The 54,987-nt window shown below is 33.4% G+C and overlaps 2 protein-coding genes and 1 long non-coding RNA gene across 8 annotated transcripts; 1 reads left to right on the top strand and 2 right to left on the bottom strand.

Moving 5' to 3' along the window:
* Positions 1 to 23,849: 23,849 nt before the first annotated feature.
* LOC109337993 lies at positions 23,850 to 26,933 on the bottom strand. Its single transcript, XM_019575114.1, has 6 exons — positions 26,640 to 26,933; positions 26,196 to 26,293; positions 25,186 to 25,257; positions 24,780 to 24,904; positions 24,506 to 24,578; positions 23,850 to 24,059 (listed from the first exon to the last, which is right to left on the bottom strand). Exons 1-6 carry the CDS (start codon positions 26,905 to 26,907, stop codon positions 23,955 to 23,957), a joined length of 741 nt encoding a protein of 246 aa, XP_019430659.1. The 5' UTR covers positions 26,908 to 26,933; the 3' UTR covers positions 23,850 to 23,954.
* A 658-nt stretch (positions 26,934 to 27,591) lies between these two features.
* Positions 27,592 to 40,528, bottom strand: LOC109337995. 6 transcript variants are annotated; one of them, XM_019575117.1, is made up of 14 exons: positions 40,241 to 40,526; positions 40,047 to 40,166; positions 39,001 to 39,133; positions 38,367 to 38,913; positions 31,747 to 31,800; positions 31,614 to 31,701; positions 31,444 to 31,504; positions 31,300 to 31,350; positions 31,143 to 31,196; positions 30,418 to 30,537; positions 30,024 to 30,148; positions 29,598 to 29,649; positions 28,375 to 28,519; positions 27,592 to 27,892 (listed from the first exon to the last, which is right to left on the bottom strand). In XM_019575117.1, the coding sequence occupies exons 1-13, from the start codon at positions 40,381 to 40,383 to the stop codon at positions 28,421 to 28,423; spliced, it is 1,647 nt and encodes a 548-aa protein (XP_019430662.1). In that variant the 5' UTR covers positions 40,384 to 40,526; the 3' UTR covers positions 27,592 to 27,892; positions 28,375 to 28,420. The 6 variants fall into 6 exon arrangements, 5 of the variants coding, with proteins under 5 accessions (XP_019430662.1, XP_019430660.1, XP_019430661.1 ...); XM_019575115.1 differs by having other exon boundaries at positions 31,614 to 31,800; XM_019575116.1 differs by having other exon boundaries at positions 27,592 to 27,879; positions 31,614 to 31,800.
* A 2,355-nt stretch (positions 40,529 to 42,883) lies between these two features.
* On the top strand, positions 42,884 to 43,477 carry LOC109337994. Its single transcript, XR_002106497.1, has 3 exons — positions 42,884 to 42,948; positions 43,035 to 43,142; positions 43,446 to 43,477. It is a non-coding gene; the product is annotated as an uncharacterized LOC109337994 (long non-coding RNA).
* Positions 43,478 to 54,987: the final 11,510 nt, after the last annotated feature.

The following is a 54,987-nucleotide window of genomic DNA, read 5'->3' as shown; positions in this document are numbered from 1 at the left end:
CCAAGATGAGCATCAGGACCTGTCGATCGCGTAGAAGATCAAGAAGGATCATCCACTCGACAAAGTTATAGGTGATATAACTACGGGGGTGGTAACCCATATAGCTCTTTACATAATTTTTGTAACTTCGTTGCTTTTGTATCTCAAATCGAGACAAAGACCATCAATGTGGCCATTGAGAATGTGCACTGGGGTATAGCTATGCAACAGGAGCTAAACTAGTTCGAGCGTAATAATATATAGGACTTGGTCCCTAAATCTAAAGAACATCCAGTGATTGGTACTAGATGGGTCTTTCGTAACAATTTAGATGAATCTGGCTTGATCATAAGAAATAAAGCATGCTTAGTGGCCAAAGGCTACAACTAGGAGGAAGGCATCGATTATGATGAGACCTACGCTCCTATAGCCAGATTAGAGGCCATTAGGATGCTTCTATCCTTTGCATCGATTATGAACTTTAAGCTCTTTCAAATGGATGTCATGAGCGTCTTCTTGAATGGCTACATTTAAGAGGAGGTATATGTAGATCAACCTCACGGCTTTGAAAATTTTAAATATATGAACCATGTGTATAAGCTCAAAAAGGCTCTTTGTGGCATGAAACAATCTCCTAGAGCTTGGTATGATAGATTGAGCTCTTTCTTTTTGGAAAAAGGGTTCTGAGGGGTATGGTTGATACTACCCTATTTATCCGTAGATTAGATGATCATGTATTATTAGTTCAAATATATGTAGATGATATAATCTTCGGATCTACTAATAACCTTCTTTCTAAAGAATATTCTGAGATGATGTAGGGTGAATTTGAGATGTCGATGATGGGTGAGCTGACCTTCTTTCTTAGGCTACAAATCAAACAAATGGAAAGTGGCATCTTCATTCATCAATCGAAATATTGCAAGGAATTACTGAAAAAGTTCGACATTGAAAAGTGCAAAGAAGCTTCAACACCTATGGTGTCCGCTTGCTATCTAGACAAAGATGAAAAAGGAAAAGCAATCGAGGTAACCAAGTATCGAGGGATTATCGGTTCATTATTATACTTAAGTGCGAGTCTCCCTGATATTATGTTTAGTGTTTGTATGTGTGCTAGATTTAAAGCATTTCCTAAAGATTCACATTATACTACTGTTAAACGCATCATGAGATATTTAAAAGGAACAACTTATATGGGATTATGGTATCCTAGGGATGCCTCATTGTCCTTGATAGGGTATTCTGATTTCGATTTTGCAGGATGTAAGTTGGATCGGAAGAGCACTAGTGGGCCTTGTCACTTACTAGGCAGTTCCTTAGTTGCATGGCACAATAAAAAGCAAGTGTGTGTTGCTTTGTCCACCGTCGAAGCGGAATACATTGTCGTCGGTGTGTGTTGCGCTCAAATCCTATGGATGAAGCAGCAACTTAAGGACTTTGGACTTAATCTAGAAAAGATTCCTATAAAATGTGATAATACAAGTGCCATAAACCTATCCTAGAATCCCGTTTTGCATTCTAGAACCAAGCATATAAAAAGTAGACATCATTTCTTGTGTGACCATGTACAAAAAGGCGATTCTGTGTTTGAATTTGTTGAAACTACTAAGAAATTGGCTGATATTTTCACCAAGCCCTTCTCATGCGATACTTTCTATGTTCTTCGAAGAGAACTTGGAATCCTTGATGAAAATTATCTTGATTAAAATCATCTAAAACTTTATTATGTAATCCGCATGATTAATGTCTTATATGCTTCAAAATGTATATTTGTTGAAAATGCATTATATTCATATAACTCATGATCTAGCATGATAAATTCTAAATGTATATGTGTTTGATTAAAAAACCAATTTGCTTGATATATGTTAGAAATCTTTGCATGCCTTTAAAACCCAAAAACCTCTTGTTTCTACAAATCTGATGCCAGTTAATCGATTAACTATGATTTTTAATCGATTAAAATGAGTTCCGGTAACAAACATTTCATTTTCCACTAAATTTAATCGATTAACGTTCTACTTTAATCGATTACCTGGGCTCATTTCTCTGAAAATATGGAATTTTAACTATGATAATCGATTAAATGCAGCTCTTAATCGATTAATGGCAGCAGATAAATTAGAAACAGTAGCGTTTTTTGCCATTTTTTCAAACCCTCTCTTCCCCCTTTTCTCTCTAAATCTCATAAGCAAGAGCAAATATTCAAATCTTTAGCTTAAAAGAAGAATTAAACCTTCACCTATACCAATATTGCACCTAATTTCATCCCACTTTCTCTCAAATCCTCCAAGAAACCCCATTCCCATTTCCAAACCCTAAGCTTAGGTTCCCTCCCTTATCCTTCTTCTCCTCTCATACACTCACAGTTTTCACTCAAAAATGGAAAGAGGATGTTCGAAGAGGTTCAAGACAACTGCTCAACGCATTCGTACGCCTCCTATTGCTTCATCTTCGAATCCAATTATGAGGCACGATCGTGGAGATCCCTACTAATCTCTCATAGTTCAGGAGACTCGGTTGTCAAAGTTTCAGGGAACGAAACCAACCTACATAAGGTATGTTGATCTAACCTGGATGGCGGAACAAAATTTTGAGTTTTCGCAAGGTATGCAAGCTCAGGGAGCTGTGATGTTTCTGAAATTAACGGGAAATCTGTACCCCGCGTTAATTAGAAAAATTTACGCCAACTTTTGATATAAGGATGAAAAGTATTGGTCTATGGTTTCGGGAAATTTCTTTGAGATGGATAGTGATATTTTTATGAATGTGGGTGGCTTATCCACTAATGGTGCTAGCCTAGGTGATTGTGAATGGCTTAAGGATTTTGATGATGCTGAGGTTTACAAATCATGTCTGAGAGATCCCCATCTATATATCTAGTGAGAACTAACAAAAGCTGGTTCATTATCTGTAGAGAATAGATTGCTTCATTATCTGATAGCTTACATTTTAGTTCAGAGGAATACAAATAATGCTCAACCTACTATTAATGATCTGAAATTCATGTATGTTATTAAGAAAAATATCATGATTAATTGGCCTGAGGAGATCCTGAAGGTCATGTATAATGTCTCTACCTTACAATTCAAGTTGTTACCCTATAGTATATTCATATCGAGAATCATTGATTATTTGCACATTGATGTATCTGACACTATCATCACAGAGACTTCTGATAAAGATCACCTTGTTGGTGAAAACCTAATCCACAAGATGGGTATCTACAAGTATGGAAGTACTTAGCAATACCAAGAGGATTACACTACCATGGATTTGGATCTATCTGATGATGAGGATCAGGCTGGAACAAATCAGCCTAATGCAGGAACTCAGGGGGAGCCAACTAGAAACGCGCCACAGGAACCATCCTTTGGATTCGCTCAGTTGGATGCCATGGAGCAAAGGCTGAATAATAGAATGGATCTTAATTTTCAGTCTCTAAAGGACTCCTACCATACATATTTGGAGCAATTTGAGGAACGTAAGGTTGCCTACATTGATATCCACTATCAGGTTATGAGGAGCTTTGTTAAGAACACTGCTGAGGCACAAAATGAGAGATTTTGTGCAGAATTTGAAAAGCTGAGATTCCTCATCCAGGGTGATAGTAGTCTGACCGTTCTTGATGACAGAGATCCTCCTCCACATCCCTAGATTAGAAGTCCTTAGACCCTAGGTTGCCTTAGGTTTAGTTCTTCTATATGGCAAATTTTTAGGATTTATGCTGCTTTGTACTTTTGAGACATATTTTCTCTTATGCTTTTTGGATTGTAACTCTAACTATCTACTTTTTCTGAACTACTATGACTTGATATGCATGCCATTTGAACTTAAATAGTTACTATTTTGGTTTTAATTTGCTTACATAACATGCTTATCTATGTCAAATATAGTATGAATATATGTTTAATGGTTCTTGATCATGTTTGGTTATATGCATATATTACGTTTGATTGAGCTTGCTGCTTGAATGCTATAATAAAAATGCTTGATAATTCCATGCTTGATTAGGTCTTGTATAACCTTCAATGCCATTAAATCTGTCCAATTACTATATTTTGTCATCTTAATCGATTAACATGTTCATTTAATCGATTAAATGCTAATCAACATGCGCACATGTTCAATTTTTCCTTCAACTGGTTGATTAATTACATTCCCAATATTAATTGATTAATTACAGATTGAGTTCATTGTATAACTCTTCTTACTTTTGACCAAAATTCATTTAGTATATCTTTTTGATAATGTCAAAAGGGGGAGAAAGGTTGCTTTATTGTTTTATGTGTGCAGGTTGTAAATAATATTAAGCTTCCGTTATCTAGATCACGCTCTAACTTTGAAATCAACAACCATGCATTCTATGACCATATTCAAGCTATGCATTAAAACAAAATTTGGTGTGGAGTTTGTCATCATCAAAAAGGGGGAGATTGAAAGTGCAAAGTGTCAAGATAGCACTATTAGCTTGCCTATGTTTTGATGAAGACAAAGGAATTAGTTAAAGCTTAAAGATAACTCAACAAATCAATATGCCAAGGACTCAAGAGCTTCATGTCTAAACTAGAGTCTTAGATATGTGTCTTAGTTATTGAATCTAGGTTAGGTAAACCTAGATGCAAATCTCACAAGTTCTAAAAACAATCATATCATTTACATGAGACATGCCATCTAGATTATTATATGTTCATACATTAATCATACATAATACTTGTGCATCTTAGGCATAACATAATGGTAAAACATGTATAGTTGATAAGCATAACATATAGGTAGTTTACCATTTTATCTCTTAGCTGAAAATATGCCAGTTAATCGATTAAGCAAGACGTTAATCGATTAATGTGAAATCAGTTTTAATCAATTTCAACAGATAACTGAAAAACATAATTCAGTTATTCTTAACAGCCTATTAATCGATTAAAAAGGCACTTAATCGATTAACAAGGCGTTAAAAAACTTTTCTATATAAACTGTGATTTTACACCATGCTTCAACCATTCATTCATTCATTTTTAGAATTGCTAAGTTGCATATTTTCATGCTCATTGTATGTCATATAGGCAGAGAGAATTGCATTTGAGAATAGTGATAGATAGTATCATACTTTGGGATTAAAATGTCATCCATTGCATGTAATTAAATGTGTTCATCATTCTATCTGTTCTTGCATAATTCTTCCTTTTCTTTTAGAGATTCCGTAGGGTAGAAATTACATGTTTCTTCATGATTCTGATATTATACATATTCTTGATAATTTGTGAGATTTGTATAGGGTTTATAGTCTTTTCTTAATTGTAATATTTGAGCCATTTTGTGCTTCATAACACTCTATTTTTGTGACAAGGAAAGTCGTCTCTTGGTGTCTTACCACTAACGAGATACAGAGAGTCTTCACCAAGACTTGGAGTTCTTGAGTTTAGAACATACTCTTGGTTGGGGCTAGATCGTAGGAAAGGTTTTCCTAGGCGATTAGTTGGTCAAACCAAGGTAGGGGTTCTGGAAATTCAAGAAGGTAGCATCTAAGGTCTTGTAATTGGAAGTGTGTATGTAATATACATTTGTTACAGTTTTAGTGAAGAAAATCTCCCGAGATCAGAAGGGGAGGACTGGATGTAGTTTTGCAGTGGACCGCAAAACGAACCAATATAAAAACCTTGTTGCAGGCTGTTTCTTACCCTTATCTTTTTACTTTTTCAAGTTATTTTAATTGCCAATTTTAAGGGATAATTTGAATATTGTAATTCTACCATATAAAGATCAATTCTGTTGAAATATATCTACTGTATCATTTCTGTATAATCGGTGAGTGGTTGTGAAATCAAGTCATTCATCAACTGTCTGTTTTGTGCGACTTAATCAATTAAGGCAGTTCTTTAATCAATTAACTGGGTGATTATCTAGAATAGAAATTTGGTGCGAAAAGCGATATTTGAGAACCGCGAAATCTATTCAACCCCCTCCTTCTAGGTGTATTCTGTCACTGATACCTAATAACAACATATATAACTAAGATTAGATACTCATACAATTTAAAATATATATTACTTCATCCTCAAAATCCAGAAATACATATTATGGGAGAGACTTTATATAAATAAAAAAAAGCATTACCTTCTGGGTAGATTTTGTATACACAGCTATGAACGAAGTACGAACAAAAAACTTGCTTTCTTCAACCCCACACAGAGATGTGGTTGTTAAGAAGAGATTCCAAAAGAAGAAGTTTTAGCTAAAGAAGAACTATTTTTAGGAGGAAACAAAAAAATCAGAAAATTAAAGTCATAACCCTTTTTTGTCTTTTGTTGAAGAAAACGATAATCCAACTAAAGAACAATGCATCTTACCTGAGAAGGTTAGGAATCATGGAGAAGAAATAGCATGTTGAGAGAGTAAGGTTTTTTCGGAATGAAAGAGGGGAAATGAAAGGGTTTGGCATAATGGTTTGACCTGTTAAGGGAGAAGAAGAGATGAGTTATGAAAATGAAAGAGGGTAAGTGACTTTTACTGATATTTGTTTCTCACTCTTGCATTGGTGAGTTGACATATTTTATTATCTTTTTTGAAGCTTTACCTCTTGTAAAAGACTACATAGCTTTCTACCTCATGATTTCAGCTTTGTGTTTTCCAATGTAATGTTAAAAATAGCATGTCAACACACCTGCATATTTAAAAGTAGAAAAAGCTAATTAGAATCAACCTAGTATGTTATTATGTTATATAAAATTGCATATTACCTAGGAAAATCAAAACTGAATAGCCAAAAAATATAGCTGGGGAGATAGTTTGTTATTCAGAAAATGGTCATTGATCTACAAGAAAGCAACTTCAATAAATAAAGAGTTTATAATGTTAAAGCTCAAATATTTGTTTAATATTTGTTAATTTATCTTATATAACCTAAAACGATTAAACCTATAGATTATAGCCTAAAATTATAAGGTTTAGGAGAAATAAACACATACTTTATTACTTTTTTAAAAACATTTTGCATAAAATGAAGTTATCTTTGTTTTTACACGTTATCCTTTGTATGATGCCATCGTCTAAAATTGTAAATGATTAAATTTTATTAACATTTGAAATAAATGATATAAACTGGACATGGAAATAAATGAATAAATAGACAAAAGTATTTGAATGTCTTCATGACTATCTTTTCATCTTAAGGTCATAGTATCATCATATTAAACAATGAGCACTAGCATTCACCATGATCCATTTAATACATGCATATATCACATATTGTATGTTATATAATGCACCACTCGAAAATAATGATATAAACTTGACATGGAAAAAATCAATAAATAGACAAAAAAGTAATTTGTATGTCTTCATGATTATCTTTTCATTTTAAGGTCATAGTATCATCGATATTACACAAGGAGAATTAGAATGCATCAACACACATTTAAAAAAATTATATCACATACTCATAAGTATATAATGTACCACACGGAAATCCAAAGTATTAGAAAATTACAATGTTATATCTAGCTATGAAATAATTAATGTATATAACTAAATATATAAATATATAACATAATGTGCAAAATTAATAAAATATCATTGTATGATATGTTATGGTTAATTTATTGTTGAAATTAATAAAACGACAAAAACAATTACCTTAATTTAACGTGATGAGCAAATCATTTTACTTTTAAAAGTACTTAGATGTGGTGAAGAGGTAAATAAGAAAATTTACTAAACATGAGGATAGTGAGATGTATATTTTGTGTCATGTACTTACCAAATACTAATAGCAAACTATCTTCACATTTTTATATATGAGAGAGTAGTGTTTTAAACATAATTATGTTAGTTTGAAAAGTACTTAGATGTGGTGAAGAGGTAAATTTTCAAATTTACTAAACTTGAGGGAAGTCAGATGTATATTTTATGTTATGTACTCATGAGTTACCAATGTAAGACTGAGATGACAACTAATAGGGGGGTGAATTAGTTGTTTATAACTATGACTGAGTTTTCGGCACAATTCAAGAGTTAATAGCAGCGAAAAATAATATGTAGAAATAATCAAGTAAATGTAAAGAGATAAAGGATAAGAGAGTACACATATGTTTTTATATTGGTTCACCTTCTTGTCCACCAAAGGCTACGTCCAGTACACTTGTAGCACAAAAGATTTCTTCACTAGATATTAAGAGTAGTAATTACAATTTCTTACCCTGAGATTCCCTTGTACCTTACTCACTCTCTAACACCTATATCACTCTTTGAAAAACACCCTTTCCAAGTGACTCTATCCCCTTTTTTATCACACCCCGCGAAAGAAAGTAATTCACAACTTTGAATGAATAATATGTTTAACAATGGCAATGGATTGCCTTTACAAGATTTTTGAAGTTAAAAACTCTTGCAATCCAATAACTCAATGTATACTTTAGTACTAATGCTCACAAGGTTTGAATAACTTGCAATAACACTTAAGCCAACTTTTCAAATCAAGTTGTGAAAGTTATGAACAAGTTGCACCAAGTGTAGAACAAGTATTTCAGAAAATTATAGTTTGAGTGAGTGATTTCAATTGAGTTATGCTATGAAAATTGTGAGTAATTTAATTGAGTTCCAAAGCCTTTATATAGACTTTCCAATCAACTAGAATACCTCTATGAAAAGGTACGATTCGTTTGGAATGAAACCATTTCGTTTGGGTTGAAAGTTGTGTGATTTGAATATGAAAATTGGTGTAACAACTCCTAGTAATCGATTACACAACAAGTCTATCCAACTAAGAAATTAATTTTCATAGGCAGTAATCGATTACTCAAATTGTGTACTTGATTACCCAATTGTTCTGTCCAACTAGGTAATTATTTACAGTGTTGTGTAATCGGTTACCCACATGGTGTAATCGATTACCCTGATCAATTTTTGTTGGATAACTCATTCGTCACTCATGTAACATGTTACTTAGTTTTGGTAACCTATTACTTACTCACGGTAACCTGTTACTTAGTCACAGTAACCTGTTACTTAGATATAGTAACTTGTTACACAGTATTTTAAAAATTGTTTTCATTTCTACTTGTGTTTATCAATTTTCTTTTAAAATACTTTTGAGCATTACTACTAACTGTATAGATTAGAGTATAAGGATAGAAGTACCTAAAGATTTAGATTCTAATTTCTTGAAGCTTCGTCTTCATTGTCTTCATAAGTATTCTTCCTTTTCTTCTTTTATGTGATGTTGGTATCTTCATCAAAATCTTGCCAAGGTCTGGAGCCAGATCTTCTTCACAATCTCCCCCTTTTTAATGATGACAAACCAATATCCTCTTGACAATGTAGTTTTCTAAGAGTAGCATACTTTGTGATATTCTTGACTTGTCTTGAGTATGCTCCCCCTATTTTGTATACTCCCTATTTGATTTGGAGTTATGTGCCTGAAATGTTTTATCTAGAAAATACCCTCTCCCAACTTTTCTCCCCCTTTTGACTTCATCAAAAAGAAGAAAAGCCAAGAGTTGAGCACAATATAGATCTATATATACAACATACAATATGTAACAAGCATAAAGGTAATCATAAAAGCGATATCGCATAGCAGAAATTTAAAATATGTTCGTACAAATTCAACCATAATAAGAAAATCAACAAAAAAACAACAAATTATTCACAATCATGCAACATTACAAACATAATTCCTAGACAAATAGAGACCTAAGATTCAGGTTCAGTGCTATCGTCATCAAGGTCCATGCTTTTATCTTATAAGAAAGACGTTGAAGCTCGAATTAGACTTGTTGATTCTGAGTGTCAAGAGCATCCATCTGATTATAGATGTAGCCTCGAAGAGAGAATAACTCATCCATGCTCATCTGGTTAGTAGGAATAGGAATAGATGAAGAAGATTCAACATGAAAATCAGAAGTTTCTTGATCATGAGGGTTGGCATTTGCATTCACATTAGGATCAGCAGGTGCAACCTGTCTCTCACTTTGATGCTTATAGAGTCTATCAATGGGATCTCAGAAGAAACTCATTTTGTGGATCACATCCACATCAATCTTGCTATCACGGGCATCAAGTGTGACTTTGGATTCACCAGCACTGGATACACCAAAATGTTCAAGAATGTTGGTTGTGAAGATAACATAAGGCAAAGGGTTGTGAGATTCTCGAACATACCACATATGTCTCATTACTATGTTAGCCCAATTGATAGAAAGGTTATGCTTAAGAACATACATCAATTGCAATTCCATGTTATTTATTTGAGAATGATTTAAATATTTCAGAAGAATGACATAACTCAAAAAATAATGAAGCAAGCGATCTTCGAGATTGAGATTTCCTACAGCAAGGATATCTCTACTTTTTACAGTTTCACCTCGCGTCATTTGCTTACGCATTTCTATTTCCCTCTTAGAGAATCTACACATAGAATAGTGGAACTCTTTTCTATCATAATTATCCCAATCGCATGCAAGACCGAAATCTTTGATGATACCTTGAAAAGGGATGTTACATCAAATTGAACTAAAGGTCTTAATATCAAAAATAATTTCTTTTCCTTTAACATAGGATGTAAGACGATTCTTTCTAAAGTTCAAGTTACAGTAAAACACTTTAACAAGTTCAGGATAATAGGCTTTTGATTCCTCACAGAAATCAAAAAGATCTTGTTGCCTTAGATACTAGGGAAATGACCATCTTTAAACTCAAAATTATTGACATTACCATACTTAAGAGTGAAAATGGAGCGTCCAAGAAAATGCTCTGAGAATGTTTTGCGTTGAACATTATTTGCATGAAGACGTGCCAAATCCTAAGGATTAGCCTCAAAAGATCAAGATCCTTGCTTTTTTTGAGACACACCAGTATGTTGCTTCCTAGCTCTTGATGATGACGCCATGAATTGTGGTTTTTGAAAGGTTAGGTTTTGAGTTTTGAGAGATTTGGGAATTTTTGATTGAGGTCATTAAACATAAAATCTATGTAATAGAAGTGTTTAGAATTGAAAATATGATATAAAACGACTCAAAAATCACACAAATCAGATCAAAAATGAGGTTTTTAGGAAAACTCTAGGTTAAACACGAAAAAGAGGGTTTGAGGAGGAAGAAGAAGTGTTTGAAAAAACGAGGGAAACTTAAATACTACTCAGAGTATTCGGTTACTCAACATAAAATAATTCTCAGATTTCAATGTCGTAATCGGTTACTCAAGTGGGTAATCAATTACACAAGTGGGTAATCGATTACTGAGGCTTCCTGCTCAATGCCGTAATCGGTTACTCTCTAGAGTAATCAGTTACTGAACCCATAATTTGAATTTTCAAGCATAGTTGATGCTGGTAATCGGTTACTCATCACATGTAATCAATTACATATCCAATAATTTGTAAATTTTGAAAAGATTTAAGCAATTTTAAATAAAAGTAGGCATATTATAAGCATAATGAAGCACACATATAATCAAGAATAAACATTTAAGATAAGTAAGCTTCATCAAGTATGCCTAATTCACATCTAATTTTATAGACAGATTCTTTTGCCAAGGGTTTAGTGAATATATCTGCTAGTTGGTCATGAGTATCAACAAATTCTAGAGATACATCTTTCTTTTGAACATGGTCCCTAAGGAAATAATGTCTTATATATATGTGTTTCGTTCTAGAATGCATTACTGGATTCTTTGTGAGACTTATAGCACTGGTATTGTTACATTTTAGGGGTATGCAGCCTAAGTCCAAACCATAATCTCACAATTGTTGTTTAAGCCATAACACTTGGGCACAACAACTACCTGCCGCTATGTATTCTGCCTCAACAATACTTAGAGCAACACGGGCTTGTTTCTTAAATGACCATGAGACCAATGCATTACCTAATATATGACAAGTAACACTTGTACTTTTTCTCTCAGTTTTGCATCCAGCAAAATCTGAATCTGAATATCCAACCAAATCACATATACTTCCTTTTGGATACCATAATCCAACGTTAGTTGCACCTTTTAGAGCAACCACAATGGTTGTTCTTAGGTTTGTTCTTAATGGAATAAGAACATTCTTATTCTGCTCTTCATTATGTCGTTCTTATTTCTTCATTTCTATTCTCAAATAAGAACAATTCTTAGTTGTTCTTAGCCAAGGAAATTGAGGAGAAAGGTAGATGTTGTGTGAAAAATGTAGATGTTGTGGGACCCAAATAAGAATAAGAATGATGTTTGCTATTGTGGGGGAAAAGTAGATATTGTTCTTATTTCATGAGAAGTTGTGATAAATTATAAAATAATGTGTGGGACCCAAATAAGAATAAAAATTTTGTTTGTTGTTGTGGATGCTCTTATATATTTAATGATTCTTTTGACAACAACTAAATGTGACTCTTTTGGTTTAGATTGATATCGAGCACACAAGCAGACGGTAAACATTATATTAGGTCTACTGGCAGTTAAATAAAGACGGGAACCGATCATACCTCGATACTTTGATATATCAATGCATTTTCTAGCTTCTCTCGTATCAATGTATGTGCCAGAACCCATGGGAGTGGTAATTGGCTTGCAATCATCCATTTCAAATATTTTCAGCAGGTCTCTACAGTATTTGGATTGACTCACAAAAATACAATCCTTGAGTTGTTTGATTTGTAATCAAAGGAAGTAATTTATCTTCCCCATCATAGACATTTCAAACTCCCCTTGCATCATTTTTCCAAAATCACTGCACAAGGTTTCATTAGTAGAACCAAAAATAATATCATCTACATATATTTGAACAAGAGTATGATGATTTATTTTCTTAATAAATAGTATAGTGTTGACCTTTCCTTTTGTAAAAGCTTTTTCAATAAAAAAATTTGTTTTTTATTAGACGTTTGTACCAAGCACGCGGAGCTTGCTTTAAGCCAAAGAGAGCTTTATTTAGTTTATAGACATGAGAAGGATGTTTGTAGTCTTCAAAACCTGGAGATTGTTCTATAAACACTTCCTCTTGTATATAACCATTAAGAAATGCACTATTTACATCCATTTCATATAACTAAAAATTTAAAGAGCATGCATATGCAAGTAGCAACCGAATAGCCTCAAGTCTAGAAACATGAGTGAAGGTCTCATCAAAACCTATACCTTCTTCCAGATTGTATCGTTGTGCTACTAGTCTGTGGCTTTATTTCTAACAATAATTCCATTTTCATTTGATTTATTACGGAATGCCCAACAAATTCCTATAACATGCCTATTTTCTGGTCTAGGAACAAGTTACCAAACTTCATTTCTCTCAAACTAGTTCAACTCTTCTTGCATGGCAAGAATCTAGTGTTCATCCTCGATTACATCATCAATCTTTGAAGGTTCTATTTAGAAACGAAAGTCATGTTTAAACAAAAATCATTTAACTTTAAACGAGTAGTGACACCCTTACTTATGTCGCCAATGATATTGTCAATAGGATGGTCTTGGTGAGTTGTCCATTCTTTGGGTAAATCAGAATGAATATGCTCTTCTTGAGAAGATAGAGTATCATCCATTTTCAAGTGCTCGGTATTGGTTGTTGTTTTGGTAAAAGAATCCTCCTTTAAAGGGGAACTTGGAAAGTCCTCTTCATTAAGAATTAACCCATCCTTTATAATAGGATTGGTTTCATCAAAATATACATGAACAGATTCTTTCATGGATATAGTTCTTTTATTGAAAATTCTATAAGCTTTACTCGTAAGAGAGTAGCCTAGGAAGAGTCCTTCATCAACTTTTGCATCAAACTTGCCTAAGTTGTCTTTACCATTATTTGAAACAACACATTTACAACCAAATACATGCAGATGAGAAATGTTTGGTTTTCTACCTTTAAAGGGTTCATAGGGGGTTTTCTTGAAAATTGGTCTTATAAGAACTCTGTTAGAAACATAGCAAGTCGTACTAATTGCATCAGCCTTGAAATATTTTGGGAGATTAGTTTCATTCAAAATTGTATGAGCAAGTTCTTATAAGGACCGATTCTTTCTCTCTACAACACCATTTTGTTATGGTATTCTAGGAGCAGAATAATTATGATTGATACCTAGATCTTCACAGAATTCTTCAAAACACACGTTTTGAAATTCTCCCTCATGATCACTTCTTATAGCAGTGATTTTTAGAGATTTTTCATTGTGAACTCTTTTAGCATATTTTCTAAAGGCGTTGAATGCCTCATTCTTATTTACTAAGAATAGAGTCCAAGTATATATTGAGAAATCACCTACTATAACAAGAGCATAGTAGTTACCACCATAAATCTTGGTCCTTGAGGGGCCAAATAAGTCATTGTGTAGTAACTGCAATGGCCTATCAGAAGAAACCATATGCTTAGGTTTGAAAGAGGTCTTTGTTTGTTTACCCATTTGACAAGCACTACATAGTTTGTCTTTAACAAACTTCATTTTGGGTAAACCAACAACTAAATCTTTCTTAATCAGTTTATTCAAATGGTCCATATGAATATGAGCAATTCTCCTATGCCAAAGCCATGTATCATTATTATTATTAGCAACTAAACATTTTATTGGTAAAGAGGAATATATGGCAATCATATAAATATTATTTATTCTCTTACCAATTAGTTTAGAGTTATTAGAATCCTTACTTTCGATGCTACATTTATCCAGGTTGAATGCCATATGAAATTCTTTGTCACATAGTTGACTTATGCTCAACAAATTGTGCTTGAGTCCTTTGACATATATTACTCCTTCTACAGTCGTTGAATGTGGCTTACATATTCTACAAACTCCAAGTATTTTTCCTTTGTTTTTATCACCATATGTGACATAGCCTTTGTTCCTTGGAGTAAGGACATAAAACTTATCTTTTTCGCCCATCATGTGCTTTGAGCAACCGCTGTCCAAGTACAATAAATTGCAAGCAACTCTCAAATTTTCTACAAAACAGGTTAAGTAATATTAGGTACCCAAATTTCTGTGGGTCTTACATGGTTAGCACCTTTCTCAACTCATCTATAATGACCTAAGGGTACAGCATGTTTTCTAATCATGCAAGTGTTTGATATATGCCCATGGTTCTTACAGTAAGTGCATAAGGGATGATGCTTATGTATCCTAGATTTGTTGTTATTAACATTAGATACATGGATACTTTGTTTTTGAAATTTTATCTTTGTTGACATATTTTGTTTCTTAGAAACTTGGCTGTTAGAATAGCCAAGACCTTTTCGGTCTTTAGAATGTCTCTGAACATTGATAATCTTGTCCAGGTCTTTGTTACTCTTGTTTACCTTATTTAGTTCAAGACTTAACATTGAAATTTTCTTTCCAAGAGTAATGCAGTTTTGACATGAAGACAATTATGGCTTATTTCTGAATGTTTCTAACTCAGTTTTTATGTTTTAAAAATAGTTTGGTGAGTTTGACGTATTCATCATGTAAATCATTAAATGCATGTTGCAATTCAAAAGAAGAAAATAGGTTAGATTCATTTACCTCTTCATCATTAGAGTGATGAGATTCCATGAGAGAGATGTGATTGTTCTTCATTTTCTGGTTCAGTGGCGAAACTGGTATCATTATCTTCCCAAGCTATGTAAGCTCTTCGTCCAGTCTTCATTTCATTCTTACCCTTGAAGGCATTCCTCTTCATATTTGGACAATCCATTTTTATATGACCAGGCTTGCCACATTCAAAACATGTGAAGTTTTGGTTTGAAGTGGAAGCATCATTATTCTTGGTAAATTTCTTCATTGGTCCAGTTTTAGTGCCTTTTTTCATTTGAAGAAACTTGTTGAACTTCTTTACGAACAAACTCATATCTTCCATCTCTTTCTTTTCAGGTTCATCTCCTAATGAATTATATCTATCCACTTTTGCCTTGAGAGAGAAATTATTCTTCTTCTTTTCTTGCTCTTCATGTTGTTCAAGTTGGCTGAGTTCCAATTCATGTTCCTGCAATTTTCCAAACAAAGCAGCCTGAAACATTTTGGATAAACTTTTCTTTTCAGAAATGACTGTAACTTTTGGTTGCCATGTTCTTGTAAGTGATCTTAGAAATTTTAAGTTCAAGTCACTATTTGATAAAAAATTTCCAAGTGCAATGAGATGATTTGTAAGGTGAGTAAATCTCTTTTGTAAATCAAGTATTTTCTCTCTATGCTTCATACGAAACATTTCGTATTCCTGGGAAAGAGTATTTAGTATCAACCTTTTTACCTCCTCGGTTCCTTCATGTGTGGTCTCTAGAGTATCCCACATTTCTTTAGCAGCTTTGTAGTTTAATACTCTAAAAAATTTATCAATACCGAGTGCAATAGTGAGAATAGTTTTTGCTTTTAGATTATATTGCACTTTCTTCTAGTCTTCTTCATTCCATGAGGATTTCGGCTTCACTTCCCTCACACTTTTGATAATTGTGATAGGCTCATAGGGTCCTTCCTCAATTGCATTTCAAATGTCTAGATCTTGAGACTCTATGAAAATTCTCATTCTGATCTTCCAGAAGTCATAGCATTCCCCAACAAAGCTTCGAGGGCGATTGATGTTGGAACCTTCTCCTAGAAATTATCTTGTGGCCATCTTCGAAATAGGATCAGTTTTGAGAATAAATTACTAAAAAAAAAAAGATCTGGTGCCAATTATAAGACTGAGATGGCAACTAAGAGGGGGAGTGAATTAGTTGTTTAAAACTATGACTGATTTTTCTGCATAATTCAAGAGTTAATAGCAGCGGAAAATAATATGCAGAAATAATCAAGTAAATGTAAAGAGATAAAGGAGAAGAGAGTACACATATGTTTTTATACGGGTTCACCTTCTTGTCCACCGAAGGCTACATCTAGTACTCTTGCAGCACAAGAGATTTCTTCACTAGATATTAAGAGTAGTCATTAAAATTTCTCACCCCGAGATTCCCTTGTACCTTACTCACTCTCTAACACCTATAACACTTTTGGAAAACACCCTTTCCAATTGACTTATCCCCTTTCTTATCACACCCTTGTGAAAGACAGTAATTCAATACTTTGAATCAAGAAAATGTTTAACAATGGCAATGGATTGTCTTTACAAGAATTTGAAGTTATAAACTATTTCAATCCAATAACTCAATGTATACTTTAGTACTAATGCTCAGAAGGTATGAATACCATATAAAAACACTTAAGGCAACTATGAAAATCAAGTTCTTAAAGTTATGAACAAGTTGCACCAAGTGTAGAACAAGTATTTCACAAAATTGTAGTTTGAATAAGTGATTTCAATATGAGTTATGTTAAGTATATGTGTGTATTTGAAATGAGTTTCAAAGTCTTTATATAGACTTTCCAATCAACTAGAATACCTCTATGAAATGGTAAGATTCGTTTGGAATAAAATGATTTCATTTGGGTTGAAAGTTGTATGGTTTGAATATGAAAACTGGTGTAAAAGCTCTCAGTAATATATTACTTAATCGATTACCCAACAAGTCTGTCCAACTGAGAAATTAATTTTCACAGGCAGTAATCGATTACTCAAAGGTGTAATTGATTACCCAACTGTTCTGTCCAACTGGGTAATTTTTTACCGTGTTGTGTAATCAGTTAGCCATATGGTGTAATTGATTACCCTGATCACCTGATCATTTTTTGTTGGATAACGCGTTTCTCACTCATGTAACATGTTACTTAGTTCTGGTAACTTGTTACTTAGTCACAATAACATGTTACTTAGATCTAGTAATTATTATATAGTATCTTAAAAATTGTTTTTATTTATACTTGTGTTTATCAATTTTCTTTTAAAATATTTTTGAGCATTACTACTAAGTGTATAGATTAGAGTATAAGGATAGAAATACCTAAAGACTTAGATTCTAATTTCTTGAAGCTTCGTCTTCATTGTCTTCATAAGTATTCTTCCTTTTCTTCTTTTATGTGATGTTGGTGCCTTCGTCAAAATATTGCCAAGGTCTGGAGCCAGATCTTCTTCACAACTAATAGAAAACTATATTTACAATTTTTTATATGGGAGAGTAGTGTTTCAAACTTAGTCAATGTCAGTCTGTGGGTAGTAAAGGATGAGGACACAAAATATACATCAAACTATGATGTATCAAAATATAGTTCTCAAAAGGTTATCAATAATTTATCATGCTTCTATTAGTCACTCAGTCTTGATATATTTTGTCACCTTCGAAGATGACAAATGAGTAGATTTAAAGATGGGGCTTTGTGGCAGGTCCAAATCGAAGTCAACCAACATTCTCTTGGCTAGAATTAGTAATTGAAGGTTGTCTGGATCATGATCAGCAGTGATAGATACAGACTAACCATACAAGTTGAAAAACATGTCAATAAATCACATTTATAATAGGATTTACCTTTGCATCTTAAGCATTGTACTCAATTATGGATGTCCCTCACAGATTCATATTGAGACATGTTATTGAGATGACACTTTCCATTAAGTTCTTCGGAGGTCGAACCCTTGTTAAAAGTAGGTAAAAATTAACTTTGATTGTATTAGAAATAAAAAAAATTAAAACTGGGTAAAACAGAAATATCATTAATTCATAGTATGTATCTCCAATGTTCCAAACTGATCAGCAATGGACTTGATCAACACCGGACTTTCAGATAGCCTTATCACAGAAGATTGGTGGTAAGATGGTTGGACTTTAACTCTAAATCCCATTGTCCTTCCAAGCAACATGTCAAATATTAGAGGGAATGCCTTTGGATCATCCTCACCTTCCTACATATAAAAACAACAAAATTTATAAAGTGTTTTAATAGAAAAAGTTATGTACTTATGTGATATCAATCTATACAATATATAACTGGAAAAATACGTACTGCAATCATCTGATTTCTAAGTTCGAAAGCAGATATTCCAATGATATTCCAATTTTTACCTTAACAAAAACTCCATATTAAAAATAAGCAAGGAAATTAAAAAGTCTAAATTTTTAAAAGTAAACTATATAACTTGTTGAAATCGCATTACCTCAGGGTACAACTCAAGTTATATGTTCCACACTTGCACGTGAATGGCGCGTCCTTAATATCAGCCTTCTTAGTTCACTTTGAACAACCATTATAATAACATCATTCTTTCCCCATAATAAACATTGTAGTTATTCCAATTAACACAAGTTATTTCCTAGAAATTAACAAAGTCGAGTAAGGACATAACTAATACGAAAAATGTAAACACAACATAAATATACCTCAATTGATGTCAAGGCAGCAATTTCAGAAAGAGTCTTCACCACAGCCTTGTACATGAATCGATCATCATCAGATAAATTAGAATATTGAGATAGCTAGCTGTTACCTTAGCTCAACAAGTCACATGACAGAATTACATTTGCAAAACTACAAAAAGGTTACGAAAAACAGAATATGAATGTGATCAAGAAAAAAAATATAATAACCTTACAGAAAAGAAATAATCAGAATGTGATACTTGTATAGAATGTACCTATCCTTGTATTGCTGATAATCAGGAATTTCATCATCAATCAATATTTTTGATCTACACCATGAAATTGCTCACGGTCAGTGGATACTTACCAACCAAACAAGAAACTTTAAAGTCAAAAGCATAATTCAATAATGAGGATAGGTGTAATTCTAGAAGGATAAAAAATATTGTCTCCTTCCTTAACTCTGGCATGTGTCAACAAAATAATCATGGACTCGCCAATTGTGAAGTTGTTGTAATAGTTAAAAAACTTTATGGCATGAGATTCCCAGAGAGTATATGTGATAACATCACCACTGATTACAACAAATAGTCAAAAACTTGTGAGATAAAATAGGTTAATTAGTCATAGTAGAGAAAAAAATTAAGTTACATATACCTAGAATCTCTGAGATTGGAAATCACCTTCTTCAAAGAAGCGTGTGTCTGAGAGAAAACCATTTTATCAACAACACCGATAATGTCTAGAAATTAAAAACATTAAGTATTAATACAATATAAATAAGCTAAAAATTTGAATAATTTCAAAATATATCAACTATAAAAAAATTACCTACTAACAAATCGGCATTAAAGTCTCCAGCAAGTATTTCAGAAAACTTTTTAGAAATCATATTGAAATTGAGGAATATCAGCAAACTCTTTCTCTCTTAGAGTTGTACTAGCATTAAATTGCAATCTATAAGCATGATTATATGCCTTAAATTGAAGATCATTGTGGAACACATTGAAATTATGCATGACATATGTGTTGTTTTCAATCAAATGATCTTTTCATTGATTGAATTCATCCTTTTTAACATAAACCTGGATCTTCTCCCCTTAAAAACACTGATGGTTAGTAATTGAAATTGTAATAAACATGTGTTTTTTATGTAATATTACCTTGAAGTCCATTAATATCATCTCTAGATGTCCAGGTTTAGGTGAAAGTTGAACATACCAAATTTTTGTAATTCTAACATCTATCTTCCACAAGTGTTTTGAGTCATTCAAATTCCTTACCAGCTCGAATGGTCGTGATATTAACATTAATACAGCAAATACTAACTTAGGGAAACATTAAGCCACCACAAATAAAAACATTAAGCCATACAAAAATTAACAACAACATTTAAGTAAAACATATTAAAAACATGAATGTGAATTCATGAAAGAACGATAATCTAGTAAGATAAAAAATGTTAAGGTCTTTTTTTTTTTGCAGAGGTGAGCTAATAGGTAGGCTACCACATAATATCCATACCTTATTTGTTATCGAAGATATTACTCTCTGCATAAGACTCAACTGTTTATAATCTGGAAATTCAAGAAAAATTGCTAAACAAAATGTAGTTGTTTAAACACAAAATTGGCAAACAAAAAATTAGCACATAAGACTCAACTATTTACAATATGGAAATTGAAGAAGCGATAATTGAATACGGTACTCAATTATGGTATGGACTAAATTCAGGAATGACAAGTCTATGAAATATAGACTTCAGACAATCAACTAATACTTTAGATAATATAGTTGTTAAAATAGAGTATGGCAGTAATAAATTGTTATTAAGGTTCTTGAAATAAAAGAACCACAATTAAAATTTACTAGAAAATATTATAATAACTTGGACTAAACATCATAATATTAATCTTCAAATAATGATCACCAACCGACAATGGACATGCATAGAGTCAACTTCATCAATTAACTACATTAAGAGTGACAATTGATAATAAGTCATTACTAATGCATTTTATAATATCAGAGACACTGTCATAGAGTATTAAAAAATAAGTAGGTCATTAGAAATTTGCATCAAGAATATCATAAGAGGTCAATACTATTAATAACAACTTTGAAAGTACATCACTTTTGTATAATGAAATTGTGAAACGTGTTAAGTTTCAAAAATAAAATGAAATTGTGCTTTAAATGTGTGTTACAAAATATTTGTTATTAAACAAATGTATATTCAAGAACATAAAAAAAATTAAAGTTCACATTTTTAAGGCCAAAAAATGTGAAAGTATTATCACTGATTGAAAACGAAGAAAATAAATATGAGGATCAACCACAAAAAACCATTACACAACCTTCAGAAGACCAATAAATGTAATAGGAGGAAAGTTTAAATATTGAAGTAACAAAATGAAATCCTAAAGATCACAATTTTAAGAGAGAAAAAAAGTCAAAGAAGTAACAAATACAACCTATATGTATATTGAAAAACCACAAAAAAGTATTAAAAAACATTTTTAAGACAGAAAAATGACACAGTAGCTTAGAACAGAATTATAAAGAATGAACCACACATTATAGTATATCTCAATCATCTAAATCATGTGTAACTCAATAGAATTAATTTAAAAAATAAACGTAGAACATCAAACTGCATTAAAAAATATCAAGTTATTTCCTAAAATAACAACAATGTAGAAAAGACCAATGCATGTAACAAATATATATTGAAGATCTCAACTTCAACAAAACACATAAAAACATTTAAAAATTATATTTGGGAACCAAAAAAAAAAAGTTGAAATTTTTAAGGCAAAAAATATGAAAGAGACATCACTTTGAGACATTAAGGCAAATATGTATTCAATATCAAATTTTTCAGACATTAAAATGTGAAGGTAGATCGAATCTGGGAAAAGTAAGTGACGATTCGTAAAAAACCAGAAAGGATAAACCTCTAAAATTGTGTTGAAAGGTAAAATTTTCTTACTTTAAACATCACATTTTTAAGACAAAAACGTGAAAGTAGACTTATTCTGAAAAAGCATACCGTGTTTCAAAGGTAAAACTTTGACATCTACAACAAAATAAACATGACGAACAACCACAAAAAGCAAGAAACAAATATTGAAGATCATATTTTTAAGAACAAAAATGTCAAAGTAGATCAGATCTAGAAAACGCATGTTCAAAAAAAAATCAGTTAACATTCATGAAAAGTAAAACATTTTGAAACACAACCTTCATGTTCCAAAGATAAAACATTTGAATAAAAAATCTCAGTATGAAAGTACAAAGGTGAAATAAAATAATCAACATTCGTGTTGCCACTTACCTTAAGCAGAGGGTTTAAGATGTATAAAGTATAGAGAAGAAGAAGAAATGAATAGGCTATAGAGAGAAGAAGAAGGAGAAACGAAAAGAGTGTAGTAGTTGGAAGAAATAATGTTGGAAAGAAAAGAGATGAAATGAATGGTCGTGAGTTATTGGAATTGGAAGTAATAATAATAAGGGTGGGGAAGTGAAAACGTGACATTGCATTATAATGTTGGTTAAACGTGTTGAACCTTCAAATTTCAATAAGAAAATTAAAGCAGAAGCTTTAAATGCATCCATTACAAAAAAGAGAAGATGATGTGCCTCAATGTTGTTTTTTTTTTTTTTTTTGTGAATGATAAATGTGTTTTACAATTTTCCTTTAAATTCCAAGTGGCAAGTATTGAAAATGTCCACTATGGTAAAAATATCAGCCCCTTCCATTCTTAATAACATAGCAAATTTTGCCCAGCATCAATGACAATAAAATAATGAATATTTAACTTTTTAATTGTCATGTTATTGTTGGGACGAAACATAATTTAAGATATAGTTTGGGATAACAATCTTTTATTCTCCAATATAACCATCCATCTTTGTCCATTGCTTAAACCCTCTATAATCATTGGTATCCTCTTTCACCATTGCTTTACATGACACCCTCCATCTTTGTCAGTTAGCACCCTCTATTGGATAGTGAATGTGATGGTGTTCCAAATTGGAGTAGTGGTCTTTAGGGAGATCATATAAGTGGTGATTGTGGCCGTAATGTGACATATATCTACAACCAAAATTCTCATCCTAAAACCTGTTCTTTTGTTTTGAGTTAAAAAATTAAGGTTAATTCATTTTGAAAATAAGTAAAACAAAATAATTGTATTTCAGCTTATATTTTGTATTTCAAAACCAAAAATTGACAGCCAACTTTAATAATAAATATCGTCACTATTTTATTTTTCAATGTTATATTTTGTTATTATAAGAAATTGTTCTGTTTTTAATTCCTCAATTGAAATTATGGTTTCTTTGAGCCCAGACCAGGGATACTTTAAAGCTAATTATAGTCACCAGCATGAAGTTTAAGTGCAAGAACGGGTAATGTAACTAATAAAGACTTTCAGACAATTGTGATGTTTGGCTAACTTTATAGAAACCTATATTAATTGGTTTCTAGTGTTTAGCTAACTTTATAAAACCCATTAGTAACAAGTTTTGCCCTGAAAATTCAAAAACTGCATTTGGAATCTCAGACAACAATTAATTCTATAATTTGATATCTCTTGTGCTAAAATCTCATAAAATAGCTAGTATGATTGTACCTTTTCCCCCCTCCTAAAATAGAGATCAGCATAGCAACCAATTTGAATATTTTAAAGAAAACATAATATCCTGGTGATGAAGGTTCTCAATTGGAGTTAAGAACCTGCACAGGAAAGAGTGTACACCATAACTAAAAATAAATAACCTCACCAACACTAGGCTTGTTCAATGGAAGTTGTCATCAGTAACTGAGGCCTAACTGAAGTCCAAGGGCAGCATGAACAAGAAAAAGCGTCATGATACCACTACCCAAGATACCATGAACATTCCTTAGTCCAGGATTTCCCTGCATTTCATTCAAGTGATAAAAGTAAGGGATTGATAAATGGTAAGAAGTTTATGTGACAAGAGGGGGAAACCTAGAACAAAGAAGTTGAGAATGTAAAATTTTTGGCTCCATTTGTAGCTGATAAGTGTTGTCATCTGGGCTAATTTGGTTCACTTTTTTCCCTTAATTCATTATGGTATTGATGATGTTTTTAACAATAAGATTGTGACCGAGTAGTTAGTTGCATACATACACTCTAAGGATTCATTTGCGAGTTGAGTTTCGGAGGGAAAGGAAGAAAAATAGAAGACTTCAAAGCTCTTTCACAAATATATTTTATTGGTTTTTCCTTTCCCTTCATTTCCCTCAAAACTAAACTCGCAAACGGATCCTAAAATTCCTACTTTTTCATTTATTTACCAATGACTCAAAATCAATACAAACATAATGGAAATAACCATTACCTCAAACAATGAGGGCAATATAGTCTGTATTGTCAACAAACCAAGGCCAATGACGCCTGTAACAGCATGAGGACTGCAAACAAAAGAACAAAACAGGGACATGAAATAACATTTGGCACAGTTGAACACCAACTGGTTAGTGTATAAGATTTTTATTTTTCCATTCGAAAATGAATAAAGAAACCTTATAACAGGAATGTGACTATGCTAGAATTTAACAAATTAAAAACTAACTATTAAAACCTGAGGAGAGTTATAGTTACTTGTTGATTACCTCTCAAAAATGGGTTTATCCGATGTGAGTAGCGATGTTACTCCACCAGTAGCTCCAAGAGCAAAGAAGAAAAACATACCAGCTAAAAGTTTAGGGTGCAAGTCCTTGGCCTTAGCCTTTTCCTCCTGCAATATTCAAGAATCAGCTAAAAATATGAAGCTAGTTGTGTTATACTATACGAAATGATGACAAACAACAAGATGTTAGTCTAATAGTATCGGCCCCCACTAGATCTCCAAATAAATATAAATGTAAAATGTTTGAGGTTGGGAGGGATAGTCATACCCGAAAGGAATTAGTTTTTACTCATAGGGTAAGGGGATCCCTTGGACCTTGGTTATACCAAAAATATATGAAATGATACTCTAATCAGAAGTTGTAAAGTTAGGAAGGGATATCAATATACCACATCATCCGAATAGCGTATCCGAAAACCAAGATAGGTACCATAGCCACCCATAGCAAACAGCACAACAGCCTGCAAGTTAAGACAAATTCATTTGACAACAAAAACAAGGCCTCCTACAATGGATAATTCTTACATAGACAAGGTCCATTTAAATCATTGACACATTATTATAGTAGCTAACCTGCCTAACCATTAATTATCAGTTAACTATTAATTAATGATGTGTCAAATAGTGGCTAAGTTCACCTTACTTCACCAACTTGAAATTATGAACTTCATTCAAATATTTAAGTGAAAAAACATTGACCACACCTGCATTTTGGCTTAATTAACCCTCATTAATATGAGGATAATAACACAAAATTTGCATAGACATGAATGGTACAACCAAGTATCTACGATGATTATTGATTGACAAAATAATAATAATTTACCATAATTAATAATGTGCCAATAAATATTTTCCTAGCGTAACAAACTTGCAGGGCCAGCCCGTGAGGGTGAGGCAAAGGCGAAACAAAGGGCCCATAATTAATGGAGTAATTTTGTCTCAGTATGAAAAGTATGCTTTTGTTTTTATTCATTTCAAAATTTGTGTTTTCAATTATTATTCCTCTTCCCATAAATTTGTTCAATTCTTTTGGTGGTTATAATGATCACTAATTTATATTATCACATAATTGAAATAAGGTCTGACGTGAGAAAAATATGAAACCATTTAACACTTATTAAGAAGAGGGTACATAAAAATATATTGGACTCAAGTGCTCAATAAATAGCAATAACCGAACTTGAAAATAAAGTTGATCTTACGTTCTCACGATTTGATATATCTTATTGTAAAAATATTGCATATTTAAATTATTTAATATACAATATTTGTTTATTATCGCAATATGTTATTGGTCCTCAATTTTGGTAGAAAGTGCTCACCTGAGTTCACAAGATTTATATTTAATACCCAAAAAGAAAAACTGACCATAGTGATGATAAATGATAATACCTACCATGTTGCCAGGGTGACCCCAATGCACAAGCCATCCAGGGAGATCGAATGACTTAACAATCTCAACAAAAGGTTCAAACACAGATGTCACAGCTCCAGCTGTCAATATACATTTGTACTAGTTATCAAATTTTGAAAGTGTTTATAAAAAATATTGAAAATCTCAACTACAATAGGAAAATGTTTTTTTAAGCAAACTTGTTGAAGGATGCCATATATTTTCATGTGTAATAAATGTAGTAGGTATTAAAAATTCAATGTAACATAAAGGACAAAAACTTAGGTATATTTGATAAATAAAATATAACATGACAAAATAGGACACTATATATATACAACCTTATGAAAATGTTTTTTTTTTCTGTAATTTGAATCAATGATAATAGCAACCTTATAATTGTGCCGAGATCAAGTAAGAATTAAAAAAGGAATAATGGGAGAGTACCTCCGGGTAAGAGAGCAGCAGCGTAGAGCAATGGTAACGGAGAAAAAGAGTGTAAGATAGTTTCATTGGTGTCACTCAATTCTTCTTTATCCTCCTTCACCACAAAACACTTGCGCTCAATAATACTTCTTGTGGTTTGAGAAGCCAATGTAACTTGAAAGCGAGATGATGTTGGTGAAGAACTGAGGAAAGAAGAAGATGGAAAAATAGGATGATAGTGTGGAGTTTTTACAGCAACACCACTTCCAACACAAGTAGCCATTGCCATTTTGTAAGGAAAAGAAAAGGAAATGATGGAGATAAGATAAATTATGGTGTGAGAATGAGAAAGGTGAAGAGAGACACACGCCTATTTGAAACACTTTTCCACGTGGGCATTGGGCTTGGCTCAGTAGAATTTGGGCATACAGATCAAAAAATTTAAAGCTTTGGTAATTATACAAACCTCCTCAAATTCAGCTTCAAATTTTTTAATACTACTCTTGTTTCATTAATGTAGTACAAGTCACTTATAAATCTCGAAGGAAGTTTATGTAACTTTTGAAGAGAGAAAAATGCCAATTATGATTAGTTAAGATAAATCAAATTTTCCCATATTTTTCTTTTTGAATAACAATTTTGCTTTTTAGCTGTTAATTTTATTTGTGATTGTAAAGATTTATACACCACCATTACATCATTCACCATTCATTTGAATTTTTGTTAAAAGTGAATGATGATTAAGCACAAAAGAATAATATAACAGTGTGTAAAGCATTAATGCATACATTTTTTCTCTTGTATGGAGCAGACTGTCAACATAAATTAGTTGTTAAATTTTCACAGTTCAGCAAACTGAACTTCTCTCCTCTTTTTTATGGTACTCGATCTTTGAGTATCTTTTAAAACCACAAGAAGAAGAAAAACATTTGAATGATGAATAAATAAAAAGGATGCTACAGTTTTCACCTCCTTAATTAATACAATAATGGCGAAGAGATTTGAACTTTATATATTAACTCTATTAACTACCCAAATCCTTTACTGATAATGGTTTTCTTTCTCCTAATTCCAAACTAATCCTTGCACAATTAGGATGATGTCATGACCTAAACTTAATGTACATAGATGATGAAATTAAAAGACACTGGGATCAAAATTCTGCTCATTCTTGCATGCTTCTGTTGCCCTCTTTGACTATATTACAGTCAAACGCAGTTTGGAAATTCAAATGCAAACCACGGTCTTCACTTTTATGTACCTACAACAACGCTCTACAAAAGTATCAAGGTCTATGTCCCAGTACCAATGTCAAAACATGTTGAAATGTGTCACAATTTTCTGAATGATACAAGTTATATCTAATTAACAAGAATTCTTAACATAAAAGGTAGATTATATTTTTCAGGCCCATGCTTATAGAACATCTTACCAAGAATTCTAAGAGAGTTTTAGAAAACTGACAATGAGTGTTGAAATGTGCCACAATTTTATAAGCATGTGGCAAGAAAAATAAAATCTAACTTGTATGTAGGGAGTTCTTGCTATTCAGATATAGCTTGTACTATCTAGCAAATTGTGGCACATTTCAACAAAAACACAAAGCAGATATTAACTATAAGTGTGGCTAGGACCTAATAAGATTTAAATCTATGATAAAGAACAGTGACGATTCGATTCTGTTACTTTCTAACTTATCTCAAGAAACATTAAGATCAACTATTAATAACAGTAATGACGGAAACTATCAACTTACCATTTTACATACATCCAACAATTGTGACCTGAGCCAGTTGCTTCATCTATCTATCTACTCTTAGAATGTTGTTGTTTAAGTGACCCCTCTGTACTGATTCCATTTGAGGATCTATTCTCCAGTGGCCATCAACAACAAATTTTATCTGCAACAAAGAATTACAATCGTTAAATCTTTCAAGTTTTATGCTCTACAACCCATGAAGGTAATAATAAAAACAAATAGGTAATAACATTCCCACTGCTGCCCCACTAAGGAAAAAATAAATAGAAAAACTACGAGGAAATAAGTGAAAGAGAAAACTTGAAAACTGCATACAGAAGGGCAGAGCCAATAATTACTTATCCTACTAAGGCTATTTCAAACAGAAAGAGGAACCATAGGCCGTGAGTCTGTGCCCAATGCCCCTACTAGTTTTGAGTTCATAAAGAAGGCCTCAATAGTTCAATTACCATTAGAACACCTAAGAGCTCAGAACTTTTTAATACAGGTAATTGATAGATGTAGTCACAAAGAAATTCAACATTGCCAAACACAACACCGATTTCATCTTGTACACAATGTGTCCAAAAGATATTCAAATTCAATCCAGAGTATTATTACTACACGAGAGCTTACATCGTGTGGCATTACCCTGCTTTTAGTAACAGCTAAGTTGAAACAGAAGTACCAGATGTCATGCTTACAAATGTTAAATTTTTAATTGTTTGATTGCATCGGTATAAACCTATATGACAGGCTACTTCAAATTATAAAGTAGTCAAAGTTTCACACTGGGGATGTTCACAGTGCTTAGGCAATAGCTACAATTAAAAAAAAGACTTGGAAAAAAAAACCTATGTCTATGATGGGCCTTTGAAACAATTAACATACTGAAAACAGAAAGTGCCTTCTAATTCTTAGTGGACAAACACCGCATGAACTACACACAAATGGAAGATATATTAATAAACAGATAAATAAAAAAAATATATATAATAAATATAGTAGTTGGATATTATTATTTTTTAGAAAACAAATATCATAGCTAATATTACAACTATATATTTTGACTATTGCTGGATAAGATAATCCTGAAAGTCAAACATTTTACTCAGTGGGTATTAGAATGGTCCTCCATAAGTATTGCAACTATATCCTTGAATAAATTGAATGACTTAACTATATCAAGTTGTGCATATGCAGGGGTCAGTAGCATAAGCATTAGAAGAAGATGCACCCACCTCATACACACCAGGATAAAGCCACAGCATTGTTGACCAAAATTTGGATCTCCTGGATATCATTACAATGAACAGTGATGTCAATACAAGACAGATAAGGTGATTCAAATACTAGTTTAATATTATTATGTTGTTAATTTATAACGGTATGCAAAGATTTGTTCACTCTGTATCTAAGATGACATTGGCCTACTCTGATAACAAACCATTAAAGATACTTTCAGCTTCAGCCTCAACCCTAATAGCCATCTAAATAAAGAGACCATGTATCTTTCTTACTTGATCAATAAACCATATGTAATCAAGGAGACTAGAATGATGGCAAATGATTATGTAAACGGTCAATAGTATCTAGTTGAGCATTTTCAATTAAATTTTTAAGCCTTAGTACAGAACATGTGTATCCTATCCTAAAATATTTAGAACCTTGATTCACCAAGCTCTACGACACTAATTGATTGTTGGGGATCCATTTTAATTCGGTGATGCCAACCATTGAAGCTACCGGCCACCTCTACAACATCACCTTCACCACAGAATTCAATCTGAACCTGTAAAATGTAAGGGAGTACAGCACCATCAGCAGGTATACAAATGTAATAACAAAATAAATAGTTATAAATATTTAACTTTTTGGAAATAAAGCTATAATTTCACTTATTAATGCGAAAAAGCATACTCCTGTCACCTTGCACCTATTGAAGATTATGAACAAATAGCTTGATTGAAATTCAAATCAAAGTATAGACTTCCATAATTTAGAATATGAATTTCCTGGCTAAATAGCTTGATTAAGTCTATAAGAAAGGTAATGATGTACCTCCTTGAGTCCTGAAAGACTTTCTTCAGCAATTTGTAACTCAGTATCTTTCTCAGAGACATATTTTCTGGCTTTGCTGATTTCCTCTTCCGTCTTAGTTTGCAATACAGATAAAGCAAACTGAAAGCAATAATTATAACATGCAGCAGCTGTGAGTTATATGGAATAACTCTACTGAATTGTAGAGAGGGATGAGAAAAAAGCTCAAAAAATATTTTCCTTCCACTTAGCAAGATCTGGGACACATTTTTCTTACATGCAGAAGCTACCTAGTTTGACAAATAATTCAGCTGTTTTTGACAAGTTTACATCTTAAGAAATCTGACACTAAAAACTATGTCGATATTTGTCAAATATCTATTTTTTGGTAGAGGAAAATTTAGGTGAGTTGGGTCTCAGGGGCTCACTAGAGTAAGGGCAACCCTCGCGGCTCTCTGAGAGAGTACAGAGGTACATAGAAATTACCAACCAACATGGTCCTCACGTCGGCACCGAGATTTGAAGGGGTATGAGCCAATTCAACTAATTTTCTTTTTACTTTTTTAATTTTTTGCTGGACCTTCAATTTCAGTTTTAGTTTTCTCCCTCAGGCTATAATGAGTATGGAAAAATTAATTGTTTTCTTGGCAAATCAAAGGTGCCAAAGCCGAAAGAAACGTTAGATAAATATCTTACAGAGAGCTCAGAACAGTAAGTGTTATCAGAAATTGTTCATCCTCATCTACCTTTTTTTTCTCAATCTGTTCCTTCAGGCGAGACAGCTCCAACTCCTTCTGATGCTATGCACCCAAACCCATTTACAGAAGGAAAAGGAAAAAATAAGCACAAGTTATATTTATAACAATTCTGAACAAAGCATAATAAAACCTTAACAACTACTACCAGCATGAACTTGAGCTGGTTTATCTCACTTTGATTCTGCACTTTTGGAGCCTGAAAATTGTGATACAGTAAAAAGTAAAAATCAAGGCTACAATAAGTTTTTAAGTCGAGATGGAACTTCTGGATATTTAGATGCAAAATGACCTCATCATTGAAATTCTTGTGGTTATGAACAGTTAGATCCTCATGCTGCATGTGATCATCCCTATATATAATTTGAATACAAGAAGAAAAAAGGCTCAGTTCAAATGCAAATGCCAATGACTCCGCATAATCCTGATTGGCTTGGCAACCGTATAATACAAAATACTTACACAAGAACCTGTTCCCACATTCCAGATGAAATGACTTCCTTGGATGTCAATGAGCTAACATTAAGTTCCATGTTATTATTTTCTTCAGGTGGATGGGTGTTTAGTGGTATATCGACAACAGGTTCTGGTTCAGTATATACTTTCCTTTCCTGAGAATCATTCCCATTTGAAATACCAGAGACGTGGTCTGAAAAATAAATATTGGAATATTTTAAAGTATACATATCTTCAATTATATTATAGAGAATTAAATGACTTCGATATAGAGAGGATTATACATTAGGTTTGTTTATAGTATCTTAGAATATCTCTTAGGGTCGAGAAAGTGACGTAGAAGATCTTTTGGATTGAGATTACTTTATTTTTTATTTTATGATTTGTTTCCTTATTTAATTAGGAGTCTAGTATTAATATAAATAGAGGTTAATATTATGTCTTTTGTATCTGTTAAACTGGCACAGATTAAGGAGAAGAAAAAGATAGGAATTCAAAGAATACCTCGAGGATCAGGAAACCCTAGATCCCTGTTTTATTGAATATCGTAGAAATTATTACAATGGAGAAGAAGATAGATTCTAGGAGGAGTTACAATGGCTGATTTCCCATAAATCAGTTACCCAACCAATACTTTCCCAAAAAGTATTTTTAACTACTTCCTAGTTTTCTATTTATAGACTTCTTAACTAACTTCTTTTAGGAAGTTAGTTATTTTCGGTTATGCCTTGTTGCCCCCCCAAAGTGCCACCTTGTCCTCAAGGGGAAAGTGTGCAAAGGCCTCTCTGAGTTGATCAACCAGCTCCCAAGAATTGTCACAATTTGGGAGTTTGTCCCACTATACCAAAACCTCTAGTTGCCCATCACTTCTTTCTCTGCACTGCAAAAAGGCACTTAGGCTCACTTGTAGTTCATACTCTTCAGAGAGCATAGGTGGCAGGGGTTGAGCTTGTTGCACTGGCTTCAGAGATTTTTTTAACAATGATACATGGAACACCGGATGGATCCTGGCATGATTAGGGAGTTCCAATCTATAAGCCACTGAACCAATCTTCTCTAAAATTTGATAAGGGTCATAGAACTTTGCTGCTAGGTCTCTTAGCTAATGACTTCAATTTGTAGGGTTGAAGCTTCAAAAACACCCATTCTCCTACCTCAAATTCGACCTTCCTTTTATGCTTATCAGCATGAGCCCTCATTATGTCTTGAGCATTCAACAAATTCTGCTGTAACTCTTGCAACACCACATCTCTATCTTGAAGTAATTGATTCACTGCCTCTACCTTAGAAGTGAAGGTACATCCTTTGATCAAGGTAGGAGGATCTCTCCCATATAGAGCTTTAAATGGAGTCATGCCAGCTGACCTATTATAGGTAGTATTAAACCAAAACTCTGCCCAAGTAAGCCATTCCACCCACTGCTTGAGTTTAGGTCCTGCAAAATACCTTAGATAGGTTTCTAAGCTTCTATTCACCACCTCAGTTTGCCCATCAGTCTAAGGGTGGTAGGCAGTGCTATACTTCAATTTAGTTCCTGCTAATTTGAACAATTCTTGCCAGAATTGACTGAGGAAGATTTTCTCTGTCAGAAATGATGGTTGCTGGAAAACCATGTAACCTAACCACCTCCTTTACAAACATAGCTGCCACATATCTAGCATTGAAAGGGTGGCCCAAGGGATGGAAATGAGCATATTTTGTGAGTCTATCTACTACCACAAATATAGTATCCTTCCCCTTAGTTTTAGGTAAGCCAGATATGAAATCCATGGAAATATCTTGCCAAACTTGAGTAGGAATTGGCAAAGGTTGCAACAAACCACTAGGGGCCAAGGTGGAGTATTTCTGCCTTTGGCAAACATCACAAGTTTCCACATAATGATTCACATAGCTCCTCATACCCTCCCAATAGAAGAAACTAGAGACCCTCTTGAATGTTCTAAAGAAACCAGAGTGTCCCCCAGCCACACTATCATGACATTCAGCTAGGATTAAGGGAAGTTTATTGGAATTCTTGGGTAGTACTAACCTACCTTTATACAACAACCTTCCTGCCTGAAACTGGAATCCAAGATGTGAATTAGGCTCACAAACTAGATCTTGTATCACCTTTTGCCATTTAGGTTCTTGTTGCAGTTCTTGAAACCAATCATCTGCATCCTCTAGGTTGATGATAGACACAGCAGCATACATAGTCTTCCTAGAAAGGGCATCTGCAACTGTATTTTCCCTCCCAGGCTTGAATTGAATTTCAAAATCTAATCCAATAAGCTTGACTGCCCATCTAAACTGCTCTTCACTGAAAAGTCTCTGTTCTGTGAGAAATTTGAGGCTTCTCTAATCTGTTCTAAGAATAAAATGCCTCCCCATTAAATAGTGCTTCCACTTTTGGATTGCTTGCACAACTGCCATGAGCTCTCTTTCATAGACTGACTTCATTTGTGCTCTAATTGATAAACCCTTGCTCCAAAAAGCCAAAGGCATTCCCTCCTGCATCAACACTGCCCCCAAACCTTAACTAGAAGCATCTGTTTCAATCACGAAAGTCTTAGATAAATCAGGGACTGCCAAGAGGGGTAACTTGATCATAGCAGTTTTCAACCCCTGGAAAGCTATGGATGCATCCTCTCCCCAAACAAAATTATCCTTTTTCAACAAGTCAGTCAAGGGCTTGGCTATCTTACCATACCCTTGTACAAACTTTCTATAGTACCCTGTGAGACCTAAGAACCCCCTTAGACCCTTCAAGTCCTTAGGAATTGGCCAAGTCTTCATAGTAGCAACCTTGGCTTGATCTGCTGCCACTCCTGACCCAGATATGATATGCCCTAGATATTCCAAACTAGGCCTAGCAAAGCAACACTTCTTTTTATTAATTTTCAAGGAATTTGAGCTCAATACCTCCAACACTTGCCTCAAATGTTCCTGATGGGCAGCCTCCCCCTTGATCAAGATGTCATCAAAAAATACCAAAGCAAATTGTCTCAGGAAGGGCCTCAAGACCTCATTCATCAAAGCCTGAAATGTAGAGGGGGCATTTGTTAAGCCAAAGGGCATCACAACAAATTCATAATGCCCCTCATGGGTCCTAAAGGTAGTCTTCTCAATATCATTCCCCTTCATCCTAATCTGGTGATATCCTGACTTTAAGTCTAGTTTGGTAAATACATTAGCCCCTCCAATCTCATCTAGCAGTTCTTCTATTATAGGGATGGGAAATTTGTTAGGAATAGTGATTCTGTTCAAGGCCCTGTAGTCTACACAAAACCTCCAACCTCCATCCTTCTTCTTGACCAATATAATTGGACTAGAATAGGGACTAATACTATGCCTTATTACTCCTGATTCCAACATCTCTCCTACTAACCTCTCTATTTCTGTTTTCTGATAATTAGGATATTTATAGGGCCTCAAGTTTGGAATTGTAGCCCCTTCTATCAAATGTATTGCATAATCACACCTCCTAGTAGGGGGTAGCTCCTTAGGATCCACAAACAACTCTTCAAACTCTGTCAGTAAGTTGAGAATAGGCCCTAACGGAGTGGGGGGTATTTCTTCACTTTGAACAGATTCACATTATATTAACAAACCTTCTCCCTCTTCCTTCAGAATTTGCATCAGTGCTCCAAATGGAAGCTCTGTTCGAGCCAAAGCTGGATTCCCAGAGATTTTGATCCATTCATTCCCCCTCTTCACAGTGAGCTCTAACCTTCCAAAATCAGCTTTGACTTCCCCTAACTGAGCCAACCAATCCAATCCTAACACCATGTCCACCCCCTTGAGATTAAAGAGATAGAAATCTTGTACCTCATTAAGTTGTTGTAGTTGGAACTTCAGATGCTCACACTTCCCTTTACATCTCACCCTATAGCCATCACCTACCTCCACCCAATAAGCAAGGGTATCCACTACCTTTAATTGCAACTTCTTCACCATTTCTGCAGCAATAAAATTGTGAGAAGCTCCACAATCTATTAAGATGATCACTGACCTTTCTTCCACCCATCCTTCCACCTTCCAAGATCTAGTAGTTGTAAAACCTGTCACGGAACACAATGATAAATGCAGAGATTTAAAAGTCTACAACTGCTCCTCCCCTTCTTCATTGCCCTCCTCCTCCTCATCTGCTTCTACTAATATCATTCGAAGTTGCTTATTTCTACATTTGTGTTCCCTATTGTAGGGTTCATCACAACGAAAGCACAACCCTTTTTCCCTTTTCTCCCTTATTTCTGCATTAGTCAAGTGTTTGAATTCTCCTGACTTGTTCTTCACACTCTCCTCAGAATGACTTGGTCCAAGACTCCTCATCGAATTGCTACCAGTAGAATTTTCCCACCTCCTATCCGTATTGGGCTTGGACTCCACAGTAACAGTCTTTGTATAAGAGTTGCTTCTGGACCCTCCAGATCCTCTTGGAATGTAAACAGGATGAATTTTTTTGTTATCAACATATTCTTCTGCTCAATTAATAAGACATTTTGTATCATGTCTGATAAAGATTGCAATTCATATAGCTTCACTTCTGCTTGTAATTCTTCCTTCAAGCCATTCAAGAAAATGCCCCTAACACACTCCTAATCTATGGACCTCAAAGCTCCTACATATTTTTCAAAATCTTCTACAAACTCCTGAACGGTTCCTGTCTGTTTAAGAGCCAATAACTGCTCAAAAGGATTCTGAACCATGGAAGGTTGGAACCTACGCACCACTGCTATCTTGAATCCATCCCAAGTAGGCTTGGATTACACTTCTCCCACCAATGGAACCAGCTCAAAGCCTTACCTTCTAACGCCATGACTGTAGCTTGCATCTTTTCTTCCTTCGTTACTTCCTTAAGAACGAAATAACGTTCTAAGGGATGTGTCCATCCAAACGCGTCTTCTCCGGCGAAAATTGGAATTTCCAATCTACGCCACTTTTCTCTGCGCAATGTTTCTTCACTTCGTTCTCCCCAACTTCCTCTTCTTTCTTGCGGTGAGCTATTACGATTGTGACCTAATTGCGACATTAGTTCTGCGATTTGTTCTCCATGCTTTCTGGCTAATGCTTCCGCATACTCCAAACATGTTCTCATCTCTTCTCGTTCTTGTTCCTAGTTTTCGTTACTTCTTGCCATACTTCTTGTCTTCATACGCAGCACAGAGGATACGTGGTTTTCAAGCACCAGAATTGGTGCTCTGATACCAGTGTTAAACTGGCACAGATTAAGGAGAAGAAAAAGATAGGAATTCAAAGAATACCTCGAGGATCAGGAAGCCCTAGATCCCTGTTTTATTGAATATCGTAGAAATTACTACAATGGAGAAGAAGATAGATTCTAGGAGTTACAATGGCTGATTTCCCAGAAATCAGTTACCCAACCAATACTTTCCCAAAAAGTATTTTTAACTACTTCCTAGTTTTCTATTATAGACTTCTTAACTAACTTCTTTTAGGAAGTTAGTTATTTTCGGTTATGCCTCGCTGGCGCCTCACGTACACCTTAGTGATTGGAGGTTTCTTCCTTATCTTAATTCTATCAGTATCACATTATAATTACATCATCATTCACAATAGTCTTAGTATAATTTATTATTATGAGCATTATGTTTTCACCTTTCATATATAAACCCTATAATTTCAACATCATGGTATCAGAGTCCTTGTGTCCGCCTTGAGGGAGGCTTAGGCTTATGATCCTTTTGCCGATTGGTTTTCCGTTGTCACCTTCTTCCCCACTTATTCGTAGTCATTGTCATCCCACTTTCAAGATTTGTTGTTTTATAGTCCTTCTAGCCCCCCTCTTTAGCACGTCAGTTTTCTCTTGATATTTTGGTTCTATTCTTGTTGTTGAACAATTTGTTAAAGTTTTGATCAACACCCTTCTTGGAACAGCAATCACCATTTTTGTCACAGGCGTCATAGATTCTCTTTCCTCCATATATGACAGGTTGGATGCATGTGACTATATACTCTGACTTAAGGGGGAGTGTTGGATATCGAGCTAATGAAGAGGTTCAGATCTAGTGTGGTTAAGATGCATTAGCCCTGACTTCTCCCAAATGCAGTGGTCTCAACGTTCCCCAGATGCACTAGCCTAAAAGTTTCATAGACGTAGTGGACTCGGCTTTTCCCAGATGCACTGGACCCAGCTTTCCTGAGATGCATTGGACCCGTCTTTTCCCAGATGCATTGGCCCAGGTTTTGTCCTACATGCATTGGCCCCAATCTTGGGATTGAGATTATTTTATTTTATCTTTTATGTTTGTTTCCTTAATTAATTAGGAGTCTAGTATTAGTAAAGTAGGGGTTAGTATTATGTCTTTTGTATCACATTATCATTATCATCACTGATCACTCACAATAGTATCAATATAATTTATTATTTTGAGCATTCCTTTTTTTCTCCTTCCATATCTAAAACCTATAATTTCAACATTAAACAATTGAAGTTATGAAATGTCAGAAGGCAACAAAAAGAAAACAACAACAACCTACCATTTCCCACTAAGTGTGGTTGACTACATGGATCAATCAACACCATAATATTCTGCCGTAAATCACTTTTATGGTGGCATATAATATTATTAAAGTTATGGCACTCACAATAGTAAAAATTTGGGACTGATAGGTAACAAAAAGACAATACAGCTTCTTTTTCTACGCTTTTTTTTTTTCCTTTTATTGATATGCTGAAACTAAAATCAGAAGCTACTATGTGAAAGTCATAGTTCTAGACCTTCATGAGGACAAACTGAAACTACATATTAGACTTACCTTCAACTGGATCCAAATCTCCATTCTGAATAAAATTTGCCACCTTTTGCTCCAAGGACAATTCCATTGATGATTCCAAATGACTGAACATTTCATCTTTGGTGTCGAGATCAGAATCATTGAATGAAGTGTTGGAATGGTTTTCCACTGAAGAAACTGTCAGAGGTAAGGCTGTCCCTCTGACCAGTTTACCCATTGTATCCTCACTCTCAAAATCTCCACAAGAGTTGGTCTCAAATGATGATTCACCAGAGATTTCTATAGGTATGAAACTTTGGTTATCAAAGTTAGGATAATGAATTTCCCTTGAACTACTGTAATCATCCGTAAATGTCAGTTCGATTGGGACTTTGTTGACCTCTTCAGCAAGATCTTTGAGCTCACCTAAGCCATTGTCCATGGATGAATTAGCCGAGGAGTCTACAGGGATAGACGTGCATTCATCCAAACTTTGAGTTGAATCAGTATCCAAACTACTAGAATTGTCCCCAAGAAGAATTTTAGTTGACGTTGTGACATCATCGACCAAACTGTCCATCTTTACATTCTGACCTTTAAATTTTATTATATTAGGTAATCAGTTATGAATACAAGTAATACAAAACAGCACTCAGAAAGAGTAAACTTATTTGACCTGTGAAAGCACCATCCTTTTGTCTAAACTGTTTTCCGTGTTTAAGTAATGGATGCTGGCATTTAATGAGCTTGTGAGAAGCTCTTCAATTTGTTTATGTCCTCTTCGTCTGACAATGTTTGCCAGGTCCTTCCTATCAACATAAGCAGTTAATATAGAAGAGTCAAGTTCAAAATAAAAGACAAAAATGCACATTACCTATTCCAACTAGGGGTCCTGGCTTGACCTACGAAACAGTCCAAGCCTGAAGCTAATTGTGTAAACTTCCGGCTCAAGAAGTTAGACCAAATGTACTTTTGTGTTAGGGTCAGGTTCTGCTTCAGACTGTTACAACTAGGCTTGGGATCGCACATTGTATTACAACTGACTTTTTTACAACTAAGATAATATATTTTTTGATACGCAGAGATTATTTTTAATGAGGGGGAGTACTCAGCAGCTTAGATTTGAACTCGGGGGCTCACGCTTGAGGTCTGTCTGGGAGTTGGTATTTGGAAGGAAATGAAGAGGAAGGAAATGTTTGACAACTATCACACAACTGTACTTCATGGCTCTAATAACCTCCTTTAATGTCCCACAACTCTACCAATTAAGCTAACCGTTAGGGATTTTTTTACAAGATATATGTAACAAACTTCTTGACCTCAGTTAACAATTTTTTGCATAAAATCTATATTAAATAAAAATAAATCACTTAAATGTCTTAAATGTCTGGATAATGTATTGACCATGTAAAAGAGTTTATTTAGGGTGACAGAGTATAAATATGAAACATTGACAATAACTGTTTTGGTTCTATTTCTTTAATGATATCATTTAACTATGCACAATATTCAAATTTATACCTGACGTCAACATATCTAGTCAGCCCAATTCTGACCTGATCATTTTCAAGTCATAGCAAAATTGGGGTCCGATTCGTGCCATTTTAAACCCCTATAACCTATCCCATGAACACTCCTAGCTCCAATTATAGGTCATTTGAGGACAATTAAAATAAAAAAAATTTACTTCAAAATTGGAAACTTCACTCCTTCATCGGTTACCTTCCGTAGTTCAAAAGCTCCTTAGTGGAGGGAATGTGGTTCTCTGGAAGGCCAACGTCAATGAGAAATTGATGAATATCGTTGCAAATCTCAGCGTCGCTTTTAAGCCTTCGACTTCTCCTGAACCAAATTATTAATAATAAACACCGAAATTGAAATAGAAATAGAAATAAATAAAGCGAGAAGGTGGAAACCTTGTCCTTGTTGTTGCGTTGTTGGTTAGAGCAGCGCGTAGATGGAAGCGAGTGAGAGAGATTGCTGTGGGTTGGAAAAAGTTAGTTACTGAGAGCTTGCGAGAGATAAGAGTAATGCTTATGCTGCTCGGGATTGTGCTCATTTTTACATACGGCAACGGTGCGTGCTACATACGCTCTCCTCAAGTAAGAAGAAGAAGAAGGATGCTGGAGCTATAGAGGAAAGTGTGTTTTTGGATATTAATTAAGACACTAATATAAGAGAATATAGTGGGGTAGAATCTAAACCGTCTGCTGTTGGCTAAAGCATGAACGGCTACGATGAAGTGGTGATAATTAGTAAGCAAAGTTTTAAATATTTCCCACTTCCATAAATTCTTAAAACCGCTATCGAAATGTATTTAATGCCACTGCAATTAATGTCATATATAATTTTATAAGAGTAATGTTTTTCTACTAAATTTTAAAATCACATAATAACTAGGGATGGCAACGGGCGGGTGCAGGTAGTGTTTTTTATGCCAAAACCCGTAATATTTGCGAGTAGCGGGTATTTACGGATGCTCAACGGGTTTTTAATTTTAATTATATATTTTTATAATTTTTAATAATCAATATGTAAAAATAATTGTTACATGAATAATATGATATTTATATGAAAAGTTTATTATCATAGTGAAATGTGTAATTTATTATGAAATAATAATAAAGTATATGATATATAATCTTAAAATAATAATAAATATATATAAAAATTTAACTAAAAACTAAATATATAAATTTGCGGGTATCACAAAACTCGCTTCTGCCCATAAGCTATTATTGTGGGTACCCATTACAGGTATTTCCACGAGTACCCACGGGTCAGATTTTTTTGTCATACCTAATAATAACTAACTCTGATCAAAACAAGATTTCTATCCAAAATCTAAGTTCTCTCACTTAAAATGGGTCTCCATTATATAGTTTGTGTTGAAATAAAGGTTCATTAATGGTACGATTATAAATGTATTCAAGACCAGTTATTATTCAAAACAAAGAATTGAACTGTTTTATTATCCTAGTGATGATGTGTTTGATATTTTATTTGTATTTCTTTGGGAAATTCCCATAATTTTGTTTCTTGTGCCAATTCTGAGTCATGACAATCAGAACGCACACACGTTACCACTACCACCTCCTTTTTCATTTTTCTGTATATGGTACTACAACTATGAGAATTTTGAAAAATGACACTTATAGCCAAATTGTGGGTGTACTTGAGATCGATTTTTAAAGTGCACTCAGAATTCAAAATAGAGAACTGTATTATTTTATTTCGAGGATAACGTGTTTGATAGTTGTTTATGCATTTTTGGGAAGTGTCATGAAATATCTTACAGAGAGCAACCCGATCGTGACTTAGAATTGACACAAGTAGTCAAATTATGGAAATTTTGAGAATTGAAATTGGTAGCCAGATTGTGGGAAATTCGAGAATTGGTACCAAAAGTCATATTGTGAATATTTCGAGAATTGTCATAGGTAGCCATATTGTAGGTATATTCGAGATCGGTTCTTACAGTGCAGTAAGAATACGAAACACATAATTGTACTTTTTATCCAGGGGACGACGTGTTTGATAGTCTGCTTACATTTTTTAGCAATACCATGAAACGTCTTAAACAAAGTGACATAGTAATTACTCAACTAGTAATATATTTTCGGTGCCAAATTGAATTGTTGCAAATTGTGTTAACAACAATTTTAAGACGTTTCCTTCGGTAATAACATTCACGAATAATATTATTGGGCCGAACAACTTTGATCTTAACAAACTATTTTCATTTGATGAGACAAATTTCAAACTGTGATAACATGAGATAAATTTCTTTCTCACCACGAGAGTAATTGCTCACATTCTGAATACTGATATCCCAGTGGTGCTAGAAAAAGTTGAGAAAGAGGAGAAGGATTCTTAAAATGATTACTTATGTAAGAATTTCATATCGAATGAGTTGTCTGATGATCTCTATGATTACTAAGCTCATTTAAGTCTGCAAAATAAATTTGGTATGCACTTGAGAAAAAGTATGACACTGAGGAAGTTGAAACTATAAAATATGTTGTTAGCCGCTACCTCAAGTATCAAAAAATTGATGATAAATCAATAGAGTCTCAGTCACTTTCAAGTGACTCTCATTATTGACTAACTTTCTCCTAGCTGGAAGGACTTCAAAAATCTTCTCAAGCATAAGACCAAAGAATTCTCTTTGGAATCTCTTATAGTTCGACTGTGCATTGAGGAAGGGGCTCGTAGACAAGATTATAGAGATGAAATGTTGGTTGTCTCCAACAACACACTAAGTAGAAATTATCAGGTACAGTTCTGAAGCCTGTTGACAATAAAGAGAATGACCTAGTTGTGATTCAGTCAATAATTTTTCTTTTGTGCCATTTAGAATTGTTGTAAACTATGTAAACAATATTTTATAATATGAGGGTGGCAACTGCTAAATTTATGTACTGCATATAGCTAATATCAAGATTCTACATAGACCATCATATATAATTAGAAGGAAAATACCATTTTTGTTAGGTTCCATCAATTGAGTGTCTACTGCACTAAGTACCAACTTGATGAATTAATCAAATTGGTTCACATGGTAGATCAATGTCACAAGCTCAAAAAGATGTTGTATGTTTCTTTACAGAATCATCTAAAGACAGTAGGGTTAATGGATACTTTGTAAGTTTTATTTTTTCTTCTGCTTGACATGGATGATTGTGTAAGTCTATTTGTTTGCTTTTTCAGTTAAAGGTAGACTCAGATGATGCAATTCTATTTCTTCTTGACTGCATCTTAGAACTGATTACTAGAAGCTGTTATTGCTAGATATACTAGTAAGTTCACTGTGCTCTAGTAATCCTTCCCAAAGATGATTACTTATTTGTAATCATGTTAGTCTTTTTTTTTTGTTAAGGCCCCAACCATTTGTTTCTTTCCTATATTGTTATGGAAAAGGGGTGAGTTTTGGGTTATGGCGCAATGGAAAGATTGTTACTTAATGTTAATAAGGTTACAGGTTCAAATCTGGAAACAACTGCTCCACTTATAGGGGTAAGATTATGTACCTCTAACATCCCCATATTCCATTAAGTATGAGCTTCATGCACTTGGTCGTTCTTTTTTTATATAGTTTTGGCTTATGGTTTGTTCCACTAGGTGTTGATCTCTCTGTCAAACAATATAGTATCGGATGAAAAGGTCTTGATACATAATGTTAAACTTGTGGTGGAAGATCCATGACCTAACTGATCCTTATCTTACCATAGAAATAGAACAAAAATAAGTGTATCACCATCGCTTCATCGTGGGGGAATAGGTGTACTAATAGTGCATGTCCATGAATACTCATATAAAATAACTAGGAGTGTAAAAGTTTGGTTCAGTTTTTGGTGCAATTTTGTGACCGAGTTGAACACAAATACATAGTTTGGTTCACCTCGATTAACCACAAATTTTATTATAGGAACCAAACCGCTAATGAACGGTTTGGTTTGGTTCTAGAGTTTTCATGTCCTTTTTTAAAATAAAAAAACTTGTATGAATTGAAAGTTCAAAATATATTACAAGAGACATTATTTGTCTATAAAAGGAAAAAGACTATTGTTATGATAATCAAAAAATATGAATCATACATAGATGAGTAAAAAAATGAAGTTCATAATTATTTGTTAGTAACATATATAACAATTATGTAAACTATTAAATTAGTAATATATATATATATAATATATATTAGTAACATACATAACAATTTAGTAACATATATGTTAAACCTAATACATTCTCACAAGCCAATTCCTTGTAGGTTGATGCATGATCTTGTTGTCGTGATGCATGATGTTCCAGTTGTTGCAGCCTTAGTCAAGCCAAATGTAAACTCAAATTCAGCCTCCTTGACAAGCCAATGCAGCATGGGGTAGCAGCCTTGATTGAAAGCTTGGACTTCTCAACCAAGTCAATTCAACATGATGCAGATTCCTCAACCAAGACAACAACCTTGATGCATCAACATGAGCTGAACTTGGTTCCTGTTTCTCAATGCATTGGCATACCTTTGGAGCTTCATGAAGAAGACATGCTCAATCATAAATTCAAGCAGATTGGCAAGTGTAACAAAGTCACTCCTTGGACCAAGCATGATCAGCCATCAATAGCTCAAAGCCTTAGAGGAATTTCTAAAAGTAAATTGTTTCTTCATTATCAAGCAACCCGAGTTTATACATTAGGGATAGTATTTCTTTGTATTTTTTGTGTAATCTTTCTTCACATTAATCTGTTATAGTTAGTTAGAAGGTTGTTATGAACCAGCCTATATATCTTTGTTGTTTCCTTTAGTTTGTAATTCAATTTGAATATACAATAAAATTTTAGGTTTTCCCTTTATACATATTCTTCAATCTCTTCTTCCCTTCATCTCTAGCATTCGATAAGCAAAGGCATACTGATGGAGTTTTATTTTCTAAGATGGTATCAGAGCATCAATTGAAGCTATGTTGCGTATTCTTCTCTATGATATTCTTTCATCTTCATCTTCTTCTTCCTTTTTCGTTCCTTTTTCTTATCAGACATGACAATCATTATTGCCTTAATCAATCCTCTCAATGATCTCTTGAGCCCTTTTTACATGAGTCCAAATGAAAACCCTAGAGTAGCATTGGTGTCTCCTCCATTAACAAGAATCAATTACCATTCTTGGTCAAAATCGATGATGATGGCTCTAAAGACTAAGAACAAATTGTAATTCATATATGGATCTCTTCCAAAATCTAGTACAACATATCCTTCAATTGCAACATAGGACACATGTAATACTCTGGTGCTTTCATGGATCAACCACTCAATAGACAAAGAAATCTTGTAGAGCATTCTTTGGTTGGATATCTCTCTTGAGGGTTGGCAGGATTTGAAGGAGAAATATTATCAAGGTGATGTTTACAGGATTTGTGATTTGCAAGAACAAATTTATAGTACAAGACAGGGAAATCTATCCATAGATACTTATTACACACATCTGAAAGGGTTATGGCAAGAATTAGAAATTTTCAAATCCATACCTTCATGTCCAATATAGTGTGACTCTAATCTTGTTGGGATTGTTAGATCGTATAGGGAAAATGACTGTCATTAGATTCTTAAGACATCTTAATGAGAATTACTCTACTGTTAAATCTCAGGTCATGCTTATGGATCCTTTGCCATCCATAAACAAAACCTTTTCTCTTCTTAGTTAGCAAGAAAGATAGTTTCTGGATGTAAGTGATCAATTAGGTGATGTAAAGATTCTTGCTAATACCTCTAATGAGAATCCTATTAGGTCAAAGTCTAAGAGAAGAGGATTTGAAACCTTCACAAATAATAGCATAGGAAGATGTTCTATGAGTAATAGAGGAAGAGGAAGAGGTAGTTCTAATGGCAAGATCTGCTCCTATTTTAACAAGGTTGGCCACACTATGGACACTTGTTACAAGAAACATGGGTTTCCTCCTCACTATAAGAAGAACAACAACATCAATAATATTGTTAATTGCAGTAAAGAAAGTGATCAAGACACCAAGGAAAGCATATGAGTCTTCAATGTTGATCAACACAAAGTCATTCTAGATATAATTAAAGAGTCAGCCAATCACCAAGTGAATCAAGTTACCAATGTTGATTCTCTAAGTCAAGGTAACCCTCAACTCATGGCTTATGGTATTGGATCAAAGGATTGGATTCCTGATACAGAAGCAACTGATCATGTTTGCTTTTATTTATCATAATTCTAATCCTTCAAGAAAATTGATCCTATTCAAATTAGACTACCTAATGGAAATGATGTTATGAGTAACATTGCATAAACCATTTTATTTTCCAATGATTTATGTTTGAGCAATGTTCTCTATATTCTTAACTTCAACTTTAATCTAATTTATGTTTCCAGATTAACCTCTGCCCTTAACAACAAGTTAACTTTCACCAACTCCAAATGTGTTATGCAGGAAGAGTCCACATTGAGGATGATTGGTGCAGCCGAGGCAAAAATGGGGTTATACATCATTAATGCTAAGAACTTACATTCCAGTTTCAATAGTCTAGCTAACAATGTTGGGAAAACTAAAACTAGCAATTGTGGCAGGTATGACTTGTGGCATAAAAGATTTGGTCATCCCTCCAATGTCAAGCTTGCCATCTTGAAGAAAATGTTTTCTTTCATAGATACTAAAGTCAATACTGAACCATGTGATATTTGTCATTATGCTAAGCAAAAAAAGTTATCTTTCCATGACAATAATAATAAATATGCTCATATCTTTGATCTCATTCACATGGACATGTGAGGTCCTATTTCTATCCCATCCATCCTAGGACATAGATATTTACTTACTATAGTGGATGATAAATCTAGGCATACTTGGTTGTTCTTTATGAAAGCTAAAGTTGAGACATCTATGCTTAGGGGTGAGCACGACCTGGCCCTACCTGCTCACCCAACACGGCTCGATCATGATCGAGCCCAAATAGGGTCGGGTCTGATCAGGTCTAGGGCTAGGTTCGGGTTCAAAACATAGACCCGGTCAATATTTAGGGTCGGGTAGGGACAAAGCATGACCCAACCTGGCCCGTCTCATGGTCACTCACTCATCATGTTTGTATGTATTTCTACTCAAATATGTACAAAGTATTGATACATTTTGGTTGAAAACATCATCGATTCTCTAATTTTTCATCATATATACATGATTAATAATATATATATATGTATATTGTTAAATTACATATTCATAATAATAAATAACACTGAGAAGCCTTTATCTAAAATGAGTGTGCATTATAATTAATTAGGTCTAGGGACAGGTCGGGTTTAAAGGTTGGTCCATTCGATATTTAGGGTCAGGTTAGTTTTGGGTCTAGGGCCGGGTTTAGGTTCAAGAAAATGACCCGACCAATATTTAGGGTCGGGTATGGACAAGCCTTAACCCGTCTCAATTCGGCCCATGCTCACCCATATCTATACTTGTTCAACATTTTGTTAACATGGATGAAAACCAATTTGACAGTAGAATAAAAGCCACAAGGTCTGATAATGGACCTGAATTTAGATTGGAGAATTTCTATAATTCCAAAGGGATCATTCATCAGAAAAGTTGTGTTCAGACCCTCAATAAAATGGAATTGTTGAAAGGAAGCATCAACACATACTAGTAGTGACTAGAGCTCTTATGTATCAATCATCATTACCAAAATGATTTTGGAATTATGGTGTTGCTCATGCTATATATTTGATCAATAGACAACCATCCTTTTTTCTTGACAAAAACTCTCCTTATGAAATCCTTTACAAACTTGAGCCATACCTTTTGAATCTTAAAGTCTTGAGTTGTTTATGTTTTGCATCTACTTTAACTAACAACATAAATAAGCTTGATCCTAGAGCCAGAAAGTGTGTATTTCTTGGTTTTAAACATGGTATGAAAGGGTACATAATGTTTGATTACATTATTAAAGAAACTTTCTTGTCTAGAAACGTTAGTTTTTATGAAACTGTTTTTTCTTTTAATGACAGTAAGAATTTGGTTAGAGAAGACAATGATATATCTCTACATACATCCTCCTTTAGCATTAAGGATCACTATCTAGATCACAACATAAGCCATGAACCTAGATGTCCCGATGAAGTTCCTAGAATAGAAGGTAATCATAATTTAGATACTAAAGATTACCAACTGAACCAATAGGATGAATCTTTTGATTACAACAATAATACTAGTAGTGACATAAGAAGATCCTCTAGACAAAGGAATGCTCCGAACTATTTAAAAGATTACCATTGTTCTTTAGGAACAAATGCCTCCTGCATAAGTAAGAATGTTGTCAAATATCCCTTGTCCAAAGTCTTGTCCTATGAGAAATTATCTTCCAACCATAGAAACTATACTTTAGTCATCAGCTCCAATATTGAGTCTGACAGTTATGTTGAGGCAATTCAACATCAACATTGGATTGATGTCATTAACACTAAGTTAAAGGCTCTTGAGAAAAACAGTGCTTGGGTTTTGATTGAACTACTAGTGATAAGAAACATATTTAACATTACAATCCACAATTTGTAACATATATAACAATACAAGCATAACAACTTGTGGTATATGTTAATTTCTAACTCAATACCATAAAAATTAGAAGATATGTTCAAATTATCATGACAAGTAGCACACACACATATATAAGTAGTAACATATATATTAGTAATATAATAATAATTTAGTAACATATATAACACTACAACTTATACAAAAGTGATAATTTAAGCCACAAAATTGGGTAAAGAATTCAAACAACAATACAATATTATTCTCTACAATCTATTTCTTTAATAAGCGGTTCGTTTGGTTCCAATAGTTCCTAAATTTCTAAAACCATGAACTGAACTGAACATAAATGATTCATTAAAAAATAACCAAGCCAAATTGTGGAACCGCACCATGTTTTGTGGTTTGATTTGGTTTGGTTCTATCGGTTTTATGGTTTAAACTAGAACCGCTTACACCCCTAACAACTTGTGAATGACGGCCTAATTTTCTTAGTTTTCCATTGGCAAACACGACTTCTGTAAGGTCCAATTGTTCTTTAATTTTTCACTCATAAGTTGTGACGGATCATCACGACTTCTAAGTGATCCAATTGTTTTTCATAAATTTCCCACTCAAAAGTTGTGATAAGACAAAAACAACTAAGTATTAGTCAAATTTATATTAAAATTTTCCACTCATATATATTGTAATGGGCATAAATGGTTTTTAAGTGGCTGCCAGTGTTTTCTTAATTTCAAATCAGAATTAGTAATAGGCCAACACAAATTTTGAGTGACCAATTTATTTTTAATTTTATACTTAGAAGATGTGACTATCTAACACAACTTGTGAGTGATCTATTTTTTAATTTTCCAGTCATAAGCCGTGATGGACAAAACTTTTGAGTTGTGGTTCAATTTTTTATTTCACTTTCTACTCAGAATTCATGATGGGCAAATACAACTTCTAAGTGACACAATTATTTTTTATGTTTCTAGTTATAAGCGTCGATGAGCCAATGTAATTTTTGAGTGGCCCAATTTCTTTTAATTTTGCAAGCAGAAATTGTGGTATTGCCTCTCTTTTGTTGAGCTTGTGGTCAATCGCTTACTTTCATAACCATTTGTGTCATGTTAAAATAGAATTATTAATTTTCATAATTTTAAAACATTACTACATTTTTAGTTCACTTCTTAAATAAGATAAACTTTGTACAGGTGGTGCGACCATAGATTAAGCTTTATTGGAGTGGCCTAGATTTGTTAAAATTTTCACTTAGAAGTTATGATGCACTAACATGACTTATGAGTAGTCCAAATGTTTTTCATTCTTCTATTAATAATCCTTGGACCACTTATTTTATTTTTAATTGGAAGTGTTATTTTTTGTTGATGTATTTGTATGTAATTCTATTGGGTTCAATGCTCACTCCTTTTATCACAGAATAATATTAACACAATAACAAAAAATATATATTATTAAAATAAATTGAAAACACAAACACAATTAATTGAGTTCATGTCCTCCCAAATGAGTTCCAACCCGCACTGAAATGGGTGCCTATTATGTTGGGGCAGTTGGCGATGTTCATGTCCACTTTTTTCTTGATTTTATTGATCCATAAAAATGTCTTCATGTAATTTTAAAGGACTAGGATCAACTTCATGTTGATTAAAATTGTAGGAAAGATCGTTAAAGCATGCACTTTCATATTTAGGTAAATAAATTACTATAAATATCAGTCTAAAAAGTTGTAGAAACTAAGTCATGCTGGCCAACAATGATATAATTAAGGTGTTGAGGTGATGAATGACACTGAAATGACATTCTTCCTAGTTGAATTATGTATCATTCAAAGATGTTAGGTTTGGACATGAGACTTTGGGTTGGGATAGCTAGGATCATACATAATTCAACCAAGAAGAATGTTATTTCAATATTATCCATCGCCCCAACACAAATTCGACGATAACATTGATGATCAACATCACTCTTGTTACACTTGGGATTGTTTTTTATAGTAATTTATTTGGTGTGAATGTTAACATCAACAAGTGCATGCTTTAACGATCTATGTTAAAATTTTGATCATCATGATGTCGATTAGACCAACATAACTCGGAGTGGTGTCCAATATTTTCTAGTTTTACAGTCATAGGTCGTGAGTGATAAACATGACTTTTGAGTGACCCAATTAATTTTTAATTTTCCACTCATAAGTTGTGATGGACCATCACAACTTCTACGTGATCCAATTTTTTTTTTAATTTTCCACTCAAAAGTTATGATGAGATAAAACAAGTAAATATCAACCAAATTCATTACAAAATTTTCCATTAAGATATTGTAAGGGCGAAAATGACTTTTGAGTTATCACCAATTATTTTAAAAAATTCAAATCGAAAGTCATGACGAGCCAACATGACTTATGAGTGACTTGATTATTTTTAATTTTATATTTAGAAGTTGTGATGACTCGACACGACTTCTGAGTGACCTATTTGTTTTCCAATCATAAGTTGTGGTTGACCAACATGAGTTGACTTTAACTTTCCACTCAAATTTCGTGATGGGAAAATACAACTTCTTAATAACACAATTATTTTTCATTTTAACTTATAATTAGTGATGGACCAACACAATTTCTGAGTGACCCAATTTAATTTAGTTTTCCACTCAAAATTGTTGGTATTGCCTCCCTTTAATTTCACTTATAGTCAATCATTTACCTTCACTACCATTTGCATCAGGTTAAAGTAGAATGCTTAACTTTCTTAGTTACAAAATGTTACTACATTTTTTGTTCACTTCCTAAATAATATTAACTTTCCACATTGTGTGACGATAGATTAAGCTTTATTTGAGTGATCCAAATTTATTAAATTTTTCACTCACAAGTCATGATGGGCTAACACGACTTCTGAGTGGTCCAAATATTTTTCATTCTTCCATTAATTTTCACCAACCCATTTATTTTTTAAATTTAAAGTGTTATTTTTTGTTGCTGAATTTGAAAGTAGTTCTATTCGATTCACTTCTCAATCCTCTAATCTCAAAATAATACTAGCAAAATAATAACAAATATCCATTATTAAATTAAACTGAACAAAAAATACATTTCATTAGGTTACTATCCTCCCAAATGAGTTTCAGTCCCACACTGAGGTGGATGCCTATTATGTTAGGACAAGTGGTGACTTCCACATCCACTTTTTCTAGATTTGATTGATATATAAGAATGTCTTCAAGCAATTTGAAAGAACTATGATCAAAATCATGTTGATCAAAATTGTTGGAATGATCGTTAAAGTATGAACTTACATATTTAAGTGTAACAACATTCATTACAAATAAATTACTACAAAATGAGTCTAAAAACGCTGCAGCAAATGAGTCACACTAGCTAAAATGTCATCATCAAGGTGATATTGGGGCGATGGACAATATTGAAATGACATTCTTCTTAGTTGAATTACATATGATTCAAACATGGTTGGTTTGGACATGAGAATTTTAGTTGTGATAGTTAAGATTATACGTAATCTAACCAAAAAGAATGTCATTCCAATATTATCTGTCACCCTAATACCATTTGGATGATAACATTATTGATCAGCACACTCATTTGATGCACTTGAAAATGCTTTTTGTAGTTATTTATGTGGTGTGATGTTGGTACACTTAAATTAGTAATTGCATACTTTAACAATCTATCCTAGTATTTAGATCATATTTCTTTCAAGTTCAATGAAAATATTTGTAAAGATTAATCAAATGAAGAAAAAATGGACATTGATTCGCTAATTGCCCCAACATAATAGGCACACCACCTTGGTGCGAGACTAGAGCTCATTTGAGAGGAGAGTAACTCAAATAAATTTGTTTGTTTTTAATTTAATTTAACAATGACTATTTATCGTCTTTTGTTGATATTATTTCCTGATAAAAATATTAGTTAAAGAACCCATTAGAAATAATTACAAATTCAGTAAAAAGGTAACACTTCCAATTAAAAAATAAGGACAAGGTAAAATTGATGAAAAAAATGAGAATATGCGGGTCAATGAGAAGTTGCATTGATCCATCATGACTTCTGAGTGAAAAACATAACAAATTTAGGCAACTCAAATAAAACTTAGTCTACCGCCACACCACCTGTAAAAAGAGTATATTATTTATGAAGTCAAGTAGTACTAATGTTAATTATGAAAGTTTAGAATTGTTTTTAATGTGATGCAAATGGTTAAAAATGCAAATGATTGAGCACAAGTGCAAAGAAAAGGAGGTGATACTACACCCAAGATTGTACAAGTAGGAAACACTCGTCCATGGCCTTTGCATTGGGTTTAGTTAATGACACATCTTTCGATACAAGTTTGCCAAACATGTTGAACCAGATCTAGATTAGGGAACTCAAGTAAGGTCACACATTAGAGGTAGGTATAATGAATGCATTTGATTGTTTGATTTGTGAGGAAACAACTTTCCTCCTATAAGGCACAAGACGTTTTCCATTCATACATATTTGAGTTATATTAAAGTTTTCACACAATCAAGATAATTTCAATTCACACTTTCTGATGTTCTTACCTTATATGGGAACTTTTCTGAAAAGTTCCATCCATAATTCACTCCACTGAAAACAAGTTGGACTAATTACGTGTAGACCATCCACATTACCCCTAGTTAGAGTGAAACATCTTCTAAAGTAATAATGTATTCACTACATGGAAGATGACCTATGTGTGTGTATCAGTCTCTTTCAACTATAGTTGCGATTAACAATGGATCAATGTTGAATGACATAAGGCTTGAGAGATGAAAAATCTACTAAATTTTAATAAATCCTTTAACAAATGTTCTCTTCCAAACATTTGGATATAACAAAATCTAATAAGATTTAAATGTGGGTTATGTAAATAATAATGAAGTCAATATAATATAAAATAAATTTTATTAGTATGATAAAAATTAATATATACTGACCGAATAAATAATAATGATCTTTGATTTTGTTATAACCTGAGTAATTGAGATTCTTCCATCGCAAAATTTGAAAATGTGGTATATGAAGATTAGATGAAATTATATGGAGGTGTGATGTAGAAGAAGAAAATAGTGAATATGTAAGGAAGTATTGTAGGTGGTGTGAATTTATAGGAATGTAAAATATGATTTACGAATGAATGCACGGTTGGAAGAATTGAATGCAATACAATGAATTTGTTGAAAGAATTGAATGTAGGATAATGAATGTTACTTTGAATACAAATTGTAAGTGTTTGGACATTAGATTCTTGTGAATGAATAGGAAATAAGAAGTTGAATTGTATTGTTGGAATTGGTGAGGATGAAAAATTTATGGTTGCAATTTAAAAGAGAGTCAGAAGTTTGAAGGAAAAATGATTCTTTCTGTAAAATGATTGGAGTGAATTAAATGCATAGAGATGGAAAATTAAAAAACATTGGACCATTTAGAAGTCATTTAGACATATCATGATTTCTGAGTAGAAAATTTTAAAAATGGTTATCATCACTTTTGAGTTGAAAAATAAACAAATTGGACTACTCATAATTTATATTCGGTTCATCACGACTTATGAGTGAAAAATTAAACAAATTGGGCCACTAAGCAGTTGTGTTAGCCTATGATTGAGTGTAAAACTTAAAAAAATTAATAAATCACCCAAAAGTTAATTTGGTCCATCACAACTTGTGAATAAAACATTTCATCTTGAACTAACCGCTCAATGACACGTTAAAATGTTTACCAGTAATAAGTTGACTTGACCCATCCTGACTTGTGAGTAAATTTTTTATCTTGGACTAACCGTCCAATTACACTTTAAGATGTTTACCCTTCAAAATTGCAATATAAAAATTATTTCATCCTTTAAGTTAAGAATTGTTTTGACTTTATCTATTAGTATTGATATAAAAAATCTAGATTATTTATGTGAAACATTGATTCAAATAAAAATAAAATCATTAACCCAAATCCAATTACCCTCCCATTTTGAACGAGAAACATTTCACTACATCTCTATTATTCGATTGCATCATTGCAACTCATAAAGCAGAGTTTTCCAATGGATTCAGATTGCAAGGAAATACACAATTGAGAGACGAAAAAAGGATTGGTGGGCGTCGAACATGAAAATGTTGTTTGCATGAGATGACACTGTGTTTCCATTATTTGTTTTTGATTCTCTATGCAAATCATATTTTTTTGCTAGCAAAATGGAATGAAGAGGAAGAGGAAAGAAAATACCAAGTTCAACTATTGTTAACCATGGAGTAACTTTGATATTCCAAAATTACTCTACCAAGTAATTTCCACTTCTCTCATTACCAAAATTACTCTACCAAGTAATTCAGAGGCGTTTTTGTTTCACCTGTCATAGAAACTTCGAAATGCTGAAGAATTTTGGTTATAAAGATAACATATGGCAAGGGGCTTTGAGTACCTCTAACGGCCCACATTTGTCTCATTATCATTAGAGTCCAATTGATTTTGATATTAAACTTTATGGCATACATCAATTGGAGTTCTATGTCACTTATTTGAGAATGAATTGAAAATTAAGGTATAATGACATAGCTCAAGAAATAATGAATCAAACGTTCCTCTAGTTTGAGATATCCAA

This window comes from Lupinus angustifolius, unplaced genomic scaffold (genome assembly GCF_001865875.1).
Source record: "Lupinus angustifolius cultivar Tanjil unplaced genomic scaffold, LupAngTanjil_v1.0 Scaffold_16_105, whole genome shotgun sequence".
Lineage (NCBI taxonomy): Eukaryota > Viridiplantae > Streptophyta > Magnoliopsida > Fabales > Fabaceae > Lupinus > Lupinus angustifolius.
Note: the sequence above shows the minus strand (reverse complement) of the source record. Positions and strands in the feature narration are given on the sequence as shown.

What these genes read in the sequence shown, in the direction of transcription:
- LOC109337993 (XM_019575114.1), bottom strand. Translation starts at nt 26,907, where the DNA reads ATGGCAATGGCTACTTGTGTTGGAAGTGGTGTTGCTGTAAAAACTCCA. An exon ending in GGGGTCACCCTGGCAACATG is followed by an intron (nt 25,258 to 26,195) that starts GTAGGTATTATC and finishes CTTAACTTGCAG; the next exon opens with GCTGTTGTGCTGTTTGCTAT. An exon ending in GATAAACCCATTTTTGAGAG is followed by an intron (nt 24,579 to 24,779) that starts GTAATCAACAAG and finishes TTTTGTTTGCAG; the next exon opens with TCCTCATGCTGTTACAGGCG.
- LOC109337995 (XM_019575115.1), bottom strand. Translation starts at nt 40,383, where the DNA reads ATGAGCACAATCCCGAGCAGCATAAGCATTACTCTTATCTCTCGCAAG. An exon ending in AAAGGATGGTGCTTTCACAG is followed by an intron (nt 38,914 to 39,000) that starts GTCAAATAAGTT and finishes TTTAAAGGTCAG; the next exon opens with AATGTAAAGATGGACAGTTT. An exon ending in AGATTTGGATCCAGTTGAAG is followed by an intron (nt 31,801 to 38,366) that starts GTAAGTCTAATA and finishes TTTATTTTTCAG; the next exon opens with ACCACGTCTCTGGTATTTCA.